General features: G+C 41.1%; 1 pseudogene; it reads left to right on the top strand.

The window, feature by feature from the left end:
• The first annotated feature begins 30,326 nt into the window (after positions 1-30,326).
• Positions 30,327-30,444, top strand: LOC148513935 (5S ribosomal RNA; annotated as a pseudogene).
• Positions 30,445-72,089: the final 41,645 nt, after the last annotated feature.

The raw sequence follows: 72,089 nt of genomic DNA, 5'->3' as shown, positions 1-72,089 counted from the left end.
GTTAAAGTGTTATAGTCACTATTAGTGTAACGTAACATAAAACATGCAGAAACACCTGAACTGGCTCACAGATTATAGGCATGCTGCATATTGTTTTCATCAGCATAAGCTGCTTGTGCTATCAATTTGATTCGCTGTATGATTCAGATGTAATTGAAGGTAAAAAGTTGCATTAAAGATGCTCGCGCTACCGAGTCACACCATGCCATAACAGAATTCACACACACCACCAAGTAATTTATTATTAATCTAATAATAAAGATTCAAAAGAAATGGAAAAAAAAACTCCCCTTCCATGATTTGAAGCCCAGACCTCAAGGTGCAAAGCACAGACCGTACCCACTAGACTAAACAGTCTATCCATGTTGAGAGTTTCACCTGTTGTGTATGTGATGTGAAGTGTACAATTAAAACATACAATGTGTACATTGTTAATAGCAGGCTCAGCATGCGGCAACATTGAATAGAAGCAAAAGAAGGTGGGGTGTTGGTGAGCCATATAATGAGCTCAATGCAGATGAATAGTAATTGTGTGATGGTGGGGGGAGGTGGTTTAGGAACTTGGGTGGCCATACACAGAGAGGAAGGGAGAAGAAAAGTACAAAGTAGTGTATTTTAAAAGTATTGAACCTAACATGATCTCTCATTATGTGAAACTTGTCCCCTGTTATGTGTACAATACAATGTCTACTGTATAGCAGAAATGTCAAGTGATAGGATGTTGAGAGAAATGTTTTGAGTCTAAGGTCATAGGAGTGCTGTGTGACTTGGTAGCATCGTCCATGTTTTAATGCATCTTTTTACCCTAAAATGCAACTTATTAGAACAATCTGCTTCTGCTGATTAAAATGATATGCAGCATGCCTATGTTCTGTGATCCAGTACAGGTGTATCTTCAAGAAAATCACTATGTTAAAGTGTTATAGTCACTATTAGTGTAACGTAACATAAAACATGCAGAAACACCTGAACTGGCTCTCAGATTATAGGCATGCTGCATATTTTCATCAGCAAAAGCTGCTTGTGCTATCAATTTGATTCGCTGTATGATTCAGATGTAATTGAAGGTAAAAAGTTGCATTAAAGATGCTCGCGCTACCGAGTCACACCATACCATAACAGAATTCACACACACCACCAAGTAATTTATTGTAATCTAATAATAAAGATTCAAAAACTCCCCTTCCATGATTTGAACCCCAGACCTCAAGGTGCAAAGCACAAACCATACCCACTAGACTAAACAGTCTATCCATGTTGAGAGTTTCACCTGTTGTGTATGTGATGTGAAGTGTACAATTAAAACATACAATGTGTACATTGTCAATAGCAGGCTCAGCATGCGGCAACATTGAATAGAAGCAAAAGAAGGTGGGGTGTTGGTGAGCCATATAATGAGCTCAATGCAGATGAATAGTAATTGTGTGATGGTGTGGGGAGGTGGTTTAGGAACTTGGGTGGCCATACACAGAGAGGAAGGGAGAAGAAAAGTACAAAGTAGTGTATTTTAAAAGTATTGAACCTAACATGATCTCTCATTATGTGAAACTTGTCCCCTGTTATGTGTACAATACAATGTCTACTGTATAGCAGAAATGTCAAGTGATAGGATGTTGAGAGAAATGTTTTGAGTCTAAGGTCATAGGAGTGCTGTGTGACTTGGTAGCATCGTCCATCTTTTAATGCGTCTTTTTACCCTAAAATGCATCTTATTAGAACAATCTACTTCTGCAGATTAAAATGATATGCAGCATGCCTATGTTCTGTGATCCAGTACAGGTGTATCTTCAAGAAAATCACTATGTTAAAGTGTTATAGTCACTATTAGTGTAACGTAACATAAAACATGCAGAAACATCTGAACTGGCTCACAGATTATAGGCATGCTGTATACTGTTTTCATCAGCAAAAGCTGCTTGTGCTATCAAATTGATATGCTGTGTGATTCAGATGCATTTGAAGGTAAAAAGTTGAATAAAAGACGCTCACGCTACCGAGTCACACCATGCCAAAACAGAATTCACACACATCACCAAGTGATTTATTTTTAATCTAATAATAAAGATTCAAAAGAAAAGGAAAAAAAAACTCCCCTTTCATGATTCGAACCCCAGACCTCAAGGTGCAAAGCGCAGACCGTACCCACTAGCCTAAACAGGCTATCCATGTTGAGAGCTTCACCTGTTGTGTATGTGATGTGAAGTGTGCAATTAAAGCAGACAATGTTTACATTGTCAATAGCAGGCTCAGCATGCGGCAGCATTGAATAGAAGCAAAAGAAGGTGGGGTGTTGGTGAGCCATATAATGAGCTCAATGCAGATGAATAGTAATTGTGTGATGGTGGGGGTAGGTGGTTTAGGAACTTGGGTGACAATACACAGAGAGGAAGGGAGAAGGAAAGTACAAAGTGGTGTATTTTAAAAGTATTGAACCTAACATGATCTCTCATTATGTGAAACTTGCCCCCTGTTATGTGTACAATACAATGTCTACTGTATAGCAGAAATGTCAAGTGATAGGATGTTGAGAGAAATGTTTTGAGTCTAATGTCATAGGAGTGCTGTGTGACTTGGTAGCATCGTCCATCTTTTAATGCATCTTTTCACCATAAATGCATCTTATTAGAACAATCTGCTTCTGCTGATTAAAAGGATATGCAGCACGCCTATGTTATGTGATCCAGTACAGGTGCATCTTCAAGAAAATCACTACGTTAAAGTGTTATAGTCACTATTAGTGTAACGTAACATAAAACACGCAGAAACACCTGAACTTGCTCACAGATTATAGGCATGCTGCATATTGTTTCCATCAGCAAATGCTGCTTGTGCTATCAATTTGATTCGCTGTATGATTCAGATGTAATTGAAGGTAAAAAGTTGCATTAAAGACGCTCGCGCTACCGAGTCACACCATGCCATAACAGAATTCACACACACCACCAAGTAATTTATTATTAATCTAATAATAAAGATTCAAAAGAAATGGAAAAAAAAACTCCCCTTCCATGATTTGAACCCCAGACATCAAGGTGCTAAGCACAGACCGTACCCACTAGACTAAACAGTCTATCCATGTTGAGAGTTTCACCTGTTGTGAATGTGATGTGAAGTGTACAATTAAAACATACAATGTGTACATTGTTAATAGCAGGCTCAGCATGCGGCAACATTGAATAGAAGCAAAAGAAGGTGGGGTGTTGGTGAGCCATATAATGAGCTCAATGCAGATGAATAGTAATTGTGTGATGGTGGGGGGAGGTGGTTTAGGAACTTGGGTGGCCATACACAGAGAGGAAGGGAGAAGAAAAGTACAAAGTAGTGTATTTTAAAAGTATTGAACCTAACATGATCTCTCATTATGTGAAACTTGTCCCCTGTTATGTGTACAATACAATGTCTACTGTATAGCAGAAATGTCAAGTGATAGGATGTTGAGAGAAATGTTTTGAGTCTAAGGTCATAGGAGTGCTGTGTGACTTGGTAGCATCGTCCATGTTTTAATGCATCTTTTTACCCTAAAATGCATCTTATTAGAACAATCTGCTTCTGCTGATTAAAATGATATGCAGCATGCCTATGTTCTGTGATCCAGTACAGGTGTTTCTTCAAGAAAATCACTGTGTTAAAGTGTTATAGTCACTATTAGTGTAACATAACATAAAACATGCAGAAACACTTGAACTGGCTCTCAGATTATAGGCATGCTGCATATTTTCATCAGCAAAAGCTGCTTGTGCTATCAATTTGATTCGCTGTATGATTCAGATGTAATTGAAGGTAAAAAGTTGCATTAAAGATGCTCGCGCTACCGAGTCAGACCATGCCATAACAGAATTCACACACACCACCAAGTAATTTATTACTAATCTAATAATAAAGATTCAAAAAAAAGGAAAAAAAAACTCCCCTTTCATGATTTGAACCCCAGACCTCAAGGTGCAAAGCACAAACCATACCCACTAGACTAAACAGTCTATCCATGTTGAGAGTTTCACCTGTTGTGTATGTGATGTGAAGTGTACAATTAAAACATACAATGTGTACATTGTCAATAGCAGGCTCAGCATGCGGCAACATTGAATAGAAGCAAAAGAAGGTGGGGTGTTGGTGAGCCATATAATGAGCTCAATGCAGATGAATAGTAATTGTGTGATGGTGTGGGGAGGTGGTTTAGGAACTTGGGTGGCCATACACAGAGAGGAAGGGAGAAGAAAAGTACAAAGTAGTGTATTTTAAAAGTATTGAACCTAACATGATCTCTCATTATGTGAAACTTGTCCCCTGTTATGTGTACAATACAATGTCTACTGTATAGCAGAAATGTCAAGTGATAGGATGTTGAGATAAATGTTTTGAGTCTAAGGTCATAGGAGTGCTGTGTGACTTGGTAGCATCGTCCATCTTTTAATGTGTCTTTTTACCCTAAAATGCATCTTATTAGAACAATCTGCTTCTGCTGATTAAAATGATATGCAGCACGCCTATGTTATGTGATCCACTACAGGTGCATCTTCAAGAAAATCACTACGTTAAAGTGTTATAGTCACTATTAGTGTAACGTAACATAAAACACGCAGAAACACCTGAACTTGCTCACAGATTATAGGCATGCTGCATATTGTTTTCATCAGCAAATGCTGCTTGTGCTATCAATTTGATTCGCTGTATGATTGAGATGTAATTGAAGGTAAAAAGTTGCATTAAAGACGCTCGCGCTACCGAGTCACACCATGCCATAACAGAATTCACACACACCACCAAGTAATTTATTAATAATCTAATAATAAAGATTCAAAAGAAATGGAAAAAAAAACTCCCCTTCCATGATTTGAACCCCAGACATCAAGGTGCTAAGCACAGACCGTACCCACTAGCCTAAACAGGCTATCCATGTTGAGAGCTTCACCTGTTGTGTATGTGATGTGAAGTATGCAATTAAAGCAGACAATGTGTACATTGTCGATAGCAGGCTCAGCATGCGGCAGCATTGAATAGAAGAAAAAGAAGGTGGGGTGCTGGTGAGCCATATAATGAGCTCAATGCAGATGAATAGTAATTGTGTTATGGTTTGGGGAGGTGGTTTAGGAGCTTTGGTGGCCATACACAGAGAGGAAGGAAGAAGGAAAGTACAAATTAGTGTATTTTAAAAGTATTGAACCTAACATGATCTCTCATTATGTGAAACTTGTCCCCTGTTATGTGTACAATACAATGTCTACTGTATAGCAGAAATGTCAAGTGATAGGATGTTGAGAGAAATGTTTTGAGTCTAATGTCATAGGAGTGCTGTGTGACTTGGTAGCATCGTCCATCTTTTAATGCGTCTTTTTACCCTAAAATGCATCTTATTAGAACAATCTTCTACTGCTGATTAAAAGGATATGCAGCACGCCTATGTTATGCGATCCAGTACAGGCGCATCTTCAAGAAAATCACTACGTTAAAGTGTTATAGTCACTATTAGTGTAACGTAACATAAAACATGCAGAAACACCTGAACTGGCTCACAGATTATAGGCATGCTGCATATTGTTTTCATCAGCAAAAGCTGCTTGTGCTATTAATTTGATTCGCTGTATGATTCAGATGTAATTGAAGGTTAAAAGTTGCAATAAAGATCCTCGCGCTACCGAGTCACACCATGCCATAACAGAATTCACACACACCACCAAGTAATTTATTATTAATCTAATAATAAAGATTCAAAAGAAAAAAAAAAAAAAACTCTCCCTTGATTTGAACACCAGACCTCAAGGTGCTAAGCGCAGACCGTACCCTCTAGCCTAAACAGTCTATCCATGTTGAAAGCATCACCTGTTGTGTATATGATGTGAAGTGTGCAATTAAAGCAGACAATGTTTACATTGTCAATAGCAGGCTCAGCATGCGGCAGCATTGAATAGAAGCAAAAGAAGGTGGGGTGTCAATGAGCCATATAATGAGCTCAATGCAGATGAATAGTAATTGTGTGATGGTGGGGGTAGGTGGTTTAGGAACTTGGGGGACAATACACGGAGAGGAAGGGAGATGGAAAGTACAAAGTGGTGTATTTTAAAAGTATTGAACCTAACATGATCTCTCATTATGTGAAACTTGCCCCCTGTTATGTGTACAATACAATGTCTACTGTATAGCAGAAATGTCAAGTGATAGGATGTTGAGAGAAATGTTTTGAGTCTAATGTCATAGGAGTGCTGTGTGACTTGGTAGCATCATCCATCTTTTAATGCGTCTTTTTACCCTAAAATGCATCTTATTAGAACAATCTTCTACTGCTGATTAAAATGATAAGCAGCATGCCTATGTTCTGTGATCCAGTACAGGTGTATCTTCAAGAAAATCACTACGTTAAAATGTTATAGTCGCTATTAGTGTAACGTAACATAAAACATGCAGAAACACCTGAACTGGCTCACAGATTATAGGCATGCTGCATACTGTTTTCATCAGCAAAAGCTGCTTGTGCTATCAATTTGATTCGCTGTATGATTCATATGTAATTGAACGTAAAAAGTTGCATTAAAGACGCTTGCGCTACCGAGTCACACCATGCCATAACAGAATTCACACACACCACCAAGTGATTTATTATTAATCTAATAATAAAGATTCAAAAGAAAAGGAAAAAAAACTCCCTTTTCATGATTCGGACCCAAGACCTCAAGGTGCAAAGCGCAGACTGTACCCACTAGCCTAAACTGGCTATCCATGTTGAGAGCTTCACCTGTTGTGTATGTGATGTGAAGTATGCAATTAAAGCAGACAATGTGTACATTGTCGATAGCAGGCTCAGCATGCGGCAGCATTGAATAGAAGCAAAAGAAGGTGGGGTGTTGGTGAGCCATATAATGAGCTCAATGCAGATGAATAGTAATTGTGTTATGGTTTGCGGAGGTGGTTTAGGAACTTGGGTGGCCATACACAGAGAGGAAGGGAGAAGGAAAATACAAAGTGGTGTATTTTAGAAGTATTGAACAGAACATGATCTTTCATTATGTGTAACTTGCCCCCTGTTATGTGTACAGTACAATGTCTACTGTATAGCAGAAATGTCAAGTGATAGGATGTTGAGAGAAATGTTTTGAGTCTAAGGTCATAGGAGTGCTGTGTGACTTGGTAGCATCGTGCATCTTTTAATGCATCTTTTCACCATAAATGCATCTTATTAGAACAATCTGCTTCTGCTGATTAAAAGGATATGCAGCATGCCTATGTTATGTGATCCAGTACAGGTGTATCTTCAAGAAAATCACTACGTTAAAGTGTTATAGTCACTATTAGTGTAACGTAACATAAAACATGCAGAAACATCTGAACTGGCTCACAGATTATAGGCATGCTGCATACTGTTTTCATCAGCAAAAGCTGCTTGTGCTATCAAATTGATTTGCTGTGTGATTCAGATGCATTTGAAGGTAAAAAGTTGCATTAAAGGCGCTCACGCTACCGAGTCACACCATGCCAAAACAGAATTCACACACACCACCCAGTGATTTATTTTTTATCTAATAATAAAGATTCAAAAGAAAAAAAAAAACCTCCCCTTTCATGATTCGAACCCCAGACCTCAAGGTGCAAAGCGCCGACCATACCCACTAGCCTAAACAGGCTATCCATGTTGAGACCTTCACCTGTTGTGTATGTGATGTGAAGTGTGCAATTAAAGCAGACAATGTGTACATTGTCGATAGCAGGCTCAGCATGCAGCAGCATTGAATAGAAGCAAAAGAAGGTGGGGTGTTGGTGAGCCATATAATGAGCTCAATGCAGATGAATAGTAATTGTGTTATGGTTTGTGGAGGTGGTTGAGGAACTTGGGTGGCCATACACAGAGGAAGGAAGGAGGAAAGTACAAATTAGTGTATTTTAAAAGTATTGAACCTAACATGATCTCTCATTATGTGTAACTTGCCCCCTGTTATGTGTACAGTACAATGTCTACTGTATAGCAGAAATGTCAAGTGATAGGATGTTGAGAGAAATGTTTTGAGTCTAAGGTCATAGGAGTGCTGTGTGACTTGGTAGCATCGTCCATCTTTTAATGCATCTTTTTACCCTAAAATGCATCTTATTAGAACAATCTGCTTCTGCTGATTAAAATGATATGCAGCATGCCTATGTCCTGTGATCCAGTACAGGTGTATCTTCAAGAAAATCACTACGTTAAGTGTTATAGTCGCTATTAGTGTAACGTAACATAAAACATGCAGAAACACCTGAACTGGCTCACAGATTATAGGCATGCTGCATATTGTTTTCATCAGCAAAAGCTGCTTGTGCTATCAATTTGATTCGCTGTATGATTCATATGTAATTGAACGTAAAAATTTGCATTAAAGACGCTCACGCTACCGAGTCACACCATGCCAAAACAGAATTCACACACACCACCAAGTAATTTATTATTAATCTAATAATAAAGATTCAAAAGAAAAAAAAAAAACCTCCCCTTTCATGATTTGAACCCCAGACCTCAAGGTGCAAAGCGCAGACCGTACCCACTAGCCTAAACAGGCAATCCATGTTGAGATCTTCACCTGTTGTGTATGTGATGTGAAGTATGCAATTAAAGCAGACAATGTGTACATTGTCGATAGGCTCAGCATGCGGCAGCATTGAATAGAAGCAAAAGAAGGTGGGGTGTTGGTGAGCCATATAATGAGCTCAATGCAGATGAATAGTAATTGTGTGATGGTGGGGGGAGGTGGTTTAGGAACTTGGGTGGCCATACACAGAGAGGAAGGGAGAAGGAAAGTACAAAGTAGTGTATTTTAAAAGTATTGAACCTAACATGATCTCTCATTATGTGAAACTTGCCCCCTGTTATGTGTACAATACAATGTCTACTGTATAGCAGAAATGTCATGTGATAGGATGTTGAGAGAAATGTTTTGAGTCTAAAGTCAAAGGAGTGCTGTGTCACTTGGTAGCATCTTCCATCTTTTAATGCGTCTTTTTACCCTAAAATGCATCTTATTAGAACAATCTGCTTCTGCTGATTAAAATGATATGCAGCATGCCTATGTTCTGTGATCCAGTACAGGTGTATCTTCAAGAAAATCACTATGTTAAAGTGTTATAGTCACTATTAGTGTAATGTAACATAAAACATGCAGAAACACCTGAACTGGCTCTCAGATTATAGGCAAGCTGCATATTTTCATCAGCAAAAGCTGCTTGTGCTATCAATTTGATTTGCTGTATGATTCAGATGTAATTGAAGGTAAAAAGTTGCATTAAAGATGCTCCCGCTACCGAGTCACACCATGCCATAACAGAATTCACACACACCACCAAGTAAATTATTATTAATCTAATAATAAAGATTCAAAAGAAAAAAAAAAAAAAAAACTCTCCCATGATTTGAACACCAGACCTCAAGGTGCAAAGCGCAGACCGTACCCACTAGCCTAAACAGTCTATCCATGTTGAAAGCATCACCTGTTGTGTATGTGATGTGAAGTGTGCAATTAAAGCAGACAATGTTTACATTGTCAATAGCAGGCTCAGCATGCTGCAGCATTGAATAGAAGCAAAATAAGGTGGGGTGTTGGTGAGCCATATAATGAGCTCAATGCAGATGAATAGTAATTGTGTGATGGTGGGGGTAGGTGGTTTAGGAACTTGGGGGACAATACACAGAGAGGAAGGGAGATGGAAAGTACAAAATGGTGTATTTTAAAAGTATTGAACCTAACATGATCTCTCATTATGTGAAACTTGCCCCCTGTTATGTGTACAATACAATGTCTACTGTATAGCAGAAATGTCAAGTGATAGGATGTTGAGAGAAATGTTTTGAGTCTAATGTCATAGGAGTGCTGTGTGACTTGGTAGCATCATCCATCTTTTAATGCGTCTTTTTACCCTAAAATGCATCTTATTAGAACAATCTTCTACTGCTGATTAAAATGATATGCAGCATGCCTATGTTCTGTGATCCAGAACAGGTGTATCTTCAAGAAAATCACTACGTTAAAGTGTTATAGTCGCTTTTAGTGTAACGTAACATAAAACATGCAGAAACACCTGAACTGGCTCACAGATTATATGCATGCTGCATATTGTTTTCATCAGCAAAAGCTGCTTTTGCTATCAATTTGATTTGCTGTGTGATTCAGATGCATTTGAAGGTAAAAAGTTGCATTAAAGATGCTCACGCTACCGAGTCACACCATGCCAAAACAGAATTCACACACACCACCCAGTGATTTATTTTTTATCTAATAATAAAGATTCAAAAGGAAAAAAAAAGCCTCCCCTTTCATGATTCGAACCCCAGACCTCAAGGTGCAAAGCGCCGACCGTACCCACTAGCCTAAACAGGCTATCCATGTTGAGATCTTCACCTGTTGTGTATGTGATGTGAAGTGTGCAATTAAAGCAGACAATGTGTACATTGTCGATAGCAGGCTCAGCATGCAGCAGCATTGAATAGAAGCAAAAGAAGGTGGGGTGTTGGTGAGCCACATAATGAGCTCAATGCAGATGAATAGTAATTGTGTTATGGTTTGGGGAGGTGGTTGAGGAACTTGGGTGGCCATACACAGAGAGGAAGGAAGGAGGAAAGTACAAATTAGTGTATTTTCAAAGTATTGAACCTAACATGATCTCTCATTATGTGAAACTTGCCCCCTGTTATGTGTACAATACAATGTCTACTGTATAGCAGAAATGTCAAGTGATAGGATGTTGAGAGAAATGTTTTGAGTCTAAAGTCATAGGAGTGCTGTGTGACTTGGTAGCATCGTCCATCTTTTAATGCGTCTTTTTACCCTAAAATGCATCTTATTAGAACAATCTGCTTCTGCTGATTAAAAGGATATGCAGCACGCCTATGTTATGTGATCCAGTACAGGTGCATCTTCAAGAAAATCACTACGTTAAAGTGTTATAGTCACTATTAGTGTAACGTAAAATAAAACATGCAGAAACACCTGAACTGGCTCACAGATTATAGGCATGCTGCATATTGTTTTCATCAGCAAAAGCTGCTTATGCTATCAATTTGATTCGCTGTATGATTCAGATGTAATTGAAGGTAAAAAGTTGCATTAAAGACGCTCGCGCTAATGAGTCACACCATGCCATAACAGAATTCACACACACCACCAAGTAATTTATTATTAATCTAATAATAAAGATTCAAAAGAAATGGAAAAAAAATCTCCCCTTCCTTGATTTGAACCCCAGACATCAAGGTGCAAAGCACAGACCGTACCCAGTAGACTAAACAGTCTATCCATGTTGAAAACATCACCTGTTGTGTATGTGATGTGAAGTGTGCAATTAAAGCAGACAATGTTTACATTGTCAATAGCAGGCTCAGCATGCGGCAGCATTGAATAGAAGCAAAAGAAGGTGGGGTGTTGGTGAGCCATATAATGAGCTCAATGCAGATGAATAGTAATTGTGTGATGGTGGGGGTAGGTGGTTTAGGAACTTGGGTGGCAATACACAGAGAGTAAGGGAGAAGGAAAGTACAAAGTAGTGTATTTTAAAAGTATTGAACCTAACATGATCTCTGATTATGTGAAACTTGCCCCCTGTTATGTGTACCATCCAATGTCTACTGTATAGCAGAAATGTCAAGTGATAGGATGTTGAGAGAAAAGTTTTGAGTCTATTGTCATAGGAGTGCTGTGTGACTTGGTAGCATCGTCCATCTTTTAATGCATCTTTTCACCATAAATGCATCTTATTAGAACAATCTGCTGCTGCTGTTTAAAATGATATGCAGCATGCCTATGTTTTGTGATCCAGTACAGGTGTATCTTCAAGAAAATCACTACGTTAAAGTGTAATAGTCGCTATTAATGTAACGTAACATAAAACATGCAGAAACCCCTGAACTGGCTCACAGATTATAGGCATGCTGCATATTGTTTTCATCAGCAAAACCTGCTTGTGCTATCAATTTGTTTCACTGTATGATTCAGATGTAATTCAAGGTAAAAAGTTGCATTAAAGACGCTCGTGCTACCGAGTCACACCATGCCATAACAGAATTCACATACACCACCAAGTGATTTATTATTAATCTAATAATAAAGATTCAAAAGAAAAAAAAAAAATCTCCCCTTTCATGATTCGAACCCCAGACCTCAAGGTGCAAAGCGCAGACCGTACCCACTAGCCTAAACAGGCTATCCATGTTGAGAGCTTCACCTGTTGTGTATGTGATGTGAAGTATGCAATTAAAGCAGACAATGTGTACATTGTCGATAGCAGGCTCAGCATGCGGCAGCATTGAATAGAAGCAAAAGAAGGTGGGGTGTTGGTGAGCCATATAATGAGCTCAATGCAGATGAATAGTAATTGTGTTATGGTTTGGGGAGGTGGTTTAGGAGCTAGGGTGGCCAAACACAGAGAGGAATGGAGTAGGAAATTACAAAGTGGTATATTTTAAAAGTACTGAACAGAACATGATCTCTCATTATGTGTAACTTGCCCCATTATGTGTACAGTACAATGTCTACTGTATAGCAGAAATGTCAAGTGATAGGATGTTGAGAGAAATGTTTTGAGTCTAATGTCATAGGAGTGCTGTGTGACTTGGTAGCATCGTCCATCTTTTAATGCATCTTTTTACCCTAAAATGCATCTTATTAGAACAATCTGCTTCTGCTGATTAAAATTATATGCAGCATGCCTATGTTCTGTGATCCAGTACAGGTGTATCTTCAAGAAAATCACTACGTTAAAGTGTTAAAGTCGCTATTAGTGTAACGTAACATAAAACATGCAGAAACATCTGAACTGGCTCACAGATTATAGGCATGCTGCATACTGTTTTCATCAGCAAAAGCTGCTTCTGCTATCAAATTGATTTGCTGTGTGATTCAGATGCATTTGAAGGTAAAAAGTTGAATAAAAGACGCTCACGCTACCGATTCACACCATGCCAAAACAGAATTCACACACACCACCAAGTGATTTATTTTTAATCTAATAAAGATTCAAAAGAAAAGGAAAAAAAACTCCCCTTCCACGATTCGAACTCCAGACCTCAAGGTGCAAAGCGCAGACCATACCCACTAGCCTAAACAGTCTATCCATGTTGAAAACATCACCTGTTGTGTATGTGATGTGAAGTGTGCAATTAAAGCAGACAATGTTTACATTGTCAATAGCAGGCTCAGCATGCGGCAGCATTGAATAGAAGCAAAAGAAGGTGGGGTGTTGGTGAGCCATATAATGAGCTCAATGCAGATGAATAGTAATTGTGTGATGGTGGGGGTAGGTGGTTTAGGAACTTGGGTGTCCATACACAGAGAGGAAGGGAGAAGGAAAGTACAAAGTAGTGTATTTTAAAAGTATTGAACCTAACATGATCTCTGATTATGTGAAACTTGCCCCCTGTTATGTGTACAATCCAATGTCTGCTGTATAGCAGAAATGTCAAGTGATAGGATGTGGAGAGAAAAGTTTTGAGTCTAAGGTCATAGGAGTGCTGTGTGACTTGGTAGCATCGTCCATCTTTTAATGCATCTTTTCACCATAAATGCATCTTATTAGAACAATCTGCTTCTGCTGATTAAAATTATATGCAGCATGCCTATGTTCTGTGATCCAGTACAGGTGTATCTTCAAGAAAATCACTACGTTAAAGTGTTATAGTCGCTATTAGTGTAACGTAACATAAAACATGCAGAAACACCTGAACTGGCTCACAGATTATAGGCATGCTGCATATTGTTTTCATCAGCAAAACCTGCTTGTGCTATCAATTTGATTCACTGTATGATTCAGATGTAATTCAAGGTAAAAAGTTGCATTAAAGACGCTCGCACTACCGAGTCACACCATGCCATAACAGAATTCACATACACCACCAAGTGATTTATTATTAATCTAATAATAAAGATTCATAAGAAAAAAAAAAAATCTCCCCTTTCATGATTCAAACCCCAGACCTCAAGGTGCAAAGCGCAGACCGTACTCAGTAGCCTAAACAGGCTATCCATGTTGAGAGCTTCACCTGTTGTGTATGTGATGTGAAGTATGCAATTAAAGCAGACAATGTGTACATTGTCGATAGCAGGCTCAGCATGCGGCAGCATTGAATAGAAGCAAAAGAAGGTGGGGTGTTGGTGAGCCATATAATGAGCTCAATGCAGATGAATAGTAAGTGTTATGGTTTGGGGAGGTGGTTTAGGAGCTTGGGTGGCCAAACACAGAGAGGAATGGAGTAGGAAAATACAAAGTGGTGTATTTTAAAAGTACTGAACAGAACATGATCTCTCATTATGTGTAACTTGCCCCCATTATGTGTACAGTACAATGTCTACTGTATAGCAGAAATGTCAAGTGATAGGATGTTGAGAGAAATGTTTTGAGTCTAATGTCATAGGAGTGCTGTGTGACTTGGTAGCATCGTCCATCTTTTAATGCATCTTTTTACCCTAAAATGCATCTTATTAGAACAATCTGCTTCTGCTGATTAAAATTATATGCAGCATGCCTATGTTCTGTGATCCAGTACAGGTGTATCTTCAAGAAAATCACTACGTTAAAGTGTTAAAGTCGCTATTAGTGTAACGTAACATAAAACATGCAGAAACATCTGAACTGGCTCACAGATTATAGGCATGCTGCATACTGTTTTCATCAGCAAAAGCTGCTTCTGCTATCAAATTGATTTGCTGTGTGATTCAGATGCATTTGAAGGTAAAAAGTTGAATAAAAGACGCTCACGCTACCGATTCACACCATGCCAAAACAGAATTCACACACACCACCAAGTGATTTATTTTTAATCTAATAAAGATTCAAAAGAAAAGGAAAAAAAACTCCCCTTCCACGATTCGAACTCCAGACCTCAAGGTGCAAAGCGCAGACCATACCCACTAGCCTAAACAGTCTATCCATGTTGAAAACATCACCTGTTGTGTATGTGATGTGAAGTGTGCAATTAAAGCAGACAATGTTTACATTGTCAATAGCAGGCTCAGCATGCGGCAGCATTGAATAGAAGCAAAAGAAGGTGGGGTGTTGGTGAGCCATATAATGAGCTCAATGCAGATGAATAGTAATTGTGTGATGGTGGGGGTAGGTGGTTTAGGAACTTGGGTGGCCATACACAGAGAGGAAGGGAGAAGGAAAGTACAAAGTAGTGTATTTTAAAAGTATTGAACCTAACATGATCTCTGATTATGTGAAACTTGCCCCCTGTTATGTGTACAATCCAATGTCTGCTGTATAGCAGAAATGTCAAGTGATAGGATGTGGAGAGAAAAGTTTTGAGTCTAAGGTCATAGGAGTGCTGTGTGACTTGGTAGCATCGTCCATCTTTTAATGCATCTTTTCACCATAAATGCATCTTATTAGAACAATCTGCTTCTGCTGATTAAAATTATATGCAGCATGCCTATGTTCTGTGATCCAGTACAGGTGTATCTTCAAGAAAATCACTACGTTAAAGTGTTATAGTCGCTATTAGTGTAACGTAACATAAAACATGCAGAAACACCTGAACTGGCTCACAGATTATAGGCATGCTGCATATTGTTTTCATCAGCAAAACCTGCTTGTGCTATCAATTTGATTCACTGTATGATTCAGATGTAATTCAAGGTAAAAAGTTGCATTAAAGACGCTCGCACTACCGAGTCACACCATGCCATAACAGAATTCACATACACCACCAAGTGATTTATTATTAATCTAATAATAAAGATTCATAAGAAAAAAAAAAAATCTCCCCTTTCATGATTCGAACCCCAGACCTCAAGGTGCAAAGCGCAGACCGTACCCACTAGCCTAAACAGGCTATCCATGTTGAGAGCTTCACCTGTTGTGTATGTGATGTGAAGTATGCAATTAAAGCAGACAATGTGTACATTGTCGATAGCAGGCACAGCATGCGGCAGCATTGAATAGAAGCAAAAGAAGGTGGGGTGTTGGTGAGCCATATAATGAGCTCAATGCAGATGAATAGTAAGTGTTATGGTTTGGGGAGGTGGTTTAGGAGCTTGGGTGGCCAAACACAGAGAGGAATGGAGTAGGAAAATACAAAGTGGTGTATTTTAAAAGTACTGAACAGAACATGATCTCTCATTATGTGTAACTTGCCCCCATTATGTGTACAGTACAATGTCTACTGTATAGCAGAAATGTCAAGTGATAGGATGTTGAGAGAAATGTTTTGAGTCTAAGGTCATAGGAGTGCTGTGTGACTTGGTAGCATCGTCCATCTTTTAATGCATCTTTTTACCCTAAAATGCATCTTATTAGAACAATCTGCTTCTGCTGATTAAAATGATATGCAGCATGCCTATGTTCTGTGATCCAGTACAGGTGTATCTTCAAGAAAATCACTACGTTAAAGTGTTATAGTCGCTATTAGTGTAACGTAACATAAAACATGCAGAAACATCTGAACTGGCTCACAGATTATAGGCATGCTACATACTGTTTTCATCAGCAAAAGCTGCTTGTGCTATCAAATTGATTTGCTGTGTGATTCAGATGCATTTGAAGGTAAAAAGTTGCATAAAAGACGCTCACGCTACCGAGTCACACCATGCCAAAACAGAATTCACACACACCACCAAGTGATTTATTTTTAATCTAATAAAGATTCAAAAGAAAAGGAAAAAAAACTCCCCTTCCACGATTCGAACTCCAGACCTCAAGGTTCAAAGCGCAGACCGTATCCACTAGCCTAAACAGTCTATCCAGGTTGAAAACATCACCTGTTGTGTATGTGATGTGAAGTGTGCAATTAAAGCAGACAATGTTTACATTGTCAATAGCAGGCTCAGCATGCGGCAGCATTGAATAGAAGCAAAAGAAGGTGGGGTGTTGGTGAGCCATATAATGAGTTCAATGCAGATGAATAGTAATTGTGTGATGGTGGGGGAAGGTGGTTTAGGAACTTGGGTGGCAATACACAGAGAGGAAGGGAGAAGAAAAATACAAAGTGGTGTATTTTAAAAGTATTGAACAGAACATGATCTTTCATTATGTGTAACTTGCCCCCTGTTATGTGTACAGTACAATGTCTACTGTATAGCAGAAATGTCAAGTGATAGGATGTTGAGAGAAATGTTTTGAGTCTAAGGTCATAGGAGTGCTGTGTGACTTGGTAGCATCGTGCATCTTTTAATGCATCTTTTCACCAAAAATGCATCTTATTAGAACAATCTGCTTCTGCTGTTTAAAAGGATATGCAGCACGCCTATGTTCTGTGATCCAGTACAGGTGCATCTTCAAGAAAATCACTACGTTAAAGTGTTATAGTCGCTATTAGTGTGACATAACATAAAACATGCAGAAATACCTGAACTGGCTCACAGATTATAGGCATGATGCATATTGTTTTCGTCAGCAAAAGCTGCATGTGCTATCAAATTGATTTGCTGTGTGATTCTGATGCATTTGAAGGTAAAAAGTTGCATAAAAGACGCTCACGCTACCGAGTCACACCATGCCAAAACAGAATTCACACACACCACCAAGTGATTTATTTTTAATCTAATAATAAAGACTCAAAAGAAAAGGAAGAAAAACTCCCCTTCCATGATTCGAACTCCAGACCTCAAGGTGCAAAGCGCAGACCATACCCACTAGCCTAAACAGTCTATCCATGTTGAAAGCATCACCTGTTGTGTATGTGATGTGAAGTGTGCAATTAAAGAAGACAATGTTTACATTGTCAATAGCAGGCTCAGCATGCGGCAGCACTGAATAGAAGCAAAAGAAGGTGGGGTGTTGGTGAGCCATATAATGAGCTCAATGCAGATGAGTAGTAATTGTGTGATGGTGGGGTAGGTGGTTTAGGAACTTGGGTGGCCATACACAGAGAGGAAGGGAGAAGGAAAGTACAAAGTAGTGTATTTTAAAAGTATTGAACCTAACATGATCTCTCATTATGTGAAACTTGCCCCCTGTTATGTGTACAATACAATGTCTACTGTATAGCAGAAATGTCAAGTGATAGGATGTTGAGAGAAATGTTTTGAGTCTAATGTCATAGGAGTGCTGTGTGACTTGGTAGCATCGTCCATCTTTTAATGCGTCTTTTTACCCTAAAATGAATCTTATTAGAACAATCTGCTTCTGCTGATTAAAATGATATGCAGCATGCCTATGTTCTGTGATCCAGTACAGGTGTATCTTCAAGAAAATCACTACGATAAAGTGTTATAGTCGCTATTAATGTAACGTAACTTAAAAGATGCAGAAACATCTGAACTGGCTCACAGATTACAGGCATGCTGCATATTGTTTTCATCAGCAAATGCTGCTTGTGCTATCAAATTGATTTCCTGTTTGATTCAGATGCATTTGAAGGTAAAAAGTTGCATAAAATTCGCTCATGCTACTGAGTCACACCATGCCAAAACAGAATTCACACACACCATCAAGTGATTTATTTTTAATCTAATAATAAAGATTCAAAAGAAAAGGAAAAAAAAACATCCTTTCCATGATTCAAACCCCAGACCACAAGGTGCAAAGCGCAGACCGTACCCACTAGACTAAACAGTCTATCCATGTTTAGAGTTTCACCTGTTGTGTATGTGATGTGAAGTGTGCAATAAAAACATACAATGTGTACATTGTCAACAGCAGGCTCAGCATGCGGCAGCATTAAATAGAAGCAAAAGAAGGTGGGGTGTTGGTGAGCCATATAATGAGCTCAATGCAGATGAATAGTAATTGTGTGATGGTGGGGGGAGGTGGTTGAGGAACTTGGGTGGCCATACACAGAGAGGAAGGGAGAAGGAAAGTACAAAGTAGTGTATTTTAAAAGTGTTGAACCTAACATGATCTCTCATTATGTGAAACTTGTCCCCTGTTATGTGTACAGTACAATGTCTACTGTATAGCAGAAATGTCAAGTGATAGGATGTTGAGAGAAATGTTTTGAGTCTAAGGTCATAGGAGTGCTGTGTGACTTGGTAGCATCGTGCATCTTTTAATGCATCTTTTCACCATAAATGCATCTTATTAGAACAATCTGCTTTTGCTGATTAAAAGGATATGCAGCACGCCTATGTTATGTGATCCAGTACAGGTGCATCTTCAAGAAAATCACTACGTTAAAGTGTTATAGTCACTATTAGTGTAACGTAACATTAAACATGCAGAAACACCTGAACTGGCTCACAGATTATAGGCATGCTGCATATTGTTTTCATCAGCAAAAGCTGCTTGTGCTATCAATTTGATTTGCTGTATGTTTCAGATGTAATTGAAGGTAAAAAGTTGCATTAAAGACGCTCGCGCTACCGAGTCACACCATGCCATAACAGAATTCACACACACCACCAAGTAATTTATTATTAATCTAATAATAAAGATTCAAAAGAAAAGGAAAAAAAAACTCCCCTTCCATGATTTGAACCCAAGACCTCAAGGTGCAAAGCGCAGCCCGTACCCACTAGACTAAACAGTCTATCCATGTAGAGACTTTCACCTGTTGTGTATGTGATGTGAAGTGTGCAATTAAAACATACAATGTGTACATTGTCATTAGCAGGCTCAGCATGCGGCAGTATTAAATAGAAGCAAAAGAAGGTGGGGTGTTGGTGAGCCATATAATGAGCTCAATGCAGATGAATAGTAATTGTGTGATGGTGGGGGGAGGTGGTTTAGGAACTTGGGTGGCCATACACAGAGAGGAAGGGAGAAGGAAAGTACAAAGTAGTGTATTTTAAAAGTGTTGAACCTAACATGATCTCTCATTATGTGAAACTTGCCCCCTGTTATGTGTACAATACAATGTCTACTGTATAGCAGAAATGTCAAGTGATAGGATGTTGAGAGAAATGTTTTGAGTCTAAGGTCATAGGAGTGCTGTGTGACTGGGTAGCATCGTGCATTTTTTAATGCATCTTTTCACCATAAATGCATCTTATTAGAACAATCTGCTTCTGCTGATTAAAATGATATGCCTATGTTCTGTGATCCAGTACAGGTGTATCTTCAAGAAAATCACTACGATAAAGTGTTATAGTCGCTATTCATGTAACGTAACATAAAACATGCAGAAACACCTGAACTGGCTCACAGATTATAGGCATGCTGCATATTGTTTTTATCAGCAAAAGCTGCTTTTGCTATCAATTTAATTTGCTGTATGATTCAGATGTAATTGAAGGTAAAAAGTTGCATTAAAGACGCTCGCGCTACCGAGTCACACCATGCCATAACAGAATTCACACACACCACCAAGTAATTTATTATTAATCTAATAATAAAGATTCAAAAGAAAAGGAAAAAAAAACTCCCCTTCCATGATTTGAACCCAAGACCTCAAGGTGCAAAGTGCAGCCCGTACCCACTAGACTAAACAGTCTATCCATGTAGAGACTTTCACCTGTTGTGTATGTGATGTGAAGTGTGCAATTAAAACATACAATGTGTACATTGTCAATAGCAGGCTCAGCATGCGGCAGCATTAAATAGAAGCAAAAGAAGGTGGGGTGTTGGTGAGCCATATAATGAGCTCAATGCAGATGAATAGTAATTGTGTGATGGTGGGGGGAGGTGGTTTAGGAACTTGGGTGGCCATACACAGAGAGGAAGGGAGAAGGAAAGTACAAAGTAGTGTATTTTAAAAGTGTTGAACCTAACATGATCTCTCATTATGTGAAACTTGCCCCCTGTTATGTGTACAATACAATGTCTACTGTATAGCAGAAATGTCAAGTGATAGGATGTTGAGAGAAATGTTTTGAGTCTAAGGTCATAGGAGTGCTGTGTGACTTGGTAGCATCGTGCATCTTTTAATGCATCTTTTCACCATAAATGCATCTTATTAGAACAATCTGCTTCTGCTGATTAAAATGATATGCAGCATGCCTATGTTCTGTGATACAGTACAGGTGTATCTTCAAGAAAATCACTACGATAAAGTGTTATAGTCGCTATTCATGTAACGTAACATAAAACATGCAGAAACACCTGAACTGGCTCACAGATTATAGGCATGCTGCATATTGTTTTCATCAGCAAAAGCTGCTTGTGCTATCAATTGGATTCGTTGTATGATTCAGATGTAATTGAAGGTAAAAAGTTGCATTAAAGATGCTCGCGCTACTGAGTCACACCATGCTTTAACAGAATTCACACACACCACCAAGTGATTTATTATTAATAAAGATTCAAAAGAAAAAAAAAAAAACTCCCCTTTCATGATTCGAACCCCAGACCTCAAGGTACAAAGCACAGACCGTACCCACTAGCCTAAACAGGCTATCCATGTTGAGAGTTTCACCTGTTGTGTATGTGATGTGAAGTATGCAATTAAAGCAGACAATGTGTACATTGTCGATAGCAGGCTCAGCATGCGGCAGCATTGAATAGAAGCAAAAGAAGGTGGGGTGTTGGTGAGCCATATAATGAGCTTAATGCAGATGAATAGTAATTGTGTGATGGTGGGGGGAGGTGGTTTAGGAACTTGGGTGGCCATACACAGAGAGGAAGGGAGAAGGAAAGTACAAAGTAGTCTATTTTAAAAGTGTTGAACCTAACATGATCTCTCATTATGTGAAACTTGTCACCTGTTATGTGTACAGTACAATGTCTACTGTATAGCAGAAATGTCAAGTGATAGGATGTTGAGAGAAATGTTTTGAGTCTAAGGACATAGGAGTGCTGTGTGACTTGGTAGCATCGTGCATCTTTTAATGCATCTTTTCACCATAAATGCATCTTATTAGAACAATTTGCTTCTGCTGATTAAAATGATATGCAGCATGCCTATGTTCTGTGATCCAGTACAGGTGTATCTTCAAGAAAATCACTACGTTAAAGTGTTAAAGTCACTATTAGTATAACATAACATAAAACATGCAGAAACACCTGAACTGGCTCACAGATTATAGGCATGCTGCATACTGTTTTTATAAGCAAAAGCTGGTTGTGCTATCAATTTGATTCACTGTATGATTCAGATGTAATTGAAGGTAAAAGTTGCATTAAAGATGCTCGCGCTACCGAGTCACACCATGCCATAACAGAATTCACACACACCACCAAGTGATTTATTATTAATCTAATAATAAAGATTCAAAAGAAAAGGAAAAAAATCTCCCCTTCCCTGATTCGAACTCCAGGTGCAAAGCGCAGACCCTACCCTGTAGACTAAACAGCCTATCCATGTTAAGAGCTTCACCTGTTGTGCATGTGATGTGAAGTGTGCAATTAAAACATACAATGTGTACATTGTCAATTGCAGACTCAGCATGCGTCAGCACTGAATAGAAGAAAAAGAAGGTGGGGTGTTGGTGAGCCATATAATGAGCTCAATGCAGATGAATAGTAATTGTGTGATGCTGGGGGGAGATGGTTTAGGAACTTGGGTGGCCATACACAGAGAGGAAGGGAGAAGGAAAGTACAAATTAGTGTATTTTAAAAGTATTGAACCTAATATGATCTTTCATTATGTGAAACTTGCCCCCTGTTATGTGTGCAATACAATGTCTACTGTCCAGCAGAAATGTCAAGTGATAGGATGTTGAGAGAAATGTTTTGAGTCTAAGGTCATAGGAGTGCTGTGTGACTTGGTAGCATCATCCATCTTTTATTGCATCTTTTTACCCTAAAATGCATCTTATTAGAACAATCTTCTGCTGTTTAAAATAATATGCAGCATGCCTATGTTCTGTGATCCAGTACAGGTGTATCTTCAAGAAAATCTCTATGTTAGAGTGTTATAGTCGCTATTAGTGTAACGTAACATAAAACATGCAGAATCTACTGAACTGTCTCTCAGATTATAGGCATGCTGCATAATGTTTTCATCAGCAAAAGCTGTTTGAGCTATCAATTTGATTTGCTGTATGATTCAAATGCATTTGAATGTAAAAATTTCCACAAAAGATGCTTGCACTACCGAGTCACACCATACCATAACAGAATTCACATACACCACCAAGTGATTTATTTTTAATCTAATAATAAAGATTCAAAAGAAAAGGAAAAAAAGATGCCCTTCTATGATTTGAACCCCACACCTCAAGGTGCAAAGCGCAGACAGTACCCACTAGCCTACACAGTCTGTCCATGTTGAAAGCTTCACCTGTTGTGTATGTGATGTGAAGTATGCAATTTAAGCAGACAATGTGTACAGTGTCAATAGCAGGCTCAGCATGCGGCAGCATTGAATAGAAGCAAAAGAAGGTGCGTTGTTGGTGAGCCATATAATGAGCGCAATGCAGATGAATAGTAATTGTGTGATGGTGGGGGGAGGTGGTTTAGGAACTTGGGTGGCCATACACAGAGAGGAAGGGAGAAGGAAAGTACAAAGTAGTGTAATTTAAAAGTATTGAACCTAACTTGATCTCTCATTATGTGAAACTTGCAACATTATGTGTACTATACAATGTATACTGTATAGCAGAAATGTCAAGTGATAGGATGTTGAGAGAAATGTTTTGAGTCTAAGGTCATAGGAGTGCTGTGTGACTTGGTAGCATCGTGCATCTTTTAATGCATCTTTTTACCCTAAAATGAATCTTATTAGAACAATCTGCTTCTGCTGATTGAAATGATATGCAGCATGCCTATGTTCTGTGATCCAGTACAGGTGTATATTCAAGAAAATCACTACGATAAATTGTTATAGTCGCTATTAGTGTAACGTAACATAAAACATGCAGAAACACCTGAACTGGCTCACAGATTATAAGCATGCTGCATATTGTTTTCATCAGCAAAAGCTGCTTGTGCTATCAATTTGATTCGTTGTATGATTCAGATGTAATTGAAGGTAAAAGTTGCATTAAAGATGCTCGCGCTACCGAGTCACACCATGCCATAACAGAATTCACACACACCACCAAGTGATTTATTTTTAATCTAATAATAAAGATTCAAAAGAAAAGGAAAAAAAACTGCCCTTCTATGATTTGAACCCCACACCTCAAGGTGCAAAGCGCACACCATGCCCACTAGCCTAAACAGTCTGTCCATGTTGAAAGCTTCACCTGTTGTGTATATGATGTGAAGTGTGCAATTTAAGCAGACAATGTGTACAGTGTCAATAGCAGGCTCAGCATGCGGCAGCATTGAATAGAAGCAAAAGAAGGTGGGTTGTTGGTGAGCCATATAATGAGCTCAATGCAGATGAATAGTAATTGTGTGATGGTGGGGGGAGGTGGTTTAGGAACTTGGGTGGCCATACACAGAGAGGAAGGGAGAAGGAAAGTACAAAGTAGTGTATTTTAAAAGTATTGAACTTAACATGATATCTCATTATGTGAAATTGCTGTGTATGTGTACAATACAATGTCTATAGTATAGCAGAATTGTCAAGTGATAGGATGTTGAGAGAAATGTTTTGAGTCTAAGGTCATAGGAGTGCTGTGTGACTTGGTAGCATCGTGCATCTTTTAATGCATCTTTTTACCCTAAAATGCATCTTTTTAGAACAATCTGCTTCTGCTGATTAAAATGATATGCAGCATGCCTATGTTCTGTGATCCAGTACAGGTGTATCTTCAAGAAAATCACTACATTAAAGTGTTATAGTCGCTATTAGTGTAACGCAACATGAAACATGCAGAAACACCCGAACTGGCTCACAGATTATAGGCATGCTGCATATTGTTTTAATAAGGAAAAGCTGTTTGTGCTATCAATTTGATTCACTGTATGATTCAGATGCATTTGAAGGTAAAAAGTTGCATAAAAGATGCTCGCGCTACCGAAACACATCATGCCATAACAGAATTCACACACACCACCAAGTGATTTATTTTTAATCTAATAATAATGATTCAAAAGAAAATGAAAAAAAAAACTCCCCTTCCATGATTTGAACCCCAGACCTCAATGTGCAAAGCGCAGACCGTACCCACAAGCCTACACATTCTACCCATGTTGAGAGCTTCACCTGTTGTGTATGTGATGTGAAGTGTCCAATTAAAGCAGGCAATGTGTACAGTGTCAATAGCAGGCTCAGCATGCGGCAGCATTGAATTGAAGCAAAAGAAGGTGGGGTGTCGGTGAGCCATATAATGAGCTCAATGGAGATGAATAGTAATTGTGTGATGGTGGAGTGAGGTGGTTTAGGAACTTGGAAAGAAATGCTGCATATTGTTTTCTATATAGGGTTAAGTTTTGCTCAGGCAAAACACAAAAGAAAATTCCTTTTTGGGACACTCTTATTAAATGAAATATAAGTCATGTGATATGATGATAATTTCTAAAACGTAACTTTTAATAGAAACATACCCTATAAAATATAATACATATATAAATATTAACAATAATATCTAAAAAAATTTCAAAATATCAGTAGGCGAAATATATTGAAAACAGCAGTGTACACCCATTAATATGTTACACCGCCAGATACATGTAAATCTTATTCACAGTGCCATTATAATTATATCAACGGCTAGAACACATGCAATTTCATACCTAAACAAAATTCTGGCATCTCCTTGCCCTGATATCAAAAAGACGTTAATAAATGGTATGTTTTTTGTTTGTACTTTTTGTAAGAGATTTTCTAATTTATGTTTCATTCCTAGTACAACAATTTCAAGTCATGGCAGAAGTACAACAGGCCCTTCCACCGGCACAAGTGGACAAGATCATTGAACTGGCTCAAGACAGGGAAGATTGCCAGAACAGCTTCAGGGATGTCGTGGACCGAAGACTAGAACAAATGGATGCAAGCATTGGAAGACTTTTGGAAACATATCAAGAGGAACAAAGACAGCGAAGACAGGAGCATCTGGAAACCCTGGAGAGATTTCGAGGAATTGAAAATCAGCTGTCTGTCATGTCCGCCGCACTCAATAGGATGGTTGAAACCACCGAATGTCAAGCCACATCACAGAGAGACATCGCCACCAGCAACAGCCTCATCGCCACGTCTCTTCAACAGATAACCCAGAACATAATGTTTTACCTTGGACCTCACAGGACAACAACAACGTTTCAAGGATCACCACGAGCCTATGCCCATGCAATGCCACAGCCATGGTATGGTCAGGAGGCCCAATAGTTTCAGCCACCACCATATATCTACCAACGGGTAGCACCGGCAGGACCATCACAACCACGCCGTCCAAGAACTCCAGACCAACCAGGAGCAATTGTTAGAAGAGCAGAAGAGGAGGATGAAGGAGCTTCTTGAATATATTACTTTTCCTACAAAATATCAGGTTGTATTACTCCTTTTCTGTTTATTGTGTAATTATTTTAATTAACATGCAACTTTCTTCCGTACCCACCCTCAAAAACAGGATTCTTAATGGGAGTTTTGGGCATTTCGAATTACATACATGGGATTGTATGTCAAGTGGGTAGATGATGACGGCTCCCAAAATATTCTCTTATTGAAAAAATGGTCATATTCTTGCTTTCTGACCCCACTTTTTTTTTTTTTTTTTTAATTTAATCCTAAGATTGTATGTTATTAATGATGCTTGATTGTGTATATGAATTCTTTGCCTCTCAGCAAAAAATTTTTCTTTTTTTTCCCCCGGGAGCCATACTAGGTGATCCGTCCTTCCACTATGTTATTGGCGAGAACTTTATGAATACAACCATTTAGATACAATAAACATTGGTGAGTATTAATGCACATTTTCAATTTATTAGATACTTTCACAAGTTCAGTTATTGTAATATGACGTTTAAGTTTACCTTCTGATATTTTTTTTTTGTTTTATATATTACAGATTGTCATAAAAAGAAGAAAAGCTCAAGAAAGAAAAGATGTTCAACAAAGTGTTTCGATATATTTTAAAACAATTTCATCTTTTAAACTTCATTAAATTTTTATTTTTATTCATCAATTAAAGAATGTTAAGTAAAATATATATTTTTTATTTTCCAAAAATGTTTCTGGTTCATTTTATACAGATAGTTTCTTGTAAGTTTTTTATGGGTGTTTTGTTATTATTTTTACTAAAAATTAGGTTAGTTTACTCTGTGGTCGATTTTGCATTCTTTTTTAGGTTTGAGGCACACACGGGTCATCATTTGTATGAGGCATGTGTGCCTCCAAACGTTAAAGGGATGTATGCAAAATCAGCCTCAAACTACAGTGTCGACTTAGCTGCTTTACTTGGGGTAGACATTACAAAATCTTTAATGCACGATTTTAAGGGCTTTAATTACATGCTGTTAATATATATATATATATATATATATATATATATATATAAACAAAACAAAAAGTGGCACTCTCAGGACTTAAGAAAAAAAGACTCACGACTCCACCAGATCTCCGTTCAACGTTTCAGTCGATTGGACATTTTTGTCAAGAACAACAACAGCATGAAAACAAACATACCTTTATACCCCCAAGTATCCCATAAAGTGAACACGAATCCTGCCTTGCCGCCCGCCAAGTGCATGACGTCACTCAGGAGGGGCCGGCGCATGCATGATGACGCGGCCGCTCAGAACTGAGGACGCCACAAAGGGTTGCCATGGCAGTCCAGCTCTGCAAAGCGGTCGCTAGCAACAGAACCAAACACATGATAAACAATATATTTCACATGATACCACCATAGGCTCTAAGCGAACCCAGTGGTGGTGATAATGTTGGCGATACAATGCAATGCAAATCAATGAGTATGGACATGAGTAAACATAAATGCACGGATAGGTAAGTGACATAAACCAAATGCAATACAGAAAAGTGTAACCAAACAAACAGTGAGCAGACAAATATCATAATTGATAAATCAAACTGTGTGACGATAATGGGCAAATGGTATGGTACATTGACACATTGACACAACGTCCCCCTTTAGGTGTGTCCACATGGGCCCGAAAAGGAAGCGGCCTCACACTAGGCGTAGCAAACAAGGGGAGAGGAAAAAGAGCGTACCAGAAAAAGACATAATTGTTAATTTGTCCTCTAGACCACTCAGCATGTCCGAGTCTAAATTATTACAGAGGGGCCTGTCATTTATTCCCACCTGTCCTTTCAATGGTTTCAATTGGAAAAAGGACCTATGGAGACTCAACAGGAGTCTCAAACTGAAAGAATTTTTTAGCAACTCTACCAATACTTCACCTCCCACAGCATCTGCTCCTTTCAAAAAAACTTACACCTTTGAACCTTGTTCTAACAACGCTTCTATCAAAAGCTTTATAGAATATTAGATCATGATGTCACCACACACTTCAAGGGCTCCAATTCTTTACACCATAATTTATCTAAAGAGGAATTTGTTGCCCTTACCTCACTCAGCAAGGATACCTCCATTGTTATTCATTCAGCAGATAAAGGAGGTGCGATTGTCATCCAAGACAGAGACCATTATGTCAACAAAATCTATCGCCAACTAAATGACTTAGATACTTACTCATGTTTAACTTATGATCCGGTGTCCAAATTCAAGAAAGAACTGGACATTTGTTTATCTGAAGCGTTGCAACATGGCTTCATTACCAGTGACACATTGCAATTTTTAACTGTAGATAAACATGTGGCCCCCCTGCTTTACAGTTTTCCCAAGATCCATAAATCCCTTGTCTCACCTCCGGGTCGCCCTATCATTTCCGCTAGAGATGGGCTATACAGTTAAACTTCCAAATATCTTGATCATTTCTTGCAACCTCTAATCTCACAAGAACCCACATTTTTGCTTGATTCACACTCTCTACTAAATAAATTACACTCCTTACAAAATCTACCTACAAATCTCATTATGTGTACAATAGACGTCAACTCATTATACACCAGTATACCTCATAAGGAGGGTTGTGAATACATGGAGTCTTTTTTGAAACTACATACCGATTATCATGGACCCAATATTGATTTTTTTATATGTCTTCTCAGACAAACTTTGAAAACAATGATTTTTTGTTTGATGATAAATTTTTTCTCCAAAAAAAAGTCTGTGCCATGGGGTCTCATGTAGCACCATCCTTTGCCAACATTTATATGTTTGCCATCGAGAAAGAATTATTTTTGAATAATCCAGACTTCAACAAATTTTTTATTTTTTTTGTCCGGTACATAGATGATATTTTGGTCCTCTGGTCAGGTACTGAGGAAGATTTAATCAAAACCATGGTGAAAATCAATTCCAAGCATAAATATATCACATTTACTTTTGAACAGAGTCCCCAGCATGTACATTTTTTGGACATCAACATTTATTGGACGGGTACCAATTTTAACACCACGGTTTACCATAAACCCACTGATGGCAACTCTCTACTACATGCACAAAGCCATCATCCTGTGTCTCTTAAAAGAAGCCTACCATACTCACAATTTCTAAGAGCAATCAGAATTACCAACGACCCTCAACAGGCTGTTGCTGAAATAGACAACATGATTATCAAATTTTTGGAACGAGGCTACAGACATAAAGATCTTCTACGGGCAAAAGAAAGAGCCATTGGATCAAACCAACAATGTAGCCAACAAACTGACTCTACACTTAGAAACACAAACACTTTGATATTTGTGAATCAGCACAATATAGCCAGTAAATACATTAACTCTACCACCAAACATCTTTGGCCCATTGTCAATAAGGATCATACCATCAAACCTCTACTAAACTCTAAGATCATGCTAGGATACCAACGTGGGAAGAATCTAAAAGACTGGTTAGTACACAATGATGTCAGTCGTGGGCCTCCCGTTACGGACCATTTTCTCTCTAAAAAACCTGGTTGTTATCGTTGCACTGGTTGCACCACCTGTGGATATTTGGAAACAGGTCCTGATGTTGTACATCCACACTCAGGGAACCGCATACCCATCAAACATGTTTTGTCTTGTACCACCAAGTATATCATCTACATGATTCGTTGCCCCTGTGGACTTGTCTATATAGGGAAAACTACTTGTACAGCTCTGATCCGAATGGCCCAACATCGGACTGCAATCACACAGGCCCTTGATGGGAAATAAGTAGATCAGCCTGTGGCACAGCACTTTAAGAACTCACGACACTCTTTATCTACCCTGGTGTACAAGATAATCGACCACGTCCCCCCCACTAAACGAGGAGGTGACAGAGAAAAGAAACTTCTCCAACTTGAGACCTTTTGGATTTATAAAATGAATACAGTTTCCCCCTCTGGACTGAACGAACAATTATCTTTTTCATGTTACTATTAAAGAAGATTCTCTTGACATTAGAGCACACTTACTCTCCAGTACTTACTGGGTATTTTTTACCCTCTGTGGCATATTAAAGTATTTCATATTTTGTATACTGCAGCAACAGTATTTTTGCCATTGTTTTCCCTTATCCTCTTATCCTTCCCATTTTTCCCTGCTTTTGCCCATTCCCTTTTCCTTTTTTTCCTTAGACGTGTTGGCCACAGCGAGCCTATAGGCCGTGCATGTATTCTGGATTATCTATGTCTTAATTACAGCCATTCTACACTGGATACGCCTTATACCGTCTGATCTTTGAAGCTAAGCAGTGTAGGCCAGGTCAGTACTTGGATGGGAGACCACCTTGGAATACCTGGTGCTGTAACTAGATGCTATCCTCAATTGCACTTCAGCCAACATTTCCATTTTCCTTGTCCTCCACATTTTCCTCATGTTATGTCCTCTCCTTATCCACCGTGATTATATGCATTTTTACCATGTGCATTATATATTACAGTATCCGATGTTCACAGAATCTGAGGTTCGCCTTATTTCTTTGTCAATTTCTTGATATCTCTGAGACTCTTGAACTATTTTTTCTGACATATTTACATCATAGTTTCAGTATGACATTGCTACACAACATTCGCTGGCTCTGTCCATCGTTACATATGGCCACTCATACAGTGGTTCTTTTTTATGTACTCATGATTTTTGTTATTCTACAAATGTTTCATTGATATGTGCACGTCCTCTGCCTGTGACGTATATACATATATATTAGTGTTCTGTACCATGTACCATACCATTTGCCAATTATCGTCACACAGTTTGATTTATCAATTATGATATATGTCTGCTCAATGTTTGTTTGGTTACACTTTTCTGTATTGCATTTGGTTTATGTCACTTACCTGTCTGTGCATTTATGTTTACTCATGTCCATACTCATTGATTTGCATTGCATTGTATCTCCCACATTATCACCACCACTGGGTTCTCTTAGAGGCTATGGTGGTATCATGTGATATATATTGTTTATCATGTGTTTGGTTCTGTTGCTAGTGACCGCTTTGCAGAGCTGGAACTGCCATGGCAACTCTTTGTGGCGTCCTCAGTTCTGAGTGGCCGCGTCATCATGCATGCGCCGGCCCCTCCCGAGTGACATCATGCACTCGGCGGGCGGCAAGGCAGGATTCGTGTTCACTTTATGGGATGCTTGGGGGTATAAAGGTATGTTTGTTTTCACGCTGTTGTTGTTCTTGATAAAAGTCCAATCGACTGAAACATTGAACGGAGACCTGGTGGAGTCGTGAGTCTTTTTTCTTAAGTCCTGAGAGTGCCGCTTTTTGTTTTGTTTATATGCATGGTTATTCAACCAATTTGAGGGCACCCAGGCTAGTTTTTGATTTATTTACTGGAGTGCCGGCGTTATTTCTATATATATATATGTATAGATCACACGTTAATAGCAAGTACGCTCAGGACATTTTCTAAAGTTATTTTTCCAAAACCAAAACCTTTCCTTAGAGAACTAAAAAATTGTAGGAATGATACAAAGCTGTTATTGTGTGTGTGTGTATGTATATGTGTGTGTGTGTGTGTGTGTGTGTGTGTGTGTGTGTGTGTGTGTGTGTGTGTGTGTGTGTGTATATATATATATATATATATATATATATATACACACACATGCATGCATATAATATATATATACATATATACATACACACACAGAGACCTTGCAACAGGTGGCATTCAGAGGCATAAAATTTTATACAAAAGATTGCTTTATTCAGGCTCAATCTTTTCTAATAAAATCTAAGTTTTCCTGTGCCGCCTGTTGCAGGGTGTATATTATTGGGGATGGTGTCCTCCAGGATAAGACACCTGAGCAAGGTACACCAAGGTGGCATGTCACAGAGTGACGTGTGAGTGTGTGTATATATATATATATATATATATATATATTATAGTATTTTTAGAGTATACTAGTGGGTTGTGTAGGGAAAGCTGGGGGAAGGCTACTCAGAACCCCATTAATACTGTGGCCATTGCTGGGGTTAGCCTACTACAAGAGGCATTGCTGGGGGGAGGCTACTACTGGTCACAGTACTCGTGGTAATGCACATAGGGGACCACTACTGTGGACACTGAATAAGGGACAATAGTGTGGCATTGCAGAGAGGACACAACAGTTGGGACCAGTGTATAATGGCTTGTGAAGGCTAAAGAAATGACTAAGGTGAACTACGGTCCTGTTTGAGAGCCGGACGCTCTTATAGAGCGCTTGCTCTAAATCTAAATTTTTAATTTAATAAAGGTGGCCTCCTGGCCGCTCGCTAAGTTGTGGGTAACCACCCACAGCTTTAGCGAGCGGCCAGGTGAAGGTCGCCATGGTCAACACCATTACATACATTGGGCTTGCCACTAGACCCTTGTGGTAGAGTCTCGTTGACACAATACCCAGGGGACTTTCTGCTCTATTACAGCAGGAAATTCACCTGTTGACATCACGAGTGATGTATTTAGGGGCACCCACAAACACAAGGAGTTCAAGCAGGTACGCCTCCATTTGGCCAGCCTTCCAAACGTGGCGACCAGGTAATCAACATCGACACCTGCCCGTTTTGCATGTGAGCGCTGGAGGAAGTGCTTTATGCACTTGCTCCGGGGATCGTACGTGCGCACTGGCCAACCATCGATCCCCTTGCGAGCGCTATGCGCTTTCGAGCATGGCTGAATCAGACCCTACCTTCACAGACAATGCTTAAAAAAAAAACAATCATGGGTGTTACCAATTAAACACATCATCTGACCACAATCAAACATTCTTACCAAACAAAAACCAAAAGCATGTCATCTATATTCTGTGTACCAGGGCACCGGAGTAAACTTTAGACAGTTGTAGCGCTGCCGTAGCTTAATTGTGCAGGACTAAAATACACTTTTAAAGAACATTGTAATATGATTACGTGGTCATACATGACCTTTTAAAAGCTGTACAGCACCACATATCTCAGATTAGGGATAACAGTTCAACAATATTTACTTCATATTACTAAATTCTTTTTGATTTTTAAAACAAACAAAAGATAGGCATAGGGCTGAGTGCCTTTAAAAACTGATGGTCTATTCCACTGCAAAACATAATTTTGAAAACCACTGAGATAAAAGCAAAATCATTCCTTTTTATCGGTTATTATACATTTAATTAATAGATACATACAATAACTGAAAAGTGTAACAACCCTAAAAATTGATTTTGAATACAATAAAACACAAACACAAATGTCAATAAAAAACTTGGAAGTTTATTTACACAATGTTACACACAGTGCAAATTTACTTTATATGGTATTTTTTAAGGTTAAACCAAAAAAATTTCCATTTTATATTCGTGAAAAATTGTTTTTTATTCCTTTTAAAAAAACGCCGGTACAGAAGTGACTTCATCCAATTCTTGAAATCATTTATTTAAGGTGGTCTAGCAAAAAAAGATAATTTTTTTTTTTAAATTTCAACATCTAAGGCATGGTGAATAGCCAACAATTTTTAATGCATGAATTCAACTTCAGGTATCTATATTGAAATTACTATAAATCTAGTAAATAATAAAAGATGTGAGCAAAACCACATAGTAAACATTTCTTTACTAAAAGAAAACATAGGCCTCATTGTTTATTTTGACAATAATAGGATAGCTATGCCATTTACTCAGTAGGTGTAAATTTTGTCTTTTTGTCAAAAACATAATTCCCAAAATGAAATTATTAACCTGTTTATGCTGCTAAACTTTATTAAAAAATAAGACCGGTCATACTTTGTTGCCAGACAACATTCAGGGATTTCTGCACATGTAGATGGGCAGGAACTTAAGATGAGCCAAGACCTCTGAGCACAAGTTTCTGGGGAAACCTACGTTGGTGTGATAAAAACGGAAATATCCATAGGCTACAGTGGGTAACATTACGTTCAAAAGTGGCCAAAATGGAGCTGAGATCATATCTAAAAACTACTTTGCCATTTATTGTAATGCACAGACACAATTATCCGGGAATGCAGCTAATATCAGCCATACATGTTGTGCCTGGAGAAATCAATTAATATTTTGAAAAAAAATACCGCACTACTCCCAACGGTGAAGACAAGTTACTTCCCATTCAAACTTATTACATTTGTTTTTTGCAATAAAAAACAGTTTCACATTACACAAAAAAAAAACCCTCTATAACAGCTAAATTGGCACGGGTACTTTGATAAGACATCACATTTGCTAAATAAATGTCAAAAAAATACCTTTAGTTCTAGATAAATAATCCTAAATACCAAGGGTCACAACCAGGCAGTGTCTCTTCCTTGAGGAGGACATATCAAATGGATCTGTTTTTGAAAGGAGTAATTTGATGGTCATAATCTTCACAAGGTTCTTGTTCCATTATCACCTAAAAAAATATAAAATGATTAACACTGTAATGATAGTGTAAAAGACCATAATAAGTTTACATGACAATACCTACTATTTAGACCAAAAACATAAACAAATGGTGCTTACAAATATCCTTACAAACCAACAGCAAAATTTGTCTAAAGAATATTCCATGATTAGTTTCAAAATGCTGCTTTATGTATGTTGTGAGCACAGAGGGTGGTTACATGTGGCCATGGATGAAGGTCCTCATTTAGATACTGAGAGGAGAATTCATCATAGAAGCGATGTGGCATAGATATTTACGGTACTACACAAGAATGAGGATACTTACTGCCATTACTCAAAAGGCAAATATATCATTCTAGTAATCCAATGTCTTTATTTGTCCAAAGGGTGATGGCCAGCCAAACAGCAAGCAATATGGAATAAAGTCCCATAAGACAGCAGGAAAGTTCCCCCAAAAGAAACAAAAAAAATACATCAAATAAGAGATAAAAATTGCACAGTTACTAAAGACCAACAGCTCCATGCCTCTATTTGACTTTAGCTCACCAACATTACTCTGCAGCGTCTTACGTCCCATCAGCGTCGAGCCTAGAAACATAGACGCAGGGTGCAAGCCCTTATTTGATTGGTGTAGCAAGAAATACTTATGGTAGCAGAGTTAATAAAGTGGATTTTCGGACTGCATAGGCTTAAACATACATTCACCAAATGCAAAATTGCCAGGCAGAAGATTCTTTTAATCTCATGAGTGTGACTTTCACAGGGTGGGTCTTCAAAGGAAGCTGTCTATTCTGGAAGACATTTGTATAGCTAAAAAATAAAGGGGAAAGATTAAACACAATAATATTAAACACATCTCAAATTGCTTTACAACATAAGCCATCTTAGCTATTTCAGACTATAGCATACCTGTTTAAGACTGCTGTGTCTTTGTTCTTCGTAGCGCAGAGCCTTGGAAACAACCGTGCAGGCTGAAGACCCTCATTTGGGATGCTGAGACAAGAGGATGTCATGGAAGCCGAGTGGATAAGGTTGCTTGGGGGACTACAGAGGCCTCAGGATACTTTCTCCCTTTGCACAAATGCCGGGTAGGGCATTGTTGGACTCAGATGCCATGCACTCTCCATGGGTAGGTCCTCGAATGACAGCACGATTAACTGAAATAGATGAACATAGGAGTAGCAGGGAAAAACAAAACGCAAACTAAAAAGGCTGGGAAACTTTAAAGAGAGACATTTACATTTGCACCAAGAAAAAAAAAACCCTTCAACTCACCATGTTCAAAGTGCTACGTCTTTGTTCTTCTTAGCGCAGAGCCTTGGAAACAACCGTGCAGGTTGAAGACCCTCATTTTGGAGGCATTGACAAGTAGTCATGGAAGCCGAGTGGATAAAGTTGTTTGAGGGACTGCAGAGGCCTCAGGATACTTTCTCCCATCGCACAAAGACATCAACCAACCATCCCAAAAAAATAATTTGAAACAGGAACAGAACTACAAAAGAGAAAAAATTAACTCATTTTTTATTAAGACACATTGTACTTGACATTTCATTTTTGGTATCTTTTTCAAAATCAAAACCAACCTTAACATAACACAACTTCCACAACTGGCGGAAAAAAAACCAAATCTTCAAAATGAAAAGAAATGAGCGACAAGAATTCCAACAAAATTAATCCAAAAGGACCATCAAGCTAGACACCAACCAAAACAAAAATTAAAAAAACAATATTAGTATTTCAAATTAACCCATTTTGGAAATTACAAAGCATTTACTTAGTAAAAAACATTTCATACTTACAATTAAAAAAATCCTTGATGAGTCCTTGGCACGAAAAGACTCCATCGTCCATACATTCTGGCTGTGTTGAGGAAAGGTCAGCATCCTGGCAAACCTCAGGATCAATATGCACCGGAAAACGGTTTGCAACACAAATGTTGTGTAAAATGCAATATGCATTAACAATGCTGCAAACCTTTGGCGGTGAATAAAGCAACACACCGCCACTATGGTCTAAGCACCGAAAACGGCTTTTAAGTACACCGAAGGTCCGTTCTATTACACCCCTCGATGCTATGTGTGCTGCCTGATACCTTTTCTCAGCATCACTTTGGGGATTGGATAATAGGGTCAACAACCAGCTTTTATTGGGGTAACCCGCATCACCTAAAAGGCAAAAAAAAAGGAACTTAGAGTAATCAATGACATAACATGATTTGACAAAAAAAAAGGGAAAACAAGTACCAACATCAATTATTTGAAGCCAAATTCAAATAACAAAGATTTTAAAAATTTCCTGACAATGTTTAACACATTTGCATTTAAAACCCGGGTTTTAAAAAAAACAAATGTGTATTCCTTAAAAAAAACAACATTTGTTCAACCAAGATCACATGGACTAACATAGTGAAGACTGTTGGGGTGACGAGGCTTCCTACCCCTGGATCACTGTATGCAAAACACTACTCCTGTGCTCTACCAATTCTCCTTACAGCCAGCTGGGAAGATAAGGAAACTCAACACACACTGTGGTGAATTGCACTTAGCTCTCAGAGGTACATCCTCTTTGAGCCGACTTTTATAAGTTCAGAAAACTGCTGTCACAAACATTTGCCAAAAATGGTTTGACAGAATAGAATACATATGATTGATTTTAACAAGTACATAGTATGTGTCAATGCATCTTCAGTTTGTCGTTTTTTCACAGTGTCCAGACTTAGTATCCTATTCTGGGATCCTTCATCTGCTGTTGTCTTGTAACTGCTCGTTCAGTATACCGTAATGTGCTTCCATCTCATGATATTTGTGTAAAGGAAAATGGCTTTTTCTGATGAATCATACAGTATGTTTTAAATAAACACTACAAATTATTATACACTCTCACAATCCCCTCTTTTTATTAAAACATACTATCTTTCCCTTACTGGAGTCATGGCTTTCATAGTAACTATATTACTTCCATAGGCACCCTATGCAAGTAGATGCAAGCATCATTCATCACCAGAATACCAAGAATCCCGGCGCATCTTTCCCTAGAAAGAGGGGTTTCTTCCAACATCAGTACTACAGAAAACACATTTCTTCTCAGGTGTGATCAATGTAATTCTTTCACACGCTAAACACTCTTCCCACTCGGAGGCACTCTTTTTATGTGTGACATAGAGAGTCCCTACCGTGCAGATGCTTTATTTACCATTTTCCTAAAATCATAAGATAGATAGCAATTCCACAAAATGAGCAAAAATAATACAATCACTATAACGATTACTGGGTGAATGAGACCACTAAACATCCTTTTGACTGAAGGTGAGTTACCTGTGAACACATCCCACCAATGGTGATGTAAATTATCTTTTAATTGTGTGGCTACTTCCACCAATTTCTCTGCTTCTACAATTGTCTGCATTTGTGCATGATGGCAGAATAGTTTACTTTCTGTAAGTGGTGAGAAAGTTTTTCTCTATTATTAATGGCATTAATGATACTTTGGAGATTATCTGTAAGGTTATGGGGAGGTATCTCAGTCACCTGAAATTCAAACTGTACATCTTCTTGTCTCTTCGCATAGAACACATAAGTAGTGTTCTTCAACCTGAGGTGTGTAACGTTAAATAAGCATCCAGAAAAAGGATTTGGTAAATTATAGAGAGAAGTTGTATTCATACCATATGTGACTAGGTATACAACCTGAGGCTTTATCTCTATAAACATATCCTCCTCTTTATCATGCAATTCCCAGTTGCCTACACTGGTTGGGTGTTCTAACTTACAAGGCTCATATAGCTGTCTTTGCTGAGGACATACTAATCCATCATCAGTATCAGTACATAGTGATAAGTCATGTGTCCTATTACTGGTGACTATGTGTGTACCTCTCATCTGGGGAGTCCACAACTGAGTGCCTCCAGTAGTTGTCCACAAGGGGACTGGTAAGATGAAGTACTTACACATAACCTGTTTCTGTGTGACATTATACACATGAACTACACCCGTGCAAAAGTTATCAATACACAAAATCTTCTTTCCCTGAATTTGTATCCATAACAAAGAAGATATATTAAACATCCTTCTGTATACTTGTTCGTTACCTGTCATTAACTGTGTTTGTGATTTACCCTTTTGCATATGTTGATGCATGGTTCTGAGAGAACATTTAGTCCAATTAAACAGTTCAGAAACATTTGTTGACAGGTAAAGTGTTTTAACCAATGTGCTATTGAACACCTGTAAATATTCATTATCCCAAGATATACTGGCCTGTAATGGGGTAAATACTGTAGGCATCCATATAGCTTGCATTGTAACTAAACTTCTCCATATCTTCTCCTGCATTACTCATTTTGCTGGCTAAAGTTGCTATATCTATACTATTAAGTAACCCTATACCTGTACCTGATGCTCCTAACAATGTATCATACCATTCTCTCTTTTGTCTGCTATACCATTTTGGATCTGGGGGAAAGAAATATTAAATCTTAATATAGTGTTTTGTCTTTTGGTACCCACTTTTACACAAGTGGAGGGAACTTTAACTAGTGAGTCATTTCTTATAGTAGGCTTGCTACTTAGGACGTACATCCTTGTCATTATTACTGAATTATTTGGTAATTGCGTGGTATTAGTGCAAACTAGCACTACACCTCTTTCTATAGTTGTTGGGCTTCCTATGGGTATACCAGGGTCCATACTATTGACACACTGAATACCCTATGTCCACATTTTCTTAAATTCTTTATAACCCGTAAACTTATCAGTACAACACTTAATTTTTATTCCACTTATGATAGTAATATTATCATGCACCCTTGGTGCCCAGTAGAGATGCCTTATATTATATTGTCCCAAACTTTTTACATATATTGAACCTCCTGACCAGGTTACATTAAATCTGTGTAACTGGTAAGTCTGGTTACCATAGACTACCCTAGAGTACTCTATTTGTCCTCCTGTTGTCCCCTGGTGTGTGTGCAATACCCTTAGACTAAGTATAGCCAACATTATCACACAAAAAGGATTCATGATGGTGGTTCAATCTTGACCATCAACTTCTTGCAATGTGAGGTTTGTATCCACGTGCTCTTTCCTCCAATTTTCACTGAAGTTGGTGCAGTCAACAGAACCTGATATGGACCATCAAATCTTGGCTCCAGAGGCTTTCTGACATGTCCACCATTGTCTTGCTTGCCTGTGCCATAATCTTTTGTATCTTTAGTTTGAGGGTACCATTTAGTATCTACATGCCCACTGGCCAGTTAGAGAAGAGGTCTGTACAAACGAGGGTGTACTCATATGTCCCCACCCTAGGCAACTGAATATAGTCTATCTGCAGTCTCTGAAACAGGTATAATGGCTTTGGTGTATGCCTTTGTGGTACTTTTACTGTCTGTCATGGATTGTGTTTCCCACACACCTGACATGATGCTACATATGCTGTAGCTGCTGCATTAAAGCCTGGTGCTATCCAGTGCTGGAGCACCGTGTTTACCATGGCCTCCTTTGAATTATGCACTGGACCGTGGGCCAGCTGGGTCATCAGGGGATATAAGGCCCTTGGGAGGCACCACCTGGTGGCTTTAGCCCTAATGCATATTAACACAAGTGGCTCCCTCTTTCTCCCAGCTTCTCTTCTCACCTTCTATGGCTTGTTCTTGATACTGGTGTAAAGCCTGTATGTCCAAGGGGTCTTTCTTTGTGTCTGTTTCTATACCATAGAGGGCTGGGATAGGTAACAGAGCAGCTTTCTTAGCTGCAGCATCTGCTTTGGCATTCCCCTTGGCCTCAGCTGTTTCTCCTTGGTGTGTGCTTGCACCTTTAAAATGGCTACTCTATTTGGAAGCTGTAAGGCTGCAAACAACAATCTAATGAGCTCAGCATGCTTAATGGTTTTACCAGCCGAGCCCATAAAATCCCTACTCTTCTAAATAGGCCTGAAATCATGGGCCACACCCCAGGCATACCTGGAGTCAGTGTAAATGTTTGCTGTCTGATTATCAGCCATTATACATGCCTCAGTGAGTGCCCTCAACTCTGCTTCCTGTGCTGAGCAGGAAGGTGGGAGTGGTTGCTGAATCAATACATCATCTAAGGTGGTGACTGCATACCCTGTTCTTGGGGACCCTTCATGATAATATCTAAAGCCATCTACAAACAATTCCCAGTCTGAATTAGATAAGGGAACATCTGTTACATTTTCTAGTTCCTTCATTTCCATTTCCATAAGTTCAAGACAATCATGGTCAGAAAAATTTTGATTTGTGTTTTTATGTGACTGTATTTGCAGTACATTATCCCCCTCATTATCCTCACTGTTGTGTTCCTTATTGCCATTACCTGGTATGTTATCAACAGGTGTATGTATGCCTCCCTCACTATTCCCCTCTTTTGAATCCTGTGTTGGAAATAACGTAAAAGGATTCAACACCGTGCACCTGTTAATGGTCACATTGGTAGGGCTTAGTAGGGCTACCTCATACTTAATTAACCTGGCTGCAGAAAGATGCTTAGTTCTGGCCTGGTTAAGTATTTCTGTTACTGAGTGGGGAACCTGTATGATCAATGAGTGGTCCAGCACTAAATCTGATGCCTTGTCTTTAAGCATAGCTGCAGCTGCTACTGCTCTTATACAAGAGGGTGCTCCTTTGATTATACTATCAAGCTGCAATGTATAATGTGCAAGGGGCCGTTGTTTACCCCCATGTTCCTGCACTAATACCCCTTCAGCATGTCCTTGTGTTTCATGACAGAATAACATAAAAGGCCTGTCATATCTGGGTAATCCTAGTGCTGGTGCTTGGGTAACTGCAGTTTTTATCTACATAAAAGCTTTCTTCTGTTCTGATGTTAACATTACTGTTTTGTCTTTTGTATCTGTCAACGCATCATAGAGGGGCTGCATTATGAGGGATGCATTGGCAATCCATTCCATCAATACCCTGTTAGAACTAGAAATGCTCCTGGTGGTAGTGGGCTCTGGCACTTTCTGTATAGCTGATATCCTATCTTGTACCTTGAAAAATACAATGTCCTAAAAAGGTAACTTGTGCTTGAGCTGTTTGCAATTTTTCTTTTGACACTCTGCAATGTTGTTCACACAGAAAAATAAGTAATGATTTGGTTTCAATTTGACACTGTCCCTCTGCACACAGGAGCAAATCATCCACATACTGCAACAACTGGGTGGTCTCAAACTGTGGTCTCCACCCTTGCAGTATGATAGACATTGCCTCTGTAAATGCAGATGGAGAGGTTGCCCCTCCTTAGGGTTATCTAGTCCAGCAATACTGTTCGCCCATACTTGTAAAAGCTTAATAAAGCTGACACTCTGATGTAAGAGGTACAGAACAAAAAATAAATAAATAAATAAATTAGCCAAGTCTATTACTGTGAAATGAGTTGCTGTTGCTGGCATTTGGTTTAATAAGGTGTGTGAATTAGGCACTATAGGTACGTCCACCACCAACCATTTGTTTACCTCTCTTAGATCATGCACCATCCGTTATTCCTGTTTACCATCTGCCCCCACGTTCCTTTTTACCAGAAATAAAGGGGTGCTCCATGGGACCTACATTCTCTTATAACCCCTGTTTTCTGATATGCAGCAATCTGCTGCTGTATTGCCTTTTCCTGATCTCTGGTCAGTGGGTATTATTTAATCTTTACTGGCACTACACCTGGTTTTAAGGTGAGTGTAACATGTTGTAAATCCAGTAATCCCACATCTGTTTTACCTTTAGACCATAATTTTTTTAGGGACTTCTGAAAGCCAGTCAGGGATCATCACTACTATCTGTGTCTGGTGTTACAGCAAATATATTGCTGCTGCTAGCTGACATTGAAGATCCTGCCCTGTGCTTCCTTTCAGTATTACATTATCATCCCTGTACTCAATGGTAGCTTGTCATTTCTTAAGGATATCTGCTCCTAACAAATCAACTGGACAGGATGTGGAGGTCAGGAATTCTACAGGCACTTTAATTTCTGCTGACCCCACTGCAACTTTTATGGGCTTACTAACATGTAAGGATACAGTATATCCTGTTAGTCCTGTTCCAGGAATTGTCTGATTTGTTACATATTTCTTGGGAACATCTTCTGTCCTTAAAATGGTACGGCTTGCGCCAGTGTCTATTATACAGTCAATTTGTTCCCCCCCAGGTAGTGTCAATTGTATTATTCCCTTGGGATCTGAGGTATTAATAATGGATTGTGGGGGACCTGACATTGGACAGCCTATTTCCTATGGGCTATGTGCTGTTTGAACCCTTACTCCAAATTGCTCCCTTTTCTCTGCCCATTACTTATATTTCTGACAATCCCTTTTCATGTGCCCTGCTTTATGACAGAAGAAACATAACCCTTTCCTTTTTGCTTCTTCTGGAGATACTTTCCTATTATCTCTAGGGTCTATACTGAATTTGGGTTCTTACTCTTATCATAACTACTGCATTCTGGGGATTTGGTTCAAACACCTCCTGTGTAGTTATAGGATAAGCTTTTATAGATGTGTTTTGCTATGGGGGTGGACCTGTCCCTTTCTGAAAATACATCTGTTCACCCCCACAGTGTTCACAGCCACAAAGTTCATCATTATTGCCTGTGACTTGCTTCTTGCACACCCGTGTCCTGTGTCTGTTTTTATTAAACATCCAAGGCATTAAGGTACCTGCCCACCCTTGTATGGGAATGGGGCTGAAATTTCCTCCTGCATAAGGCAGTGGAGGAGCTGGTGGTGTAACTGGTGATAAGTGTGGTAAATGGAGCCAAACTTGGGTATTTTGGGCTTAAATCAGGGGCTGTTAGTGATACCTGTTGATTTACAAAAGGGATCACTGGGACAGGCCTCACAGTATTTGGACCACAATCTTCCATAAACTCAGTGTCTTGTGTTACTTCCTGTTCTTTATGTATGTCTTTGGCTACCTTTAACCAAACCTGTACTTGTTGCCTACTTTCTTACACTCTATCCAAGCCTTGTTTTCTTTGGCAAAGGTTTCCCATCTTACAGGATCCAGGGAACCCACACTGGGCATCCCTGCTTTCTGTTTTATCTTTTGAATATCTTTATGTGCACTTTTCCCCTCCCTGGATTCGACTAGATCCGCAGGAGCATATGGTAATTCTTTTACCATGCCTGTACTGCTCTGAGCCCCTATTATGGGTTACCGCTCCTAGTCTTTCCTGAATCCCGAGGAATCTTTATTTTATTCAAAAGAACATTCACTTATTCCTGCGTTCCTACTGGGTAACTATACAACAAAACCTATCTTATCAGCTTCAAATGCCTATGAGCTGGCAACCCCCTAATAACTGCACAAGCTACTACTGAACTATCCCTGCACAAATTATTGGGTAGCTAATTTATTAGTCCAACCCAGTCATTATCTATCCTGGTAGCCAAATATGTTGACACCCTATGAGGCAAGCATATACCACAGGGATCCTCTGATTTATTACAACTATTAGATCAGGACTTATAAATGATCTGGTTTACTGTAATATCATTACACAAGTACACCCCTCACACTTTAGCTATATGTGGTTCATATATCAGACTCTAGAGACCTGTTATCAGTGTCCTTAAAAAGACAATACAGTATTCCCAATGTCACTATAACACTCCCACAGATTATGAACCACTGTTCTAATCCTTCTGGCATGCTACACAGATGAATAACATGTACATCCCTCCAGCCCCAGGCGCCCCTAGGGGTACCAACGAGGAAACGTGAAGGACCTTATCCCGAATCAATGGGCACCTTTCTCTGCACTCCTAAACACTTTTGCCGTGTTTAGGCGCTAGGTGTCACTTTTTACAGCCACTATGAGAGCAAGGAGATCAGTGAATGTCTCAACCCAGGGATCACACATCTCAAATGACAGGACAAGCCTCTAATAGCAGGTGAGAGGTGCAGTCTTTGGTTGACCATTTAAAGATCTGGTTCCTTTATATACATCTCAAAGTTAGCACACATACAATCACACTCCTTTCACTCACTTCAAGACAAGACAACTTATACTTTAAAAGAGCAGGTTTGGCATACAATATATTCATAGATCCCCGATTAGCCCATCCATACTGAACCCCACAATACTAATTAGGAAGCGCAGAAGAGAGCATTGAAAAGCGCAAATGCGCATTTATTTTTCAATACTCACCGATCGGAATTTGCTTCTGCAGTTCCACATTTTCAAGTGGACATCCGTCAGTAAAGACAGGCAGTTGGGGATCCCAGACGAGTCCCCCAGAAATGTTGGGGTGACGAGGCTTTATACGCCTGGATCACTGTATGCAAAACACTACTCCTGTGCTCTACCAATTCTCCTTACAGCCGGCTGGGAAGATAAGGAAACTCAACACACACTGTGGTGAATTGCACTTAGCTCTCAGAGGTACATCCTCTTTGAGCCGACTTTTATAAGTTCAGAAAACTGCTGTCACAAACATTTGCCAAAAATGGTTTGACAGAATAGAATACATATGACTGATTTTAACAAGTACATAGTATGTGTCAATGCATCTTCAGTTTGTCGTTTTTTCACAGTGTCCAGACTTAGTATCCTATTCTGGGATCCTTCATCTGCTGTTGTCTTGTAACTGCTCGCTCAGTATACCGTAATGTGCTTCCATCTCATGATATTTGTGTAAAGGAAAATGGCTTTTTTCTGATGAATCATACAGTATGTTTTAAATAAACACTATAAATTATTATAGACTCTCACAAGACAAATTTCAGTGTTCCATCTATTGAAAGGGAGCAAATATCAAATTCAAGACTCAACTTACATGTCTGCTATTAAAATATATTGTCAAATGTACAAACATTGTAATCCAGCAGATGTTATCATTCACATTAGCGTCATTTTGTAATTTTTTAGAGTCTGCATAAACTTTGTGCATAAAAATCCTTATAATCCAAGATTACTTCTTTGCCCATGCTAATGAATTCTAGCACCACCCGCACTTCTTAAAAAATCTGCTAGAAAATGACGTTAAACCATCTCACTTACGTTTACACGCAGCCAATAATACCAAACAGAAATGTTCAATTCAGCCTTTACAACTACAAAACATGAGTTAACATAGGGGATTACAGTACACATGAACAAGGACCACTTAAAAACAAACTAAAATTTTAATACAATTTAAAGCTATGCACCACTTGCAATAAAAAAAAAGGATAAGCAACCAACAAAAATGACCATAATTACACAACCCCCTGATGAAAAGTTTTGACACTATTTAAACATATGGCACCAAATTGAACTTTTGGGAACAGAATGTAAACCTTTTATGCCAAAGTAATCACACAAAAAGTAATCCTTTTAGAGCATCTCCTAAGGATGCAGAAAAGTTCACAAACGTTCATATCCAAAATGACATCATGGTGAATATGAGAAAAAGCAAAATTCAAAAGTCACACTATTTAAAACTATTAGATAACAATGAATATGTCTATTGCCATTCAACAGACAAATATACGGCTGCAAATACGGAAAATGACCAGGCAAAAAAATTTTAACCCAGTGTAACAGCATCATTACAAAGGTTAATAAAGAAATATTCTATGAGCTATCAAAAACTACACAGTGATTTATGTTTAAAAGATTGTAAAAAATTAAATAATTAAACCAGTCTCTTATCCAAGCAGTTAGCAAATTTAAAACCACATATTTTAATTTGCTAATGAGGGACCACCAACTTTTTAAAGTTTTTACAAATTTGGCACAGAGATGACCATACGGCTACTAATCCAAAGGAAGAGAGGGCCTAATTCAGCACTTGCTGCTGGTGACTGCTGGCTCTAAATGAAGGGGGTCATTTTTAGCCACAGATAGCCGCTTGCAATGCTGTGGGTTACCACCCACAGCTTGTGCGAGCCACCTGGAGACGGTTGCGATAATTGCGATCATCTTCTTTTGGCAAAACCCCAAGGTAGGGCCTCAGCTCAAGCAAAGGACAAGTGAACTCCCTGGTCTAATACAGCAGAAAGTCCACAACTGTCATCTCGACTGATGTCAGTTGGGCCGCCCACAAACGCCAGGCATCCCAAATGGAACATCTGCCATTTGTTCTGTCAGACCCCCTCTCCAACTCCAAAATGGGGTGACCTGTCACTCACCATCAACATCCACCCTGTCAAGTAGCAAGACCCACAGCGACTGAAGTTCAATCGCTTGGCAGGTCACAGAAATGCTCACACCAGAAGGTGCACATGAGCAATGGGGGAACATCGATCCACACAGCGCTGGCAAACGGGTCACAATCATGGTCCTGAGTACATGCCCCACCATTGTACCTCTAAAATAACATAACAAAAAGTACATTCTAATTTATTTTGAGAAGTACATACAAAATCAACAAATACATTGCATTCAGTAAGTATGATTGCAAAACAATCCAAATGTGCATAGACATCACAAAACCACAAATTTCCTAAAGCACGCAAATAGCCAATATCATATACACTGCATTGGGGATAAGGCCCTTTTACAATTTAACAAACACATTTTCATTTAAAATCAAAAAAATGCTACTCACCCAACAGCCAGCCGTTCTGGAAGTTGCCGCTCTCAGAGTCCCGAGCTAATGTCGACTGGCTTAAGACGAAGGAGTCGTGGGCTGACCCAGGAAAGCCCACAAAAAGATCGGTTATTCTTAAGTTGGCATCGCAAACATTTTGGACATTCAGGGAATGGAAATGTTTTTTTCGGTTTCGAAAACATTCCTCCGAATGTCTGCGTGGTTGGACAGCCACATGGGTGCAGTCTATCGCGCCCAGAATGTTGGGGAACTGAGCAATTTGAAAAAAACAAATTTGGTCTCCCTCCATTCACTATCCTGATCAGGAAATTTTACTGGGTCATCAATTTAAGGAATGCCTTGAGGACCTGCATTAAAATATGCAAAAATGTTGGTTGGGAAAAACCGGCGACTTGGGACAGGGTCGGCTGGAAAGTGCCTAACGCAAAAAAATGCAAGGCAGCCAGGAGCTTTGACATGCCACTGACTGCCTTGTGCCTTGTTTGAGCGCTTCTGTGGTTGCAGGGCAGGCCCCATTTGATCATATAGTGCATAGATTAACGAGCTAGATAAGCGATAAATCCTTATCACTTCTACCTCAGGGAGACCATCCAGCTCACGTCTAGTGCGAAACTGACGCGGGCGTGGAATTGACTCACGGACCAACTCGCCCGATGGAGCTGCCTCCTGATCACCACCTTCGTCCATGGCCAGACGAGACTCCACTGATGCACAGACCATGAACATCCAGATGGTGTCAGTATGCTGCTCCATCTTTGTAGCTGGTGTAAAATAATGTACTTCTCGTAAGTTAAATACCTCAAAAGTGTTGGAAAACGCAAAGTTAATACAGCTGACTGCACAGATGCTGCTTCTCCCTGAATGTCCCTACCCAGGAGTGATTGACCATTACTGAAATCCCTCTACCACCTCAATACCACAGGTGAAAATCCCCCCCAAAAATTTTTTGGGACTTTTCACCACCCTCCGATTGGCGAAAAAAAAACGGCGAAAAGTCACTTCAAAATGCCGATACTTTTTCGATGGTTTCATATTGAATACGGAAACGTCAAAATCCAATTAATTTCAATAGGAGATGAATCGCCAGACGAAAAGACATAGCGGCGAAAAGTTTACGCATTTTTTTTGTGTAAACTCGAAATTGAGTATGGTGTAAAAGTAAAAGTGGCGAAAATGACGTCATTCGAGCGTAAACCTCACAGAAACTGACTTTTCGCTCCATATTGAATACACCTGTTAGGCTTGTACATATTTTTTATTTTTTTTAACAAGTTTATTTGTAGATTTTACATAAGTAAAATAATACAACAATACATAATCCAATAAAGAGGTATATGAAATATTCAGATCGACAAAACAATATGATATCATATTAGCACATATATCAACAATCCGATCCAATTAGAATAGATCATATGGAGCAATACCAATTATTGGAAAAATATACATGGAAAACAGAACTACGTAGGGGGGAGAGAGATTAAAAAGAAAGAGAAGGAAGGAAGAGAAATGAGGGGAAAAATATGTTGGGAGGAACATAGGAGTTAGAGAGGAGACCGAGTCCAGAAATTCAACAGATAATAAGTGGGTTATAATCATTAAAGTAGAAGGTTCGAAAAGCCTGAGGGTAGGGATCCATGTGGTGTGGTGTTATTATAAAGAAACCAGTCACCCCAAACTATAAGAAACTTATGGGAGGTGTTATGGAGATAAGCTGAAATTTTCTCCATGGCCACCACATGCCAGATTTTATTTATGAGTTGTTGGCGAGGAGGAGGGTTGATATCTTTCCAGTACCAGTACCTTGCAATCGAGCTGCGTTTAAGATATGTGAAGAAAGCTTATCAGCATGTGGATTGAGGCCCTCAAGTGGACAGCCAAGGAGAAAAGACCATGGATATTTAGTCAGTGGTATTTTTAGTATTTCTGAAAGGAGGGCAGCAACCTCATCCCAAAATTTAGCTATTTTAGGACATGACCACCAAATGTGAATTTAGGTGCCTGCCTCACTGCAATCTCTCCAGCAACGGTCAGATGCTAGGTGATACATTCTATGCAGACGGGCAGGCACCAGGTACCATCTGTAGTATATCTTGTAGGTGTTTTCCTTTATTAAGGTGGAAATAGAAGATTTGGATACCCTCTCCCGTATCACAGACCATGTGCCCTCATCTGGTGGGCTCCTCAAATCTTTTTCCCATTGAAGTTCATGGCCAGGTGTATCTGATAAATTAACATTCAATAAAAGATTATATATGACAGATATAATACCTTTCATAAAAGGATTACGGAGACATAGAGACTCATAAGGTGTTAAAGATCTAACAATTGAATTAATGGGAAAAGAGTTAATAAAGTGTCGTATTTGAATATAAGTAAAAGTATTAACAGAAGATATATTAAATTTATTCTGTAGGGAATCCAGAGGGGCGCATCCATCCGACTCACAGAGATCAGATACCACCCTGACCCCACCTTTAATCCATGGAGAGAAACTGGCAAGGTTGAATCCTGGGGAGAATGCTGGGTTCGACCATATAGGGATAATGGGGGATAGGTAGGTGGTGGTGTTAAAATGGGATTTACAGTAATCCCATATAGAGCATGTAAAGGAGATAACCAGGTGTGAGCGGGCAGATTGGGGTCTATCAGGTGAAGCCAAGCCTATAATTGTAGATATGGAGGAAACATTACACAACTTAGTTTCAATTTCCACCCAGCGGGGTATTTGAGATAAGTAAACCAGGCTATTGCCTGACTTAAATGGGCAGCATAGTAATAAAGCTTAATATCGGGAAATCCATTTCCTTCATTAGTGGTGGGATGACAAATACTCAGGACACCAATGCGGGGAGGCTTGGATTTCCATACGAATTGGACAAACCACCTGTGAATTTGCAATAAAATTGATTTGGTAACAGCAACAGGGAGGGTCTGGAAGAGGTAGAGTAATCTAGGCATAAGGTTCATCTTGATTGCTGCTATCCTGCCTAACCAGGAAATTATTAGATCACGCCATCAAAGAAGGTCCAGTTTAATTTTTTTGAGCATAGGGGGAAAATTTGCAGAGTATAAAGTGTCATAACTGTTTGTTATGTAGACTCCTAAGTATTTAATTGTAGAGGGGTCCCAGGAGAGGTTATAATTGTGATGTAGGAGATCCAGGGCCCTATGTGTCATATTAAGTGCAAGAGACTCAGTTTTAGAAAAGTTGACCTTATAACCCGAAAGTGAGCCGCAGTCAGTCAAAACTTGAAAAAGTTCGGGAGAGATGTATGAGGAGGGTTAGGGTCAGGAGTACATCATCAGCAAAAAGAGATATTTTGTATTCAGACTTTCCAAGTGACGCACCCCTAATATCCGAGTCAAGGCATATTTGCGCTGCAAGGGGTTCAATGACAAGGGCAAAGATCAGAGGCGACAAAGGGCACCCCTGTCTAGTGCCATTAGTTATACGAAAAGGGGACAAGAGAAGACCATTGACAGAGACCCTAGCTGAAGGGTTAGAGTATAGGGCCAGGATGCCCTGGAGAAAATTACCGCCCAAGCCGAAGGCCCTCAAAGTTTGAAACATGAAGGGCCAGCAGATCCAGTCAAAGGCCTTCTCAGCGTCCAGGAAGAGCACCAGGGCTGGGGTTCAAGTAGAATTGATAGAGTGAATGAGACTAACAACTCGCCTAGTGTTGTCTCTTGCTTGCCTCCCTGGTATAAAGCCAACCTGATCGTTATGGACCAAGTCAGGCAGCACTGAATTCAGGCGGTTGGCAAGTATCTTTGCATAAATCTTAACAACGGTGTTCAACAGCGAGATAGGTCTGTAATGGGCACAATTGGAGTGGTCCTTACCTTCTTTGGGAATAACAATAATTCTGGCCTGAAGGGCCTCTTTGGAGAAAGAATCACCAGACATCACACCATTGAACACCGCGGCAAGATGGGGGCAAAGGATTTATAGTAAGTAGCTGAAAAGCCATCAGGGCCAGGGGCCTTATTTGTTTTAAGGTTCTTTATCACCTCTGAGATCTCCTGCGACTCAATTGCAATGTTTAAAGATTCAAGAACTGAAGAGGATAATTTAGGTAAATGACAGCTGGCTAAAAAGTTTTGTACTGAGTCCACAGCAGGTAATGAACTGCCTGAAGAAGACGAGAGGTTATATAAATTAGTATAAAATTTTCAAGTAATGTGTAAGGGATCTCTAATAGGAACACCTGAGCTAGATTTAATTGTCAGAACATTGTTCTGCGAGAGTTTGGATCGTAGTCTAGACGCCAGTATTCTGTCAGCTTTATCCCCCTTTTCGTAAACTGTTTGATAAAGCCATTTAAGAGAAGACTCAGCTTTTGCTGTAAGGAGGAGCCCAAGTTCACCTCTGGCGGCTACAAGATCACGATAGTCATCCGCCAGTCCTGATGCTTTGTGAATTTTGTCTAGACGAGCAACGAGATCCATAGGCTCAAGAAGCCTCTTGTTTCTGGCCCTCTTGGCAAGAGCCGCAGACTTAATCAAAGACCCTCGGATCACTGCTTTGTGGGCAACCCAGAGAAGCTGGGGAGAGATTGTAGGGTTAGAATTTAGAGAGAAATATTCTGTAATCTCAGAGGCTAGTTGTGATCACAGGGTAGGATTCATAAGGAGCCTATCATTAAGGTGCCAAATATGAGAATTATTACAGGGAAAGGGAGATTCAATATCTACTGAGAATGGGGAGTGGTCTGACCAGGTACTGGGGTGAATACTGGCGTCTAGAATTAGTTGTGCGGGGTCAATCCCAAGAAAAATCATATCCAGTCTTGTATGAACATTATGGACAGGTGAATAAAAGGTAAAGTCTTTAGCAGTCGGTTCTTTCACGCGGCAAGCGTCAAATAGGAGGTGTTGGGAGAGAAACTGTTGTAATGCGTCAGAATTAGCATGAACCGAGCTAGCCAACGGTCGTGGGGGAGGTGAATCTAAGGTAGTATTAAAGTCACCTGCCACGACCACTCTACCTCTTCTATGTTGGGACAGCAGCAAACTCAAGGTACGAAAAAAACGTGGTTGTGCAGAGTTGGGGGCGTAAATATTAACAAACGTGAAAAGAGTACCTTCCAGTTCCCCAACCAGGAGAAGGTAGCGCCCCTCTGGATCCCGAACAACCAAGGAGGGAGTAAAGGAGACCCGTCGAGAGAAAAGTATAGCAACACCCTTCTTTTTACGAGAAGGGTCACAAGCATGATAAGTGGAGGGGAAGTATTTGGATTTCAATTTGGGGTGACGAGCGCCAACAAAATGGGTCTCTTGTAGAAAAATAACATCGCCTTGGAGTTGGCGAAGAGTATGGAACAGGGTGGATCGACATTGTGGGCTGTTCAAACCTCTAACGTTAAATGTGATGAGTTTGGTGGTCATGGGGGTGTGTATAAAAAAGTTATCAATTAGTGATCAAAAGAGAGTAGGTGAGTAGTGTACCAGAAAGTCCGGACTTCGGTCTCAGGGAAAGAAGAAGAAAAAAAGAGAAGGGGAAAGAAAAGGAGAGAAGAAGAGGAATGGGGAAGGCCCCATCCTTGTGGTCGGACCCACAGAAGTAATTGGCTAAAAAGCCTAGAATGTCCGAGGCTGGTCATTATGACCGCTTGGGGGTGAGTGGTCAGAGGTGCCAAAGGAGTGGCACTAATCTACAAGGAAATAGTAAGGTGGAGAACAAGCTCCAGGTGTGAATCGATAACAAATATGACACAAGAAAACAACACGGTGAGTTAGGGGAAGGAGGATGGCAATATAGCCACCACTGGGAGGATGGTCAGGAGGGGTCGGTAATTAATACAGTTGATTAAGAGGAGGGGAGAGAAAGGGTGAGGGGGGAGGACAACCTACAAAGGCCATATAAACATGGTGTGGTCGATAAGGCACGAATGGAGTACAATAGAAGTAAAAAAGCTCAATAACAGTAAGTACAACAATAAAGAATTCTGCCTATTGCATCAGCAATATAAAATAAACATAACAGTAGACAAAACAAAAAGCATTCCTAGGAACCACATTTATAATTTAAATACTATATGCATTAGCCAGGAGAGGTCAAAAAATTGTCCGTCATCAAAATATTCAAGTTTGATAGCATAGAACTTTTATGAGAATTTCTAGAAAAATAGATATGGCAGATAATAAAATTTGATGTCCCGTAGGAACATCAGAGGCAGAATAATATACCTCCGATCTACAGTATAAATTGCCCTAGAACTTATAAAAATAATTGGGATAAGGGTATGGGGGATATTAGTAGTAACACATTAAGGGGATAACTTACTCCATAAGAAAAAAACAGTGAATCTAAGAAGTATAGTGGGTTACCCAGGAGGTCATGGTAACTGAAATAAGAAACACATTACTTATAGAATATAACGAAATAAAATATTGTAAAACTGGAAATATAACCTGAGATCTGGAACAGCAAAATGAGTTCTTGAGTCGTGATGAGATTTAGAGTCCAAATAAAAGGACCTAGTTCCCACGTAGGGAAAAGTATTAGATAGCAGAGAGGGAACAATAGATAAGTCAGGTCACTGCGGAAAGATTAGGGCTATCGCTAACTGTATGCCAAGTATTCTTCGGGGCTTGTTAAGGTAGGGGCCCCACATCCTTCATTGGGGATCTAGGGACCTTTGAGGGTGAGGGCCTCATGTCGCTCTGAGGAGGACCATTTGTGGTGGTAGGACCAGGGAGAGTGAGATGTAATTGAGAAAGTATACGTAGGGCTTCATCTGGAGACCTTGCAGTGAGAAATTTGTCTCCCGATCGAACCTGCAGGCTGAAGGGGAAGCCCCAGCGATAGCGGACGTTGTGGTCACGTAGTATTCTGGTAATGTCCTTAATTTCACGTTGTTTTGATAAGGTGAGAGGAGAAAGATCCTGAAAGATTAACAGCCTGGCACCTTCAAAGGCAATATCCGGGGAACGTCTGGCCTGGGAGCAAACCTGATCTTTCGCCTTAAAATAGTGGAAACGGAGAATTACGTCTCTCGGCGACTCAGATGTTTGGGAGCGAGGTCGGAGGGCCCGGTGAGCTCTGTCAAGGAGGAGCATATCATCCGGGATGGTAGGGGCAAGGGAGCGGAAGAGCCGTAGGAGATAATCTTCAAGGTGGGCAGGCTCCACGGACTCAGGGATATTACGGATCCTGATGTTATTTCTTCGCCCCTGTTTGTCAGCGAGCAACACAAAGTCCCGCGTCAGTTGGATATTATCTTGCTCAGACATTTGTTGGAAATTAATAATCTCTTCTTGTTTCCTCTCAAGAGCATCCACACAGGAACCTATGTCAGTAATTTCAGACTGGAGGCCGGAGATTGCCTTGTGGACTTAGGCCCTCATTCAGAGCCGCTCGTTAACAGCAGTACGCTCGTTGCGTTCCGATGTTGACTAACCGCGCATGCGTCGGTGTTACACTGCACATGTGCGTACGGCAGATTGCGAGCTTATTTTGACTCGTTCGTAAAATAGCGTACAGGAAGTGACATGTCCAATGTGATTGACAGAACAGGGCGTTTTTGGGTGTTGACGGGGGTGGAGATGGAAAAACGCAGGCGTGGCGAGGTGTTTTTGGGGCGTACATACATTAGCAGATGCGAACGTAAAATGTGTTCGTACTGACTCATACGTCACTGGATGATCCTCTTTCCCTTCAAAATGCTCGCACAGCTTAGGGTCTGGATTACTCGACCACATTGGCGATGGCCTTCTCCTCCATCCCGGCACTCCACGATGTTGCAGCGATTAATCGCGGGTGGTCAGAACAGCAATTAGTGTTGGATTGAAAACCGGCTTGGTATGTGTTTTGAAATCAGTTTTTTGGGTTAGCACAAAAGCGTACGCAGGTGGAAATCATAGCTGCTAATGTCAGGATTACACAATCAATTTGCGTACATTTGTGGGGGTTTATTTTGGCCTCAATTTGTTGGTTTTGGCCTATTGTAACAATAATGTCATCATGTTTTTTTTGTTTTTCCCTTTTTCTTTTGGCCTGGTGAATTTGCATCGTTATGTAAATTTTTAAACGTTCCTTAAAGAGCCCCTTTTTTTAATTCATGTAAAATGTGGTTTTTGCACGTTTTTGCCTTTTGGCCCAGGAATAAATGTAACCCATTTTGACAATAATGTGAGAATACAATTTCAAACTTTTTTTTGAATTTTATTGCTCAAACAAAAACTAAAATAAAGAACAGATTGTAGAAAAAGATTTTTTGCAGGGTTCATTCCCAAAGTTAAAATAATTGGGCCAACATAAAAGATTTATGAAACGTAAAACACAAAATTAAAAACAATTCACAAGAAAGGAGAGGGAAGTTTTGTCCAGAAAGGAATATGAGGCAAGCACAGAAGGAGTGTGGGAAAAGTAGCCATTGCTGTCACCGTTTTTTCACCCATTTGGCTGGGGGAGGGAGGGCGCCAGACCGGGTCCGGGATGTCATCGGGCTGGCCTGTCCAGAGGCAGATGTTGTGGCCTCTGGACTCGGCACAGGGCTAGGCACATTTGGAGGATTGGCTGATGTTGTGCCAGAGGTGGAGGATCCTGATGTTCCGGCAGGAAGGGAGGTCGGCTCCACCATGTGCTGGCGAACGAGCTGCTCCAGGGCATTGGCGATGCGGATGTTGGCCCTGGTATTTTCCGCCAGGGCCTGACCAATGGTCACGTTGGCCGCCGCCGCATTTTGCTCCAGGGCCTCAGCCACCCGTATCAGACTGGCATCCATCCTCTGCAGAATCTCCGTATGGAAATCCGATTTGAAATTGAGTTCTGTGAGGAGGGCCAATGCCTGCGAGGGGGATTGCCCTGGACTGGCTTCTGCAGGGTCCTCAGCCGGATGTACTGGTTCCTCCCCTGCAGAGCCAGCAGAAATTCTGCGGCCAAGGCTCCCCTCTGGAGCAGACTCATCCGCCTGTGTCTCTGTTGGAAAAATGAGAAAAGACTCACATTAGAATCTACATATTGGCACAATAACATTTCAGAGTTGGTGACATCACAATATTTACCTGGGACAACATGAGGAGCCGCAAAGTCTGGCATGTCCGTATCCATGTTGGACACGCCAAACACCTCCACCGGCTGCACACACCCCTGTGCCAGCTCTTCTAAATCCGTCAACTCCAATGACACAGGGGTGGGACCCCCACCTGTCCCCCTTGCATGCCTAGCCCTGTCCGCCAGTTTTTGCTTTAGGCGATATTTGAAGTCGCCCCATCTGTGGGATAAAATTGGAACCATTATCCTTTTGTTTAAAATGGGTTTTTTTTTAGGGGGGGCAAGTGTTTACTTACCGCCGTTTGACATCCCGGGCTAGACGGACATAATCACCCACCCTATTGACAGCAACGGCTACCTCTTCCCACATTCTCCACTTCTGGCTTGTACTCATATTCCTGTCTGCCTGTGGCAGGATGTCCACACACTTCTGAATCAAAACCTCCATCTCCTTTCTTGTGAATTGTGGCTGCCTTTTCTTTTTGGCAGCTTTGCCCGGAATACTGAGCCCAGCAGCCTCTTCCATGTCATCCTCCTCACCTATTTGTGTAAATATGCAGAATTCTCAACTTCACAACTTGCCCAATATTATGTTTCAAATTAATCATTGAGACAAAATGCATGAAATACTTACCGCCTGACTGTTGTCCATTGTTTCCCTGGTCTGTAGCCATGTCTGAGCTCCAATCAAGAAATACACCAGAATTTTAATTGTGTTTCGTGACGTATTTATACATGCGTCCTTATTTTGCGGCCGCATCATTGATTGTGCGTTCCTATGATCCCTCCTTAATTTGTGCGGGAAACTAAACACTATTTATGGCTTGGTGTGTCTCGAGTCGAGGTGGCGTTTTTGGATTGTTGGAGGTTACCTTGGTCGGAGTTTCTTGTTTGCGGATTTTGGAGTTGGCGTTGTTGGGAGTTTATTTTGTTTGCTATATTTGCGTTTTTATTTTCCGGACGCTTTTTTTGGGTGTTTTTTTTGGCCTCGTTTCTTGATTTGGTAAGTTTTGGGAAGTCTAACTTTGGTTCAATTTGTGTCTCCTTTATCATATTTTTCTAAAGTTTTTTTTTCCTAATTTCATCTCTGTTAGGTTTTTATTTGTCTCGGCCCCAAAGACCTTTTGATCGGGAATCTTATATATTAGCTCTTGGTAAGTCCATTTTTTAACTTGTATTTGCGAACTAATTTGTGCATTTTTATCTGTTTGTATAGTGACTTGTATTTGCGAACTAATTAGCGCATTTTTATCTGTTTGTATAGTGACTTGTATTTGCGAACTAATTAGCGCATTTTTATCTGTTTGTATAGTGACTTGTATTTGCGAACTAATTAGCGCATTTTTATCTGTTTGTATAGTGACTTGTATTTGCGAACTAATTAGCGCATTTTTATCTGTTTGTATAGTGACTTGTATTTGCGAACTAATTAGCGCATTTTTATCTGTTTGTATAGTGACTTGTATTTGCGAACTAATTAGCGCATTTTTATCTGTTTGTATAGTAACTTGTATTTGCGAACTAATTAGCGCAATTTTAAATGCTTATTTGTCCTGTAAATTTGTTTGTTTTCCCTTTAGCATTTTTTGCTTACATTTGACCCCAATTTGACGTACTGTGTGCAATGTCGATTTGCTCGTTGGCCACATGTGTGTTTCACCTATTTTATGTTTTGTCTTGCACCAAATTCACAAACATAAATGCACAGACTAAACAGATTTTTTTTTATATTGGGAATATTTACAGTTTGGATGTATCATGACAATACCCCGGCATGTAAGCAGCAATGGATGGTATCATCAAGCTAAGTTGTTTTAATTTTATTTTGGGGTGGGTAAAAAGCCTTACATTCAAATCTTGCCATTTCAGGTTGATCTGGATCGGATTGTTCTGGCCATGCTCCCGGAAGCCGACCAACCTCAATCTCGTCCCAGGCGTAGGCATCGTAGGCGTGCAAGGCCCCAGATATTTCGAACACGTGTCACCCTTTTTGGAATGCCCGATGATGAGGTTTTAAGACGCTACCGTCTTCCTCCCAAAATCATCATAGACACTCTCTCATTAATAGAGAGTGATCTTGAGCGGCAAATTGACAGTCCTACAGCAATACCACCACTTACGCAATTTATGGCGGTGTTACATTTCTGTGCCTCAGGATCGTTTCAAACAACGGTGGGAATAGTGGCGGGCATCTCACAATCCTCCTTTTCCAGGATCCTGAGGGCAGTGATGGAGGCACTTTTCAAGCACCTCCATCATTTTATTAAAATGCCTTTGGATATGGGTGCCCTTAGTGTGGCCAAGGCCAATTTTTACCAAATAGCTGGCTTCCCACACATCATAGGGGTTGTGGATGGTACTCACATACCACTTCAGCCTCCAGCATGGCTGGAGGCCATATTTCGCAACCGTAAACACTATCACTCCCTGAATGTAATGGTGGTATGTGATGCCTCCCTCCAGATCCTGTCCCTGAATGCAAAATTACCAAGAAGTGCACATGACTCCTTCGTCATCCGGCAATCAGGGATATGGCACAAATTAACCAACCTACAAGCTGGTGATGCGTGGCTTCTGGGTAAGTGGAGACCTTTAGTACATAACAATGTTAAGCTTGATACACAGTGATCCTGATGTTGTCTATTCTTTTTCACAGGAGACAGTGGCTACCCTTGCATGCCCTGGCTGCTCACTCCTTATTTGGCTCCCACACCAGGCCCACAAAGTGAGTTTAATACCACACATACAGCCACCAGGCAAGTGGTGGAGCGCTGTATCGGCCTTTTAAAAGGCCGATTCAGATGCCTCCACCGCTCTGGTGGCGAGCTTATGTATTTGCCGGATATGGTTTCGAAAATTGTGGTCCTGTGTGGGATATTTCACAACATCGCCATAAGTAGTGGTGTCCCAATGCAGCCAGAGGATGCCTTACCTGAGGATGGCCCCCCCGAGGTTATTCGGAGGTCAGTATGTGGGGGGGCCATACGCGATGATGTGGTGGCCAGATATTTTAGGTAATTATTGACCAAACAACAGTGTTTATACCCAATGTGTTACGGTTTGTTTGCGTTCATCTTTTTTTTTATTAATTTTTTCCCCATCTTCTGTTTGTTTGCATAATCTTTGGCACTCCCACGATGACTACTTCCTGCTACCCTTCAAAAACCTTTATGTGGAAACTTGTGGAATATATTATGTAACCCATATTGCAACGCCATATTTGTGGAATCATGTGGGCATGGTCCTTCGTCAACCAGTTCTTGATTTGTTGTGTGTTTGTTTCCTGTTTTTGGTATGTGGTGTATTTCTGATTATCACTGTGTGTTTTGTTTGTGAGTGACCACTTTGTTTTTCGATTTCTGTTGTGAATAAATTTTTGGAGAGTGTAATTTGGTTCCTTTTTGGGCACGTTAGAAGCAAGTGTAACCAGGCTCACAAACATTACATTTGCCTAAGGGGTAACCCAGTAATGAAGCAAGTTGAGCTAAAATGTAATATGTTTTCGGGGTACAAACCAACACACCAAGGAATCCTGTACAATCAGTTGGCTTCGTAAGATCGGCCTAAGCTGCTTGCCCACCAAATAGGAACCTGTAAAATGTTTAAACTATAATGTTGCCCACCCCAAAAAAGGCAAATGACATTGGTACTGGTAGGTGTTTCTTGTGCCTGTTTGCCTTCAAAATACAACACACAATATTTAGTGAGAATAATTGGCAATCCTTGCTTGAAGAGTCTACTTATGTCAGTGTAAAGAATCTTTGATTTACAAAAAACGCATGAGGCAGAGCGTTAATTATAACTGATTTATTTTTAAACAATTTGTAAAAAAAATAAAATATAAACTAATTCCTAAGGAGGACCGCCAGATGGTCAAGGCCCTGCAGCAGCCCGGTGACTTGCTCCCGCATATGGGCTACACACTGACATATTTCAGCCCGACGCCTCTGTTCCTCTGTGGGTGACAAAAGTTTGGGGATTAATACATCAATAATGAAGCCACATTCAAAAACAACACAAAACAAGCAAACCAAAACTTAAAAGCTTGTGAAAAAAACCATCATTACATGGATAAAACCCAGCACCCCAAAATGTTGTAGCCCAAAAATACAAGGGCCAAAAAAAAATGCCCACAGGTGTGATATGTGTATGGTGAAATCAGCAGGAACAGGTAAAGACAACCCCAAAAAAAACAAAAAGGCGACAAAAAGCCAACAAAAAAGGGGACGACACATGATTACATACAAACAGTTTGTGGTGCCAAAAAAAACAAACCAAAAACATACCATTCTGCAAAACGCCAGAGCGAGAAGCCACTCCCTCGACCTCCTCGGAGGTGTCTACATTCCCCAAACCTAGGGGCAGGGTGTTGGCTGAATCCTGGGAGGGGGTATTTGGAGGAGGGGCGGTTGGAGGAGAGGGGGAATTGGGCTGGAGGGGAAGTAGCCCCGAAATCTCGGCCACAGGGTCTGGGGAGGAGGGGGTAATTGAGGAATTGGGGGTTGGCAAGAGGGGCCGTGACCGGCGTCTTGTCTGCCGATGACGCCGTAGTCTTTGCTGTGCCCCTAAAAGATGTAAAAAAAATTGTGGTTAGTTTCAACATGAATCCAAAAAAAAAAAAAAATTTAAGACAATACAAATAGGAAAACATGGCCATGCAGATATGAGTACAATGAATAAATAGGACAGACATGAAAACATGGCCATGCAGATATGAGTACAATGAATAAATAGGACAGACATGAAAACATGCACACGCAGATATGAGTACAATGAATAAATAGAACAGACATGAAAACATACACACGCAGTTAGGGCCCACAAGATAAACATGAAAACCACAGTCCATAAAACTTACTTTCCGCGATCTGCATGCGAAAGCATGCCAGCAAGCGGGGCGTCCGCCGGTGCAGGTCCGACCACCGGCGCTCCAGCTGGCCGATATGTCGGCGTGAGCCGAAGGAGCGCAGGCGGCGACGTACCTCCGCATATGCGGAACGCTTTCTGCGATTTGTGATGGGTGGAGGCTGCCTGGTGATCCGCCTGTCCATCACCTCCGTGAGCACCAGCAGCTCGCGCCTGGTGAATGCGGAGGCTCTCATGATGGCAATGGTGTATTTTTTAAAAATTAATTTTAATAAAGCACCAAAAAAAAATTTGATTGGCTAATGTATTTTGGAAATTAACAGGACCAATTCTATTGGTTAGTGTATGAGTCATGTGTTTGACAGGGCCAGAAATCTCTTGAGAGTTATGATAGGCTTGATGCAGTGACATGCGTAAGCAAATTTTAAAAAAGAAATGAACCCCGGAAAATATGCGGGGATCCAAACAAATAGAACAATTGTTTAATTGGGGCTAACATGTATTTTGACCAATAAAAGCGAATGTTTAAGCCGTACGTATTCTGCGGGTAAACACAAACACGGACAAGATTAAAGTTTATTGCATTGTGTTGAAAAAAACAAAACAATTAAGCTAATTGATACATTGATTGCCAGGATACGATTGAGGGAGGTAGGCAGAATAAACGAGCAGGTAATCGGAATCTGACAGGCCCACTTCCGGTTTGTACTTGTGCGTGCGTTCCCTTCAAGCCATTTCGGGGATGTACACTCGCTATTTGGCATGCTCGTTAGTTAGAGGAGGGGTCTGTTGAGTTTGGGGCGGATTTTTATCTGCGTACGAAAATACGAGCGAGTGCTTGAATTTAAATATTTTTACGTACGCCGAACGTACGTACGCCCACTTGCGGGCCTTAGTCATGAATTGTTTGACGAAAACTACGCATCTCAGTGAGGATTGCAGCAATATCTGCTTTGGTAGATGGGGCCGCTAGGTCATTTGCCTCCGATTCGACATCAGAAGCACCACCTAGAGACGGAGTAGAAGGAGGTCTTTGAGAGTCATTGACCTGGTTCGCTTTAAAATAGTACACAAGGCCTTGAGTACCCGATTTTTTGTTTCTAGGCATATTGGCGGAGAGGGACATAGGGTATAGGAACACGTAGGGAGGAGGTCGGGAGCGGTTGTAACTTCTTGTCAGCAAGGCACACCTGGAGGTTGTATGGTTAGAATTATCCCATTATATAGTGGATCTGAGTATCTCTACAGCATATTTGATAGTTGCAGATGGGATGTAATTGTAGACAGTGGCCACCAGGTGGGGCTTCAGCACAAGAGAACCATCTGGAAATATTCTGCAGGGCAGCTAATATTACTATGAGGTGGAAAGCTGCTTCTTGCAATGGTTATAATATATATATGCATAGGAAAAGTGGTATCCAATTTAACTTTGCAGTACAGACCTTAGTTAATACAAACTTGGGGCCTGATTCAGAGCCGCTCGTAAGCGGCCGCTCGTTCGTTCCGAGCGATGTTAGCCCAACTGCGCATGCGTACGGATCGTTATACGCATGCGCTAACCAGTCAGTGCGGCCGAAATTCATGTGCTCGCAAAATAGCGAATGCCTGCTATTTTGAGTGACAGAAAGAGGCGTATGTGGGTGGTAACAGGGGAAGGTGCTTGAAAATGGGGAGTGGAAATCAGAACGCAGGCGTGCTTAAAGGTCAAAACGGGCGTTTTATGGGTGTGCATATTTAAAACAGCAGCGTCATGGACCACGTCACTGGGTTATTTTATAGTCAGAACTGCTCGCAAAATTGTGGTTGCAAACACCAACCACAAGAATAGCGAGCAGTTCATACCCTTGTCGATGTACTCGATTAATCTAATAAATAGCGGACATGACGTAGGATGCGAGCGGCCAGGGGGCGTATTTTTCCAAAAAACGAACGCAAGTTTTGTTCGCTCGTTCAGACATAGAGGCGTGAACAGACCGCAAACAGCGAACGGTTCATTTGAATAGCCACCCCTAGTTTTATAACGAACGACCGCAAATAGCGAGTGGCTCTGAATGAGGGCCTTGGTCTGGTATATGACTGTCACCAGGGGGGGGACGCAGAGCTTCCAGGAGGAGGTAGTCAGCTGGCCCAGCAGGGAGCAGGGAGCCCGGGCCACCAGAGATGAGCGCCGCCAGCGGAAGAATCTGCATGATGGCAGGAGGTGATGATATGCCCGCTAATCACTGCGACCCAGCCAGATGCAGCCAGGAGCGGGCAGCGGGACTTCTAGAGCGCAGGGCATGAAGGTGTCAGGCGCCGGCTGCAGCACTCAGTGAGGAGGGAGAATGGTGATGCGGCTGTGAGGTCCTGTGGCGTCCAGCCGCGGCCACGAGCAGGGAAGCCGGTCACCTCGGCGGCGGCGCAGGACCAGGTACGGATGCCGCTCCAGATCAGGTGAGGAGGCTGAAGTGTGCGGGGTAATGGCGTCGGTAGGCTCCAGGGCAGGCCTCTGGTATGGGGCAGCGGGTTGAGACGCCGTCGGGAAGCCCCATAAATGTACTCAATAGGACCCCTGTGTCCTCAGCGGGGCTCTGGGTGGTAGATGGTGGTAGATTTGTCCCCCCAAATTAGCAGGGGAATCTATTTGGCGGATGCTGGGTATGGAGTTCCACGAAAAGCACCCACCATCTTAGGCCACCAAGCCACGCCCCAGGCTTGTACATATTTTGACAGACCCCTGGGTGCCAGGACATGCTGGTAGTTGTAATTCCACCAGCATCCATACACATTCTAATACTTGTGGTTTAACAAGCTGCAGCATGCTCTGTCCCCCTGCATTATGGAGAAAGTATGTATTTCTCTTTCAACATTCACTTGTTGTTTTTCCTCATTCCTTTCTTATCATTCAGTTTCATTTAGAGCACATTTTCTAGATCACCTAGCAGGTGCACATTTTAAAAGATCCACAGGTGGAGCTAATTATTTCACCTGAGGACCGAGTTTGAGACCCTGTGATTTTAAACTCAATCCTGCCCCTTTCATATGTGATGGATAGAAATTACTTTTTTAGATCTGTGTAGACAATCTTGTTTCCATTACTGTTCCTGTGTTTTTGATAACCGGATTTTTCACAAAATATTTTTTCAAACATAGCTTGCGTTTGCGCTCTACATCCAGATGCTTAAATTTGGATTTTGGCCTGGGTTCATTCTTGTAGATATGAAAAGATTTTTACCTTTTTACTGCGCGACTCTAATTATATTTCTTAGTGGTTTTTTAAACTTATTTCTTCCTACTATTATCTGCTCATGTTTTAAAATACATTTTAATATGTTCTATATATTTATAGCAAGAAACCATTTCAATATGTTAAACAGTGCACTTTAAATGGATCTGCTACAATGTTACAGTTTTATAGAGACCACTGACATCTGTAACTTTTAAGCTTAGTTTTAGGTTTCCTTTTTCAACTAACTTTTCATATTTTAGATCAAAGTATTCTAACTAATATTTTTTAAGCTCAATAGGTTTTAAACAGCTCTAAATAAAGTCTGATTTTAATTGAAACAACATGGACTGCCGTAGAATGTAGCCAATGGGCTGTGACCTAATGAAATAAAGGTGTGAAGGAGAAACAAACAGATCACCTTGAAAAAGTTAATCATTGTAACGAAACGCATTGGTGAAGGAAGGCACCCAGCAACAGTGATTGTATTCCCTTGCGGAGACTCCCCTGGGCTATCCGCTAAGGCTGGGTACACACCTAAAGATTTTCTGTCCAACCATCCAACTAGTTGATTGGTAGGAATGAAAATCTGGTTACGTATGGGAGTAAATGATGATCAGCAATTTGCAGAGTGATAGTGCAGCCGCTTACCAAGAGCCGGAAGGAGTGAACTCTCTAGGAGCCGTTACCTGGGTTAGGAAGAAAAACAGCACATGGGCTAGCTGCACTGGCTGTGGAGAGAAGATCACTCGGTAAGATAAGACAAGGAAAGTTTTTCAGTTCTTACTGTGCCGGAACCTGGGAGGTTAATCACTAAATTCATATGAAAGGGGCTATAAACATATTTTAAGTGTGCATTTTCTGTGTGTCCTTTTAACTGATTACACTCTGTAGATCCGTTTTTATTCTATCATACATTTTTTATTTTTTGCTAATAATTTTTTGCTATCATTTTAGGTGTATTTATTATACTTACTTTTTAGTGCTTTCTGGTAATACACATATGAAGGGGATTAGCCTAGTGGTCGCGGCAATTAATATATGGTGCACCTCATAACGGGCGTGCAGGTACTTAGTGCAAAGGGAGGTGACAATGAATCCAGCCACCCGGCATAATGCAGATGCTGATAGCCCAATGGACGTCAGGATACCAGCGTCTGCATCCCGACCGTCGGAAGCCCAAACGTCCGGACGACGGTAAGTATGCGCGCTTAGCCAGGGATGAGGGGTTAGGATTAGAAACCCACAGGAGGATTTAGGGTTGGGCACTCCCCAGGGAGAGTTAGGGTTAGGCTACAGGGAGGGGGATTAGGGTTAGGCACCCCCCAGGAGGGTTAGGTACCATCGGAGGGAGGTTAGGGTTAGGCACCACTAAGGAAAGGTTAGGCTACTTACCAGCCTTAGTTGGATCTTGGCCAGCATCTCATACTGATTCCCAGACAAGGTGGCTGACATGACAAGATTAGCACATGCATAGTGCTCTTCCTTTAGTGGGACACTATATTCTTCATGCATCCATTAGGACTGGTCACCATTATTATTATTTTATCTCTTGACATTATGACTGTCTACATTTTGACTGTAACGGGGGCACAAAGAGTGGCAGAAAAGAGGCAGGGGGAGGTTTGTGAGTGACAGGTAGAGGTAGTGTGTGTTCCCCCTCCACATCCCCCCTGTGTGTTCCCCCTCCACACCACATCCCACAATTTGTGATCACCTGTTCCCCATCTACAGACACATCCCACACTGTCTGTGCTCAGTGCTCCCCTCATGCTCCCCTACTGCTTTTTCCCCCCGAGGTGCACTTACTTACAACACCTTCACAGACATAGGGCCCCAGTTATCAACGATGCATAATCCGTTTAGCACTCACTAAAGGGTTTATGTCATCCTTAATGTATTAAACAAAGAGCGGTAATCTAAGATTACCGCTGTTTGTCACTGCACTGCTCTCGCCTTATTTAGATGGCGAGAACGATGCCAGCAATGGGGACCTAGCAATGCTTTTCCGGCTTCAGCGAAGCCTTACAGGCATTGCTGGGTCCTCACCAGGTAAAAGTGTCATGCACATGTGCAGACGTACATCGTGTATGCGCATTACACAGAAGCTCATCGATGGCAACGTTAGGCTGCCAGCAGCTGAGCGGAGGACCTCGCGAACAAGGAGGACATCGCTGGACCTTGCCAGAGGGGTAATTAATGATGAATACCAGTGCCACTTTTGTTTGTATCACTGCGATACTAAACAAAATATGCTGCTGGTTTTAAGCTTCGTTAATAAATGGGCCCACAGAGAGAGTCATGCTCGGTGGCAGCTGGCTCCCCTGAGTGTCCACAGCTGCCTGCTTGTCTTCACAGACTCTGCTACTGCTGGGCGAGACAGGGGATCACCCTCCTGAGGGTGCAATGTGCAATGAGAAATCCAACTAAAGTGCTGCCTGTTTGCTGGCTTAGCGTGGTTGTAACAGCCCAACGGCCAGCACTTTAGACAGAGAATGCCAGTTCTTGCATCTAAACACCCAGGTTAAGTCGCAAGAACCGGCATTCTCTGACCCAACTGCTTCCTGACAAAGTAAACAGCATACTGAATTGAATAGCTCTGGGAGCTCCCTCCCGGGGCAATTCATCATCGCTCTGAATTGAATTGCCCCCCCCCCTGATACTTCTTACAAGACAGTCCCTGTGTTTCAGTAACTTGCAAATAAATCCTCACTATAACCCTAGTCACACTTGAACGCAAGTCAATCGCTGCGCATGCACATTGCAACTGTGACACATTACGTAGTCAGACGATAATTTCTCAACTGTGTAAATATCGGCATTGCGTATATATCTCGACCAGACCTTTTGTATGCAGTGGCTGTGCTAAAATATTCAAAAGCCACTGGAGGCGTCTTAAGTATAAAGACGCCTACTGCATGCTTCTCTGATGCGATGCTATGGTCAAAGACACATCCATCCGATCAACTTCGTGACCATCAGACATCTGAGTAACCCTCATGTTAATCAAAATGAGGACGAGGTTGTTGTTGGACCTAACGTGGAGGTCTATGCAGTATGATATAAAAGAGTGGTTTGCCGACACCTCTAGACTCACCCCAAACAAATGAGATGCTATCATCAAAAGGTATCTTTAATCTTCTCTATATAACATCCCTAGTAATGGGACATAATACACCACTCCCAATGGTACAACACTCACCAAATAATAAGCAGCTACATTCATCAAAAGGTATCGTTTAACTGTGTTGATCTACCAGGGCACAGACATTTTGGTGTACTCTCCATAAACAGGACCAGGCTTCCAGATCCAATAAAAGAGTTTATATCCAAAAAAAAGGTATTTCTTCTTCAGGGTCCATAGGGATCCACAGGGATACCATTGGGTGTAGATAGTGGTTAAGGACCTAACAGACAGTCAAGCTTTTTAGCTCCCAGAATGATCCAGTCCTTCCCCCTATACCACACCCCTAAGTCTGAGGCAATTCAGTTTTGCTACAGTTTGGCTGGAGTCGGTCACCTTTTTAGACAGTGGGCTGCCTTATGCAGCCCAAAGCTCTATTTTTATGATTTATTTATTTATTTATTTATCATTCTTACACTGAGCGTGCAGCATCAGGCTGTCCTTAGAACATCTGTACTGTCACCCCTCCGCCCCTCTGCGGCCACAACTCCAGCTGCGGCTCGGTACTTTCCGGGGACCTTGCTAGTCGGCCCCACAGGAGGACCGCAGACTGCAATTTGGACTTCAGGGGACAGGTAAGGTGGGTTACTGCTCGTGGAAACCCGTAGTTTAGCAGTCTTACCTCCGGTCTCGGGACAGACCGGAGGTGCTGAGTGTGAACGGCCAGAACTGGCTGGGAGATTCACTAGACCACCAGGGACACCATCTGGACTGGGAATCCAGCACCCCGGGGGTTAATATCGGCATGGGGTGGTCAGTCATTCCCTTTCAGCAGCCCCAGCTCTAGGCACCATTCCACCGTGGTCTCGCCGCTCAGAGCTGCTCTCCTCCTTAGACCCCGCCCCCTCAGAGAATTCTGGTGGCCATTTTCTCTAATGCACAGCCACAGCTCTCTCTGGGAAATGCTGGGTCCGATCCCCTTACATACCTCTCCCTGGAGTCAGGTTATGTAGCGCTACAGTCTACCAGCCACTGGATCTATGTACCACTGGGTCTGTGTAGTTGAATGTAGTGCCCTTTGCAGCCATATTATTTCTGCATTGCATGTGACTTATGCTAGTGCAGTCTGTATGTTATCCATATACTGTCAGCTTATATCTTCCCTGTTTTTCTCTTATAACCCTAATATACCAGTGTATAAGGGTCAGAAACTACTGCACTTCACATTTACTTGTATTTGTGAAGGTTGTCACATACTGTGCAGTTGCACTCCACTCATGGCCATATCTGAGCTGTGATCTCCGGCAGTTTATCTAAACCATAGGTAGAATCTCTATAGTGCATGCCCCCTTGTATTTGGTGATTATAGGCACATACTTGGTGGTTGCATATTGCTCAGTGCCATACTGTGTGTTATACTACTCTGCAGCTATGTCTAGCAAGGGCAAGAGTAGCAAGCAAGCAAGCAGCTGCATCTATACTACTATCATGCAGAGCCCGTACAGCAGGTTTATCTGGGGAGGATTTCATTCAGGACGGACTTTGTGCAAAGTGTTATACTTCATCAGGCCTGTCCGTACCTCCAGTCCCTGCCCAAGAGCCCAACGGGGCCTCCTTGTGTCAGGTGGTGACCAATATTGCGGAAGCCTAGCAGTCCCAGCACTAATTCCCCCTACAGGGTTGCCACAATAGGTACAAGCAATACAGGTACTTCCTATGTCCCCTCCATGGGTAGATATGTTCTTTTCTTCAAAAAAGAGTCTGGCGGCTACCTCTACAGCCTTTCAAAATATGTTGCAAGGTGAGAAGCCCCTACCTAGTAAAACTACTAAGCATCCTGTGTTATCTTCACAGTCTACGCAACTGTCAAATTCTGAACTGTCATCTGAAGAGGCAGACAATGCTGATCTTTCTAATACTGAGTCTCCCTAAGGGGAGGAAGAACTCCAGTCTAGAATTAATATACTGGCTTTAGTGCAAACGGTCAAGTCCATTGAAGGCTGGGCAGATGCTCTAGAGCAGGGGTGGGGAACCTTTTTTCTGCTGAGGGCCATTTTGATATATATAACATTATTTGCAGTCCTTGCTGCAAGTGGGGGTAATAGTTCCAGTTCCGCTGTCACAGCACAGGAAAGGTTATTACTGCACCCTGTTTGTGGTTCAGAAACCAAACAGGTCTTATCGCCCTAGCAATCTAAAATCTTGGAACAAGTTCATCATGGCTATCATGAGAGCCCACCTGCGGGGTCAGGGAATCCGTCAGCTCCCATACCTGTACGACCTCTTGCTCTTAGCAAGCTCTGCAGAGATTCTTCGCCACCATCTACAGGTAACCCTTACTTTCCTGCAAAGACATGGTTGGCTAATCAACTGGAAAAAGTCCTCCCTGAGCCCTTCCCAAAAGATGGTCCATCTGGAGGCTCTTTTAGATTTTCAGACTCAGAGAATCTTCCTGACAGCGGACAAGATCTCTACACTGCAATGAGTGTGCACACTCCACAGTCGCTGAGTGTCAATTCACTCAGCAATGCAAATTCTGGGATCCATGGTCTCCACCTTCGACATAGTGAAGTACGCACAGTTCCACTCAAGGCCCCTGCAACACCCAATCCTTTCTAGGTGCAACGGGTTCTCACCGGATCAGCTCCCAGATGATGGTGCTCTCTCCAGAGGTGCATCTGTCCCTCTCTTGGTGGCTACAGACGGCACACCTAACCCCTGGGTCGCCCCTTCTGGATCCATGGGTTCTCCTGATGATGGACACAAGCCTTTGGGGCTGTTGCACAGTGACCGGTCAACACTCCTTCCAGGGCCATTGGACATTGGTCGAGACGACCCAACCAATAAACGTATTGGAACTCCAAGTCATCTACAATGCCCTCACTCAGCACATTCTTCATGGTCATCCTGTACAGGTGCAGTCAGACAATGCCACCGCAGTGGCCTACATCAATCATCAGAGAGGCACTCAAAGTTGGACAGCCATGTCAGAAGTGTCACGTATTCTCACATGGGCCAAATGTCACCTCCCGGCCATCTCAGCGGTGTTCATCCTGAGAGTACTAAATTGGGAAGCAGACTTCCTCAGCCGTCACGCCGTGCATGCCGGAGAGTGGTCTCCACCCAGAAGTCTTTCAACTCCTAGTGGACAAGTGAGGCCAGCCAGAGATGGTCCTCATTGCCTCCCAACACAATCCCAAGCTGCTGGTGTACAGGTCCAGAACAAGGGATGCCGAAGCAGCCTTCGTAGATGCCTCATCAGTGAAGTGGACTTTCCATCTGGCGTACCTATTCCCTCCAGTCTCCCTACTTCCTTGAGTCCTTCAGATGTTCAAGCAAGATGGAGACATTGTCCTACTGGTGGCTCCCCCCTGGCCTAGACGACATTGGTACTCCAATCTTTAGAGCCTCTCCATAGACACTCCTGGCCAGATCTGTTGTCTCAGAGTCCCTGTCTACATCCGGACCTGGGTCATCTGTCTTTGATGGCGTGGCTCTTGAGACATCCCTCCTGATATCCAAAGGGTTTTCTCACTCTGTGGTCCAGACTATGCTCAGAGCACGTAAGCCGGCATATGCCCAGATCTATCACAGAGTGTGGCATACATAATACCAGTGGTGTAATACCAGAAACTACGACCCTCAGGTTTTTAGGGTTTCTAGAGTCCTGGCCTTCCTGCAAGCAGGACTGGACCTTGGACTCTGTCTTGCCTTGCTAAAAGTGCATGCTTCTGCTCTGTCCATCTGGTTCCAGCACAGACCTGCTCCACTGCCAGATGTCCACACCTTTCTCCAAGGTGTCCTCCGTATTCAATCCCACTTTGTCCCTCCAGTGCATCCGTGAGATTTGTCAGTGGTTCTCCATTCCCTTCAGGGCCCTCTGTTTGAACCCCTGGATTCAGTGGAACTCAAGTGGCTTACTGCAAAGACTCGGTTTATTCTGGGTGTCAGATTTAGGGGCGCTTCCTGTCGCTCCCCATTTATGATATTTCATTGGGACAGGGCTGTTCTTTGAACTCATCCTGGTTTCCTTCCCAAGGTTGTTTCTCATTTCCATATTAATGAGGAAATTATAGTTTTGGCCTTCCAATCACCAGACCTCTCAGCAGGCGAGGCCTCATTGGATGTGGTCCGTGCTCTCAGGATGTACGTGCACCATACAAGTTCTCTTCGGAAAACAGATTCCCTATTTGTCCTTTATGGATTGCCCAATGGAGCTGGCCAGCTAACAAGCAGACACTGGCCAGATGGCTTCGCATGACTATCTCACAGACCTATATGCAGACAGGCCTTCCTGTACTGGCTACCATCACTGCTCATTCCACTTGCTCTGTGGGTCTCTCGTGGGCAGCTTTGTAAGGTGGCCACGTGGTCTACTGTCCACACCTTTCTTAGGTTCTATGCCTTCAATACCTTTGCCTCTCAGTATGCTTCATTTGGATGCAGGATACTCCTCTCAGCCTAGGGGCATCCCCATTCTTGAATACTGCTATGTGACATCCCCATGGTATCCCTGTGGATCCCTATGGACCCTGAAGAAGAAAATGAGAGTGAAGGTAAAACTTACCTTCATTAACTCTCTTTCCTCAAAGTCAATAGGGTCCACAGGGTGCCCGCCCTGATGCGTCTGGCTTCTCTGGATTGGGTTTTCTGGTCACCGGTCTCCGTCTCCCTAGTATGTGAGTGTGATTCTTCTGTGTACCAGTCTTCCTTCTCTCTTTCCTCCTCCTGCCGTGGGCTTGTTACAAAACTAAATTGACTCAGGCTTAGGGGTGGGGTATAGGAGGAAAGACCGGAGCATTCTGTGAGCTAAAAAGCTTGACTGTCTGGTGTTCGGTTCTTAACCACTACTTACACCCCAT

The sequence above is a fragment of the Taudactylus pleione genome, unplaced genomic scaffold, assembly GCF_031769625.1.
Source record: "Taudactylus pleione unplaced genomic scaffold, aTauple2 ptg000266l, whole genome shotgun sequence".
NCBI lineage: Eukaryota > Metazoa > Chordata > Amphibia > Anura > Myobatrachidae > Taudactylus > Taudactylus pleione.
This window is presented reverse-complemented; position numbering and strand designations above follow the sequence as displayed.